The sequence below is a fragment of the Aythya ferina genome, assembly GCF_964211825.1.
Source record: "Aythya ferina genome assembly, chromosome: 7".
Lineage (NCBI taxonomy): Eukaryota > Metazoa > Chordata > Aves > Anseriformes > Anatidae > Aythya > Aythya ferina.
In genome coordinates, this window is record NC_140302.1 from 36750271 (window position 1) to 36822359 (window position 72089).

At 44.9% G+C, this 72089-nt stretch overlaps 2 long non-coding RNA genes across 7 annotated transcripts in view; both read right to left on the bottom strand.

The window, feature by feature from the left end:
* Positions 1-28393: 28393 nt before the first annotated feature.
* LOC311439753 lies at positions 28394-41039 on the bottom strand. 6 transcript variants are annotated; one of them, XR_014694972.1, is made up of 7 exons: positions 40920-41031; positions 38430-38492; positions 37386-37501; positions 34531-34703; positions 33467-33564; positions 32617-32780; positions 28394-31975 (listed from the first exon to the last, which is right to left on the bottom strand). It is a non-coding gene; the product is annotated as an uncharacterized lncRNA (long non-coding RNA). The 6 variants fall into 6 exon arrangements; XR_014694973.1 differs by having other exon boundaries at positions 38430-38569; positions 40920-41030; XR_014694974.1 differs by having other exon boundaries at positions 38430-38566; positions 40920-41026.
* A 16653-nt stretch (positions 41040-57692) lies between these two features.
* LOC311439755 overlaps positions 57693-72089 on the bottom strand; it is a 17209-nt gene continuing 2812 nt past the window's right edge. The window contains exon 2 of the long non-coding RNA XR_014694975.1: positions 57693-58323. This is a non-coding gene — a long non-coding RNA (uncharacterized lncRNA). The remainder of the gene's footprint in view (positions 58324-72089) is intronic.

Here is a 72089-nt window from a genome sequence, read left to right on the forward strand (position 1 = left end):
CTGAAGAAGGGGCACTGCCCGCAGCTGACCCCCGTGTCACCGGGGAGCTGGCAGCAGATGCTGTGTCTACAGTGTCCTGCTTCCCAGGGCTGGCATGCTTCAGTGCAGCTGTTCCTCCTGTGCCAGGGAGCCTAAGCTCCAGTGCTAAGGCACGATCTGCTCTGAAACCCAGCTCCATCCAGCCTGCAGAAGTAAATCTGGATGCGGGAGCTCCCTCAAGGCTTTTTCTCCTGGTGATTCCACTCTCAGGCAGCTGGAAAAGAGAAGAAAGAGAAGAATCCCAACTCTTTTTTTTTTTTTTTTTTTTTTAATCCAGGACTGCTCTATCCAACCCCTCAGTGTTTCAAGCACTGAGTGTCAAGAATTGTCATCCTGATGAAGTCCTGGGCAGGCTGGAAGATCCCCATTTCATCGTTCTTCATCATCCTGTCTCCGGGAGGTGACGAGGTACTGTTGTGACCTACAAAATCTCAGGCAGAGCCTCTCTGCCGCAAGAGGTGCAGCTGGGGAAGGCTGCCAGGGAGCTGGGTGCAGCAGGGACCACCCCAGTCCCCAGACACCTGTAGGGCTGTGTCAGCTTTCCTCATCATCTGGCACCTGTGGAGTATTCTTATCAGCAGTACAGTATAACACTGTACTGTGTTATTTTCTTCACTCTTTTTCTTCCCCTCTTTCCCCCAAATTAGGGAATTCTTCACATCTCTCTCCTTGGGATTTCCGCTGGTCTCCGAAGTAGTGCAAAAGGCATTAGCAGAAATTAGAGGCAGAAATAACAATTATTTGTAGATCGTATAAACTATCCTCTAGAAAACAGAAAGTAAATTGCATTTAAGTAATTTTCCATTTCTCAGATGTAAAAGAAGGTGTGTAACCCTTATAGGCAGCAGACCAAAATGACTGACACTGCAGTCCTTTCACAAATGTTATGTGTTTCCTGATGAATGAATATGAGCAGAAAAGAAAATTAGAAATTTGACAGCCTAGCACAAACAGTGTTAATTTTCTACAGTTTTATCATTTACTTGCAGAATAACTTAATATATCTTTATCGCCCTTCTCCTATCAAAGCTCTATAGACTCTAATATTCTACTCAGTGAACTGAAATATCTCTCAATATAAAGCCATCTTCGTCTAAAAGCGTGGGGAACCATTACGGCATATTGTTATGTACACTAGTATTTCCTAAGGAAACATTTAAAGGTTGGGAAAATAGATATTTTTAGAGAGAGTGGAAAACAAAGCTTCTAAATTAAAATTACACTTTTTCTTGATTGAATTCAATACTGTATTTCATCTTCTAACAAAATCCTGAGACATGGGTGGAGTAATCCTTTCAGGATGAACAAAGACAAGAAAATAATGTGGGGTGTGGGCACAACCTGTGCTGCCCTGCCTCGAGGCATGCGGGATGGGACCCCTGGCCCCGATACCTCCATGGCTGCCCCCGCGGTGCAGGCACCACCTGTGGGTGCCCGCTGCAACTTGGGCTGCCTCCAAAAAGCAGGGGCTGGGGCTCAGCACAGTGAGTGAGGCAGTTCTTGAGCTCCTTGAAAACCTCGCTGCTGGGCTGCTTTGCAGAACAAACCTTGCATGAGGGTAAACGGCTGCTGAGCCCCGGGCAAAGGTGGAGCAGGCTGCCCCGACATCTCACCTCCCAGCCCTGAGCTGGCCCCAGCACACACCAGGAGGGGGCTGTGGTAGGAGAAGCAGTTAGCTGGAATGAAAAATGCACAAGGAGCAGCCTGGTGATTTTTTTAACCAAGTTTGCAGTTTTTTGCTTGAACACCGGTGTCAGGCATCGCCACCTCCTCGCTGACCTGCGCTCCTCAGCGGCCATCCTTCATGCAGGAGGTGCGACCCCAGGACAGCTGCGTTGCCAGCAACGTGGACAGGCAACGAGCAGCCAGCGTTGGGAGACCTCCCCGGTGCAAGGTGAGATTCATGTGCTTGTCTTCTCCGAGAACTCAAGGAGCAGGAAACGAGCACAAAGTTGTGAATGCTGCAGGTGGCAGGGAACAGAGCAGGTTCGGTGGGAGGCAGGGGCGGTGTCGCTGTTTGCGTTTGAATCCTGCTGCCTGTGATAACCTCGTGCACGTTCCTCTCATCTTCATTTTATTCCAGTTCGTACATTTCCCAGTTTTTTGGGTCATTGAGTTTGTTCATGAGTTTAACAACAGGCAGTACCATGTGCACTGTAAATACGAGCACTCTGCAGAGCAGATAGCTGTGCGAGAGTGCTGATATAATGCAAATATGCTTATTGCTGCTGGAGTTTCAGCCAGGGAGAAGTCCAGAAATTACCATTTTGAGAAATGTTTTTTATTCCCCCCTCCCTCCCCATGTTATTTACAGTGCACAGATCACTGATGAAAACTGTTAGGGCTGAAATTGCTAAAGGGACTGAACCTCAAATATGTTTGAAGTCATTCCCAGAATGAAGCAGAGAGCACTTGTAATAACAATAATAAGTTCATCATAAAGCACTCTCTGGAAAACACATTGTTATTTGACAGCACTACAGAAGGCATGTGCAGAAAACGTCGGTATTCACGCTCACAACTGATTTAATGTCAGCACTTTCTATTTTATGCCATATTCACATGAAGGATTGTAAGTGGGGGCATGTGACCATCTGTCCAGCCTGGTTGTCAGCATGGATGTGGGGGAGAGACCCCCGGGTTGATCCCTGTAGGTGGGGCTGTGCATGGGCACAGGAGCACAGCACCAGGTGCCCTGGGAGCAGGCATGGCACGGCACAGCATGGCACGGCACAGGGCAGCTGGCAAGCCAAGTGGTCATCTGACACTATTCTTGTCTGCACATTGCCTCGGTTTCTCCTCTCTGTTAAAGACAGAACCACAGATACACATTGCAATTACTCAGTGCATTGAAAACCAACTGAAATGTCGGGAAAGTGTTGACTGGGAAGCTCTGAAAGCACCAAGTCTCATTGGAATGTAGAATGTCAATTATTATAAATGTATGGGCTTTTAAAGATTTAAAATTTAGGACATACGGATATTTCATGTGCTGGGAATGAATTCTGTTTTGTTGCATGCAATGCAGCAGCTGTACCTGCAGCAATCCATCAACAGAGTGTTAAAGCGGAGGAGCCATTTCAGTGGACACGACTCTAAATGCTCAGGTGGATGATTTGAAGTTCTCATTTTTAACATGCCTTAAACCACTGAAGTGTGCTTGAAATTAAGTTATTTATTAGTCCTCTGCTTTCAGAATGAGGCACTTACCGTCAGCCGCCCAATAATGGAAAGCGACAGAAATGGCCAATTAGAAGCCAAAGACGGATGGCACCAAACTTGTAGACAAACAAGCTCCAGACTAAAGAACTGCACACGGGTCCCAGCGCAGACCAGCATCGTTTTTCCTGGCAGACAGGTACCTGTGAGGGCACACACCTCATGTCATACAGAGCCAACAGTTTAAGTTCCTTACCCACCATTGGCACACGAGAGGGACAGTCTTTGGCCGTGCTGTATTAATGTAACTGCTCCCAGCACCCGGAGCCTTGGCTAGGGCAGCAGTTCTCCCACGTACATCCCATGGGACCATCTAGGAACGTGAAATTATGCCTGCCATTTCCTAATGCCGGGGCATTAATGCCCAATGTGCAGCCCCAGTACATTGCTTACACCAGTGCCAGAAGAAGCGGAGCTGCCCTGCTGCCCGCAGGGTGCCACCGCTGCCCAGAGCCTCCCTGTGAGTGCCCCAGCACGTCCCAGTTTGGGGCTGGTGCAAGGGCACTGCTCTGCCCAACCTGCTGCATGAAGCAGTGTGCTGCAGGAACCGGCTTCTACAGTTATCTCGCTGCTTCTATTGAATGCATATTATTGAATTTAATCAGCGAAATGAATTTGCTAATGGACTTGTTAATAAGCTTGCCATATCTAATGTTGATCATTTCTTCTGTTCCTTTTTTCTTTTTTTTTTATTGAATGAGAAAAAGAAAGCTGCTACTGCTGTTTGGCAGCTTCGTTTTGTTTGTTTGTTTGTTTTTTGCTTTAGGCAAATAACAGGAATAAGTTCACTTATAATTGCTGTGATGTAAAGAAAAGTTAATAGAAATTTTAACAACAATATCAGCTTAAGAGAATTTGAGCCCATGACCTTCGCATTGTAATGAAGGCAATTTCTCCACCCGGCAGGCAGTCGTGCATCACCATGCACAGGGACATTCAGTTCTAGGCACTGGGGGAAGAGTTTTGGAAGAACTCAGAAGGGTTTGCTCTGTCTTGGTTTTATGTGATTTTGTGTGTCCATTGCTGGGCTTGGTTGAATGCAGGGCCAAAAGTTATAGAAAACACATATTGGGAACAAATCAACCATGAGGATTTCAGACAAATTACTGTGGTCAAAATATTTCCTCCCCTCCTGTCTCCAGGCCTATAAAGCCTTCAGAAACAGGCCAGTTCCCACCAGGTGGCACGAGCTGGGAACTCCAGTGTAGCCACAGAGGTGGCAGTGGGAAGGCAGCAGGTGAGGCTGGCAAACTTTGGCTGTGTTTGCTCACCTTCAGCTGTCCCAGGAGGGCTGTATGAAGTGCTGCGGGCTTTTTCGTATGCAGTGGGCAGCTGTCGTTATTTATGACTCCCTTTTTTAATATTATGAGGCTTCAACCTTACACACCATAAAGCTCAAATTAAAATGTGTCCCTCTGAGCTTTCACATTGTGCATGCAAACACCGTAAAGTGGCGTGGAAGATGAGCAATGACAGCACACCGCGTTCTGCATCACACTAAATGGTAACCCAGAGTGCATCCTGACAGGTTTTATCTCCCGTCGTACATATAACATTTCAGAGAGCCTCCTTTAATGTTCCTTTGCACTAGATTAGTTTAGATTAGGATCTACAGAAATGTTAAAGGTGGTCGATATCTATATGCTCCTGGTGCTCCCGACACAAAAGAAAAATACTTCCCACTGGTTGTGGTAGGATGTGAGATAACTCACCTTCAGTGAGACAGGTGACTCCTCATCTCCACACCCGTTGCTCCTCTTGTCTCCATTTGTTCTGCTGGGAAAGCAGCAGAGATGCCACGGCGCTGAGACCTCCTCCGGCTGGGGCTAATTCTGGGGCGAGGGAGCAGGTGCTGCGGGCTGTCAGCTTGTCACGGCGGGGTCCTCGAGGGGAAAATCTTGCTCATTTGTGTCACCAAGCCTCCCTGTGAGCAGCAGGGGTGTAGGAGGCAGCAGCACAGAAAAGGAAGTGTCCCCGAGGAGAGGCAGTTCACACGGTATCACACACAGCACCAGAGGTGCATAATGAATCCCATGGGCATTCCCTCAGGCGGGTATTAGATTAACTCCTACAGGTAATGAAAGTGCTGACCTTGGTCACACACCCGTGCATTTAGGCAATGCACTGCACCCTTAGCTCTGCCTCTGCTCCCCAATCAAGAGGATGAGGGTGAGAAAGAGGATGCAGGGGGGCACCCCCTGCCCTGCCTGGTGGCACTTCACTGAGCAACGCCCTGTGAAGGCCACGGTGAGTGTGAACTGCATTCATACTGCACACCTCACAGGTGATTGTGGTGTGCACCTCTGCCGTGCAGAAAGGTGTGGGTGCTGGCAGCAAGCAGCACGCCAAGCAGTCCCATGGCACTCACACTGGGTGGGCTGCGTTGCTACTTTCAGTGGATGTTCAGGAAAGAAGAGAGGAGCTGGGCACTGGGGGACAAAAGACTTGTCACCTTGCAAGAAAGGGATGAACATTGAAGGAGAAGAGGGGATAAATTGGGAGCTCGTTTTGAAGGTTAAGATGGTTTTCCTCTTTCTTTTGTTTCTCCCCCATTCATTTAAATGAGAATCGCACAGAATAATAATCTACTTGTTTTGTCTGTGTGATAATTGCACTGATAATTTACTATGATTTAAATAATCAAATTCAGAGTTTTGTATGTCAGAGTCTGAAAAAGGGCTTTCTTTAATCTCCAAAGATGCATATTCATGACACCATTATATATATAGCTAAAGAAATTACAGTGCCGTTGTCTGCTTCAAACAAGTCATTCATTCCCTGCTCTTTAAAAAACAGATGAAACAGTCAAAACACAAGATGATTGATTCGCACTTTCAAAGTTCACCTCCTCTCACCTTGGTAATGGATTTCTTTATCTATCAGCAGCTATCTTTGTCATTTAGTGCCTGTCCAGTGCAGCCTACACTCAGGTTTAAGTGCTGTGTCAAGCAAATTTGTGCCTCGGTGCTTTCTGGCACCTCCATCTCACGCTTTGCTCTTGCAGCAGAACAGCTTGCTAGCCCTGTGCGCTCTGCCTTGAGAGTTGTCTGTGTGAAATGGTGAGCTCAGGACAGAGCTGGGGCTGCAGCTGCCTTGGACACAAGCCCTGGGGACGTCCCCACAGCCCCCCCCCACACCTCAGCTCCTCACCCATGCCTTGTTGTGGCTGGGCTTCAGCTGGAAGATTCTTATTTCATATCCATTTATTCATTTTCTAGCATTGTATATCCTATACCTGAATTTTCTAGACTATGTCGTGTGCTGTTGGGGCTATGGATGTTCATAAATGAAGAAAAAATATGGCTGTAAAAGCCAGAATGGCCCTACTGAAGCCTGTGGGGTCTGGGCCGGGGCTGTGTGCACATGATGAGGCTCACCAGAGACCTCCCTGCAGTGCTCAAGATAAGGAACCCATGATAAGGAGCATCTCAGATTTTTATTATGGTCCATTTTTGCACTGGGTTTGAACAATTACTGCATTTAGCTAATTGATTGTACCAAAAAATGAAAATACCTTAAGAGGCATCTTTATGGAACAGCATTTGCCTTTGAAGGATAAAAGTAGTGTATTCTAGAAATATGAATACTAAAGTAGCACAGGTCAAATATCTGTACTTTGTCGACTTTAAAATTTAATCTCTCATATATTAGCGTGCATTAATACTAAAATACATTTGTTAAGAGTGATAGCCATGGGATAACAACTGATATCTATGGGTGAGACAGAGAATTTCCTGGCAGGAAAGCCTGGCCTTCCTGGCCTCTGTGGCACTGCTAGGGCACAACCATTTTGAAACCCACAGCATAATGTGGGAAACGTTTCAAGGCACATAGAAAAATAAAAGTATTTTGAATATGAAGATAAAATATTGAAATCAGTTGAACCAGACACGGACTAAGGTGTCGTGCTTAAGATGAGACAGAGGAATCCCGCTGAGAAAATTAGACGGTAGAGGCGGGTGCATCGTTTAATGCAAGTTCCTTAGTTAGCTATTTTTTCATTCTTCTCTTCACAAAATGTCTTGAAAGTATTCGTGGTTTTTCCCAATTAAATGTGCCGTTTTTGTAGATAGCTTGCTTGTATGAGCCGAGAGGTGTTTGCTGCCTCCTGGATCTGACATGCCATTTGGTGCCTATTTTTCTTTCTAGCCATTGGAAGGATGTAAAATTTAGGCTTCCTGCATGAGCAGTTTTACATACACATTCAAAATGTATTCACCATTATTGTTATTTAATGTTTTCATATACCAATGCTAGATAAGAATTGGATTAAAATTCAAATAAAAGAAACAGAATTAAAACATGTTTTCATAAGAATGGATAATTTATGCATTGATAGAAACCTTTGCAGTATAACTGAAATAACAGCGGGAGGGGAGTGGGTAAATTATTTATTCTCTATGCATATATCAATATATTTTTTCGTATGTATTATTGAGCTGAGCATGGAAAAGCTTTTGCTAGGTTCTTTCTTTTGAACATAATTCCTTTTCAAACTGGAACCAAAGCTTTTCCACTTTGGTGAGTTTGCTGTAGCAGGGACTGCTGAAATACGGGCAATCTCACTTGTGTCTTCCTTTCTTTCTTTCTTAGCCTTAGTAGAAAAGGAGGACATGAAATTTATTGCATAGAGCAAAGCCTTATTTGTACCTCTGGCCAAGCTGTCTATTGTCATTGTGCTGGATTTATAGTTAAACTGATGTTTAATCCCTGGAGAATTTAGTCTGTTTGCTGTGAAGTCTGAGATAATGTAGAGCAATTCCTAAGTGTGCAATTCATTTTTAACTTTATTATTACTATTATTATTATTACTTACGGAGAAATATTGCTTAAAAAAAAATGGTGGTAGAAATGAAAAGAATTTGATTTTTTCTCCCATTTTATCTGAGGCAATTAGTTACTTAATTACTAAACATAACTTTTAACAGTGGTTGTGATGAGATACAAGTTTCCATTTTTTTCATACTCAGCCATCAATGACTTGTAGAAGATGCTTTTTATTAGGAAAAAATTCCTCCAGTGGGCAGATACCTTGCAGCCTGTACATTGCACTTGGAAACAAGCTGTTATTATTTCTCACTTACTCACCCTCTCCCTCCCTGTCAGCAGAAGCTACCCCCAGGTTACCTTTCTGTACTTCCCAAAACATTTACGGGAAAGGAAAAAGGTATTTTCTGTCCAGAAACCTTGCACATAAGCAGCAGTCCACTGTGTTCAGATCAGTGATGATCTTGGTATTTACTGCTCATGCCCTGGCTCTAAGCAACCCTTTCTGTGGTTTAGAGCTTTATTCTCCCTAAAGGTCCTGCCTTGCTCTGGACAACATCTTCTGGCCCTTCTTCAGGATCTCTCTTCCCAGTTCTATTCTCCATTTATTCTGAGGTCCTTTAAATTTCATTTTATATGTTAAAAATGCAAACTGCCACCTGGGTCTTCACGTGCTGCCACTGACGCGGGTATCGGTAGCTGTTCGCCTCTGGCCAGGCTTCTGCTGCCTTGTGATCTTCTGAGCAAAGCAGCTCCGCTGTGAGCAACTCGTCGTAATTCATCATTTTTTACATGCAAAAGTCAAAGCCCCCTTATCGCAGGGAGGAAAGAGGAGTGCCAAGGGGACTTGGCAATGAACCGGCTCACATCTGGAAAGGCAGGGAAAGCCTGTCCAACAAGAGAGGCAGTGCCCTAGGGAAGGAAAGTGTACTGTTTAGAAAAAGAAGCATCAGAATTAGATTTGCCTGTGTATTTTATCTTCAGTTCTCACCATTTATGGTTATGCAAGCAGTAATGTTTGGTTTGAAAAGATAAATATTGAGTGAAAGTACTGAACAGTTTTACTGCATATTTAAAGTTACAGCATTGACAATAACAAGGCGTCTATAACTAGCTCTGGTTGTAGGGAACTAGGATGGTAGTCACCGGTCACACCACTGGATCTTCCCTTCATGCCAGTGTGGGAGACAGATACAAAATCCGGGTGATGCCTAGAAGCAGAGGACCAAAAGAAATTTGGTGCATATCAAATGCATTTACTCTCAGGTGTGTGAATGCTACACGTCCACCTGTGTTAAGATGGGTTTCAACCAAGAGCTGATTCCCAGCCTTGCCCCCAGCTCCTGAACACAAGCTTTTGTGTTTTCAGGGTGTAAAATCCTGCAGGTGGGGCCTGGCAAGTGCTGCACAGGGTCAGGCACGTGGTATCTCCAGGGAGGTGACCCCCAGCTTTGCGCAAGGTCGGGCAGGAGGCAGCCAGGTCCAGCCTGCCCACACCGAGGGGCCCCTCCAGCCTCTTCTCCTGAGGGAACTTGCCCCAAACCCCAGTGCAAGGTGCTTTAACTCTGTTTCATGTCTTATAAGCAGCATTTTTCAATTTTAAAGCACAAAAGGAGTAAAGCCAAGAGAATGCTGAACATTTTCACAGACATGTTACTCTTCTCCAGGCTAACATCTGGCTCTTGCTTGAGGCTTGGCATCGAGGGGACATTCTCAGCATGATTTCACGCAATAGGGATGGCGATGTGAACTGGTAGGTTTTGTTCAGAAAAAGGTGGATTTGGAAGCTGTGCTCTAAGGCACAAGGCCAAGCTGTTTGCCTCCCCAGCAGCACCAAGGATCCCTTGGCCCCAGCAGGGCTCAGCACCAGGTCCCTGGGGGCTGCTCCCAGCCCAGCCTGGGTGCCGTGCAGGAAACCCTGCGTGGTAAGGACCAAACCTGGCCGGTGATGTGCTAACAGTACTTTAAGGCAGCTGGCAGTTCTTCAGGAGTGTTTGTGGGCACACCTGAGCTGTGAAATCGCTGCCCCAAAGTCACTAGTTCCTTAAGGACCGCAACGAGAGGAGAGCTGGATTGATCCTTCTCGCCCCAGGGGAAAAACACCTCTCTTCCAGAAGTTTCACTTCTTATCGCAGCTGCTAGGTCTTATTCTCTGAGCAAGTTCAGTGAAGTTCAAACAAGCTCAGCTTCATCTATAGCTTGAAACAGCTCTGATAAAGCAGCAGATCACAAGAAAAAATCTTCATGGTGACAGCAATAGGTACAAAACTTGGGTGTGTTGAAATCTGTCAATAATACCACAGCCTGCTTTTTTTCCCCCCAATATCTGGACGTCAAAGTTAACATTAATTACCTTTAACTAATTAATTACAGATTTAGGGCTTCCCAAATCACTGGAAAGGGTTTCGTACAAGCAAATAGCATCGAACTATAATATTTTTTGGCATGTCACTGTGTAATAAAACTCTAAAGGCAGACGCACGTTTGCGGGCAATGTCAGAGGGTGCCATTTCTCATCAGGTACATTTGCATCACTGAACTCTCATTCACCTGCGCTCCTCTGGTGATTGATGGTGGCAGCGGCTGCAGATGAAGCAAACGGCTATAGCTGGCACTGTCCATCATCAGGTGCTAAACTGCACTGCCTGGAAATGCTGTGAGTCAGGACTTCGGTTTCTAAAGTACCAAAATTAATGATTCTTTTGGTTAGCTGATGAGAGCTTCGAATTTAATTAATTTCCTGTCACACCAAGCAGCACTTGCAGAAGAGAAAATAGTGGGGAAAAGCAGATGAAGTTCAGGTAAAAGATGCATTAATTAAAAGCTCAATTTGCAGTGATCGTATTTCTCTCCTCTCTTCAGATTTCCTGTTTACCTCATTTATAATAAGTAAAGCCTAAGTCTGCCATGGTAGAATAGAAAACTCCATAAAATCAGGTGGCTACAACAATGTACCTGTTTTTGGGGTAATGCTGTGACAGTGCCTCAGAACTGCAAACCCAACAGCTGAGAAATGTGTATTAAGCAACCATTTACATGAAGCAGTCTTCACATAATGCTCTTCATGATAATGCTGCAATGTCCTTCTGTTTTCAGCCCAGCAGGTGTACATGCAGATAGAAGTTAAAACCTGCGGGAGCTGATGGAGCACTGCTTCTGCCCAGGTACCCATGCTGCAGTCACTGGAAATGGGGGGGGGATGAGATTAATATCTTAAGCAACTGAAGATAGGCATTTGAAGAGAAAATCAGTGGTGATGTTTGGCTGAGGTCCAGAATTGTACATGCCGGTTATCTGCCTGTGTGTTGGTACATGAAAAAACCCAGTGATGGCTGAATTCCTCATTTTGAGAAGTGTGTTATTCCCTAGCGGAGCACCTTGCCCCAAATACCCTGGAAGGCTTAAAACCTGATACATCTTCTTAATGTGTTGCAGAAGAAAGTCTCTCCCTGGGAATATTAGAGACTTTACATGTGGAGAAAATAATTTCTGTTTTCCCTAAGAAATGCTGTGTGTAGTGCGAGTCTAATTTTAGATTCCCTCTGTTGCCTCTAAATCTTTGCTCTCTGTCTTTCCCAGCTTGATAGAAGGGCATATTTAATTACCAGGAGTTGCATTTGTATGGACAGATCTTTCATCAACAAAGCATATGTCTTTTAGTTCTGTAATTATAGAAATCCCATTATTTCTAATCTTTGAGTAACTGAACACATAAACTTTATCTGCAGTATGCATTTGAAGCTGGTGATCTAAAGCAGGCATAGGGAGGCAGCTGCCTAGCTGGGAGGTGTGTGTATGTATGTGTTTATAGACAGGTATTCCATCTAAGTTTTCTTTCCAGCTCCTAAAATATTAGGCAAAACTTTGCCCCCAACAGGCTGGTGAGTTATGTTCTTCATGTTTGCAGGTTCTCCTTTGGGGAATTTCCTGAAACGTGGGGAATTTCCTGAAACACATTTTCTCCCACCAGAAAATGCACCTGTGTGATGCCCTGGGCCCCAACCAGCATCCAGGAGTGCTCCAGGGAGCCTCAGGCTGTGCTCTGTCCCCGAGGACTTCATTTTAGAGGGCTCTAATCAGACGCTGCCATGCCCCAGTACACGCTCCAAAGCTGCAGTGTTGCACCTCTCATGTGCACACCTCGATGCAGCTGCCATTGGTTTCTTCTTTGAACAAAGTCTGAGTCAGTCTGTGCAAGACAAATGAGATGTGAGGGAGAATTTGTTCTTTGTCAGCTTTTTTCAGTGATCAGACTTCAGATGTGAGCGGCTCCTTTTCTTTTCATCTGTCTTTCATAACAGAGGAAACGCTAAGGAAATCCATTTGTTCTGTTCAAGCACTGAAAGTGAGATGCTCGCATGGCTTCTGCAGCTGCAGGTTACTCCTCCCTAATCTAGTGGCAATTTTACAGCATGTCTAGACAGTGAATAAACCAGATACAAAACACTTGATATACCTATTTAGGCTGCCAGAATATTCCCACAAAACCTTGCAAGAGGCTGCTAAGGAACTGAGCAGTACTGGGGCAGGAGGTGCAGCACTTTGATACCTGCAGATAGACAGCTCTCCAGAGGCTGCTGGTGTGGGACCCCAGGTCCGTGGTATTCAATGCATCCTTAATTCCTGGGGAGGCAGCAGAGCGTGCCCGCAGCATGCTATTAGGGCAGTCTGAGGGAAACTTCCAAAGGATTTAATAAAGGTGGGAGAGAGGGCAGCAGCGTAACAGATGGATCCCTCTGCTGACATGCAAAACAATGCACATTAGAAGGAATGGTATGAACTGTGACTCACTGGTGAGTTCTAAATTAACTTCAAAAAGTCATGAAAAAGACATGGGCATTACTGCGGAGAGTTAATAAAAGTATCTGCTGAGTAGTCAGCAGTTTGCATAAAAGGACGAGCAAAATGTTTGGTTGTTTAAAGACTTGGAACAGAAAGTGTAACTGAAACATGATGATGCCACCATGCACCTAAGTAATATTGCCTTGCTTCAAACACTGGGCATTTATGGTCCTGCTCTTGTATACAAGGTAGTGGGAAAGAAAAGGCATGCTAGTGAGAGCAGCTAGAGCCACAGGAGGAAACCTACATGGATCGATACTGAAAAGAATGTAAAAAAGTGTGAAAGCCTGGGGCTTCGCTCACCCTGCGCGAGCCCAGCCTGACCCGAGCTGCCCGGTGTCCTCTCCAGGCTGCGAGCGACCTTGCAGCGACAGAAACTGTGCTAAACCTGAAGCAATTCCTACTGGCACAAAACACTCCAGTCATCAACTTTTCTCATGCTTACATGGCAAGCTTTTACGCTTTCATTCTTATTATATGCTGCTGAAGTGTAAGCTTGTTTTGAAAATTTGGTAAATGACATTATGGAAGTCAACAAGTGGCACCTCTGGACCAGCGTCCTGCTCGCAGCAGGCCCAAAGCCAGGCTGTGCTGCTCAGTGCCTGCTCAGACAAGTCTGGATTATCCTGCAGGTACTGCAGGCCATCAGTCCCCGTAGCAGGGTCATTGTTGTTCTGTTAAGAAGCAGATCTTCAGTCCAGAGCTTTATTTTACTCCAGCAGTTCCACTGGCTTTCCTGGAGCCTCCTGCGGCAGGCTGGAGGAGGCTGAGCTGCAGACCCAGCAGCAAGCCTTCACTGCAAATGGAAGGGGACGTCTGATACACCCACTGAAGTGTATTACAGACAAGTATTTAAAAGGCGTTTCTGCTATCAGAGCACATACTTAAGCAATATCTGATGAAAGAGAGGAAGGGAAGTGTATGAGTGGTACAAAGGAGCTTTTAAGCACACGTCCTTTCATCAAACCTGTGGCACGGGGCTGTGCCCGCCTGGCAAGGCGAGCCCTTGTCTTTGTGTCCTGTCACATTAGAGGAGTAGGAAGACGTTTGATCTGCTGCTGATCTTGGGGAAGATTATCAGAAGATCAAGAAGTTTCTGCCATCTGCTCACTGGGCCAGCTCAATCCCTGTTCCCTGTAGCTCTTCTGGCTTTCTTCCTAACGACGGCCAGCTCGTTAAGATTTGACATCTCCTCAGTGATGCGGGCACGGCTTCGCATCTTACTCTGTGCCACAACCAGCTTAACATCTTCTTCAACATCTAATAAAGCACTGCGTGCTTCAGGAGGAGCAGAAGGCAAAGAAAGGGGTTGGACGCGAGAACTCCTCCCAGTTACAGTCTCCTTCTAGTCTCAGCCAGTGAATGGTTCATGCTGGAGATGATGAGGTGCTCTATTCCTCCTAGAAGGGCTTTGGCTGCCGTGGCACTGCATTTTCTACCACCTTCCACAGGGCCCAGTGCTCCTCTCAGCGTGGATGCACCCAGCCTGGGCTGTGCTTGGCTACCTCTCTCTGAGGGATTTCCAGCAGCAGGACTGAGCCTGTCCTTGCCCCCAGACCCCCCCCCAGACCCCCCAGGCACCGTGCTGCTGCCCCTCAGTCTCTGGGATCTACATCCTACGCTTCTCTTCCCCGTGCTTTTCAACCCAGCAAGCCAGCCTGATCTCTTTTCCTCCTTAAGCAGCCTGTACCCAGCACTCTGCCTAATTTCACCCTCTGCCCATCCTCTGGTCATTAAGATTTTACTCTGTTCCTGCTCTTTTTGTCCCTTCCAGTCTCTCTGTGCACAAATTTTTAGAAAACTCAGGCAGGGTCATCACCTTTAAGCACCCTATGGTAATGCTGATGACCTCCTCGGCAGTAACATGGAGGTCTAGGCAGCCTGCAGAGCTTCCCATCACACCTGAAGTCCTCTTCTGCATATCTTTGCTTCATTTCCATCACTGCGGTAAATAAAATTTAAAATGCTTAGCAGGAAATATGGAGAAACAGACTTTTGGAGACCATTTAACAAAGGAAGGTGAAGTAGAATCTCAGAAGCCTGTTAGTGAGTTGAAAATATTTATTGGTGCAGCTTGAGCATGTCCGTGGGGTCTGCACCTGTCGCAGCATCCTGATTGTGGAATCTGGATTCTGGTTTCACAGGCAGAAAATCTGTAATTGTGAGAAGTCTTGGTCTGTGGGGAAAGTTCTGTTACTAATCCTTTTGAATAGCAGCCTGAATGTATCCAGCACAACTCAACGGGCTTGTTTGTACTTACTCCATCATCTCCTGTAAGAAATCACAATGCAGAGCTGAAGCAACTCCTCTTCACCTTGATCTGAGCAAAGCAAGGTTCTGTGCTATTTGGATATCACTTTCTTGGCATTGTTGCTGTGAAAACTTGGTAGAAAATGGGTGAAAACTATAATTTTCTGCCTGTGGTATTTATCATTTCTCTAGTTGCTCACTGCATATACCTAATTCCTCTTTACCACCATCAGCAAAGCAAAGCTAATATTTAAATTCTTAGCAATGGTTATGAGAGACAAAAATTTCTGTGACTCATAAATAGACCTTTTTATAGTCACTGCAACAAAGACATCAGCACTCTTATCGGGAACATGCACATTGTACACTGCTAACAACATTGCCAATTATCAATAACAGCACTACAGCATACAGACCTGAAAAATATGCTGAAAAAATTAACAAATGATTCCCTGTAAATTGCTTACAACCCACAGTTAACGCTGCAGGGCACGTGAGTATTCTTATTCAGTTATGTCACATCCTATCTTAGGGAATAATTGTGTTTTTAAGATACTTCAGCACTTGGCTCTTCTTTATTTCAGTTGGAATTAGGAGTCTAAGCTCCTTAAAGATTTAAGCCTTCTTTCCTATCGATTATTATCAAACATAATTCTATAATCTGAGAAAAAAATAAGAAATGCTCACCATAAATTTCTGGTGGTTTTTGGAGGAGTGTTGCTTCTTCAGGGCAGAGCTACATTTTGCTGAATTTCACTGTGAATTTTACTGCAGTGTGGGGAATGCTTTGTAGCTTGTAACCTCAATTCACGTATTTTATACTGATCTTTCAACAAATTTCACTCTAAGAGCCCAAATTACTGCCAGGTCGTTTTGCTAGATGGCTTGTTGCAAGTGCTCAAGCGTTAGAGCATGGCCCCAGTCCCAGAGCCAGTTCCCGCATCCTGGGTTTATGGCGTGTGGAGGGGAGAGGCGTAGAGCCCCGGACTTCTGGGTTATCTCCTTGAATTAATAAACATCTTTAGAGCCATTGTGCCAGCCCGTGGGAGGATCACACACAATTTCTACATCATCTGCTGCATAATTTATGAAACGACACCAGAAGGTGGGCAGCCGTGCCAGCCCAGGGGGGATGAGCGGTGCTGTGCCTGGTGGTGGCCACCACCCTGCACCCCAGCTACCAGCCCTTCTCTCCCTGCAGGCCATTTGGGCTCTGAGTCCCTTCTGCCCACGGCTCTTCTGGTGTTTGTCAGCCGGAGACCCACACAGAAGGAACAGAGACACTGCGTATCGTGTAGTTCAGCTACACACCACAAAAATGTGCCAGCTATAAGCGGCAGCATCCAAACTGTTCGGAAGGAGGTCCCTAGGATGATGCCCTAAGCCCATCCACCAGCTGAAGGTTTGCAACCAGCCTCAAGGCACTGGGGCTGGAAAAGTTTCTTTCATGGTAGTGACAGGTAATATCTGCAATACGCTGAGCTATGGTGAGATTGCAAAACGAAATGACCTTGCAAGTCTTTCTCTGCTCATCCAGAATCTCCTAAGGGTAATTAGGATGCTGCCCTGCACCGTTTCCAACTTTATTTCTCCCATTACAAAATACTTGTCTAACACTAGAGAAATAGCTAAAGACAGTAAAATATACTCCTCCTTTGCTGTTCAGACTAATCATACCTAGCATGCTACCTGAGGAAAACATTGCTTAAGTCGAGCAGTAATTGTGATAATGGATGTGAGCTGCATAGTCTGGAGCTGGGATTCATCTCAGCATCTCAGACAGCAGTGACTGCATGGGAGATCCCTGCAGAGGCCTAGCCACAACACTGGGAAGCTTCTGCCTCCAGGGGTGACTTTGCTCCTTTTGACTGCTGCATGGGCAGAAAGGGAGGGGGAAAGGGAGCTCTTGGCTGTCCAGTTCCCCTACGTAACCCATCGGTCCTTTCCCTGCTTAGGGACAGAGGTTGCTCCCTGATTTTAGTGACACTGCAGCGCTCTGGACAGTGATTCCTGTGTTCAGCCCTTGCTCCTTCTCCCTTTGAAATCGACGGACCACGCTCTGATGCAGGGCAGAAGTCTGTCCAGGGCAGGTGTTAGCACAGACCTCAAAGGCAGAGCCGCAGTTCTGTTCCATAAAACATGCGAGGACGGGCCTGGGTCCTGCCTGCCCTTTTCCTACAGTGACAACCAATGTAGCTGTCATCTGAATGTCACACTGAAACCGAAGAAAGTCTTGCTCATTGCCTAAATGCTTTCAGACTGGTGAGATGGCTAAAAAGAAAATGCCTATTTGCACTGTATTTAAAAATCTCTAAAACAGGTATTTTATTCATTTTCTTTCTTTTTATTATAGCACAAAGAAAAGGTGACATCTGCTACACAGTCTATATTTGAATCATATATGAAAAATTCTGTTGGTATACAGCTAATGTCAGTTCTGCTAATATTAGACGATGGGATTGAAGCAAAGTAAAGCAGAAACAACTCACTGTGGTATTTTGTGGATCTTTGAAATATATGCTTGAAATTTGGTCTTGAAAATGTGTGCACAGTTTTAACACTGTGCTCGTTTTCTTGGTAATAGACACGAAGGTATCATCTTCGTGTCAGCAATTAGTCAGCCACCTCAAGTAACCAGCCATAGAGAATCCTGAAGAAGTGAATGAAGAGCATGGAGATGGCACACACACAAGCTACAAAACATACTCGATTGTGTAAAGTTCAGGAGTAAAACATTTATTACTGAAAAACCTATTGCTGTGCAGCTTGAAGGTTAAGCACATAAGGTTTTATATAGCAGTTCTGCAGCTATGACACGGTGCATCAGTAGAGTTTGTCATTATTAAGACAGTACTGCTTTGTCACTGCCAGCGAGAGACACGAGGCTGCTCGTCTACAGCAAAGAATTTGGGTTATTAAAAGCCAACACGAAGCTTCAGCAATGTGCTTGCTCCATAACTTTGACGATAAAGGTGTAAAGCACTTCCCAACACGCTCCTCAGCTGGGAGGCACAGAAAAGTGCTCTCTTCCTTGCTGTGCACTCGGGGCATGCCAGCACGCTGCGATGCTCTGTGGCAGGGGGGAAGAGCACCCAGGGGAGCCTGGGTGTGAGCAGTGGCATTAGACACCGTGCAGCAGAGCAGCAGGGGCACTGGGAGCAAAGCAAATCTCCCCTTTAGGTGATTGTGTGCACCCCATACAGAGGATGTAGCAGTGCCGAGATAGACGTGTGTAAGGTTTGGTGCTGGTTTCCTAGAGAAAAAGATTATAAGGTCGGCTGTAATTTAGTATCTTAAAATTTAAAATTATTTTAAACTCAAGGTATTTAGGGAATAATCTATCACATCGGGAAATGTATCCATCTGGTTAGAAGCAATTTAGCAACCAGAATTTATATTTTAGATTAAATACCTTAATTTCACAGGGCTAGTGTTAAGAAAAGGCTTCTCACATTTTCCTGGTGAAATTTATTATTCTGCCTGTATGTATCCTTAATGTTTCCAGAAGTTGTGATGTGTTCATTATACCTTGCCTCTGTGTGGGCTGTAGTGGGCTGGAGGAACACAGCCATGCCTCTGAAACATCAAATATGTCATTCCTTTTTTTCCCAGAGTGATTTAAAATATATATTCGATCCTTGGGTCCACAAAGCAGGGATCAGCAGCTCATCTTAACCGAGGGCCTTGGGCTAAATCTCGCTCAGAAAATGGCTGGACCTGGACTGCATCCCTCGCTCCTGGCTCCTTGTAGAGGCGCGATATTGATGTCGGTTGAACATCAGGCCCAGAAGGGGTTCTCCTGTGCGCTCTGCAAGGAGCTGTAAGTAAATTTTAAGAGATAACTGACAGGTAAATTTGGCGATTCACTCTGCTCCTGTGTATTTTAATCACTTCATTTGTAAAATGGGAATAATGCGTGTAGCATCACGGCACATCAATGGATTGAAATGGTTTTATGAGACCTAAATATGAGGATGCTTGCACTCTATTTAGAAAGAATGCTTTGATTTGGGCTAGGTTAAGTTTTTATTATTATTGAATTCTTATGTTTCAGAATGCTCAGCTGAGTTTTTTTATTAAACTCATCTGTCAGAATAGAAATACTTTCTGGAGAACACTGGATTGTAAAGGACGTATTCGATGAATGTGCACATATTATGTCCATAAATGTTTGTTAGAAAAATTATTCCCAACTGATATGACAAAGATATGAAAAATTAGATCACAAATCTCATTAACGATAGAGACACTGAAAGAGAAATGAAGCCAATTACTGTTGATATTACTTGTCAGAAGGATGTCATGGTTCTCTTCGTGATGCCAGTCACATACCCCTCAGCCAAAATAACTCCACAAATGACTACTTTTCTCTCATCGACAGCCTTAGTGGCAAATGGAAGAAATTCCTGCTTTTGTTTACATGCAGCCTGTTACCTCAGCTTACCTGAGAGGCGTTGTGTTAACGTGATGGAAGGGCCGGGTGGCAGCAGGACCGGGACTCGTTGACCCCCGAGACCCCTCTGCTCTTACCTTCTGCGTGCACTTAAGTGGAATTAACTATCAGGCTGCGCTGTTGCCATGACAACTCTGCTTTTCATGAAGAAAGTAGTATGTGGTTAGCGATTCAAGCACTCTGTAAATGCGGCTATTACGCATCATTCACTTTGTCACTGGGAAAAGTGAAAAAGCCAAACAAGTACTTTTAAGCCTGGATGCAAAAGGAACTTTTCCACCTGGGAACCAAAATAGAAAGCTGGTGGAAACAGTTAAAATGATCAGACTTTGCATTTTATTTATACAAGCAGTTCCATATGCGTGTACCCACACAAGTCACATATAAGTGTACATGCACATAACTGCATAGGATTACTTTATAAATTATGAGCACGTCCCCTTATTGGGTGAATTAAAGCCCATTCCTGGGGGCATGGAGCAGCAGCCTGTGCTGGAGAGAGTGCAGCAGGGGCTGCCCAGGTCAGTGTGTGTGCGGGCAGCTCTGCCACCAACCTGATGAGCTTCATTTTCCAGCAGAACCCCCCTGCTCTGTGCCTCCCCACACGATCAGGTGGCGTCGAGACACCCAATTTCCTTCCCCTTTCCTCACTTCCCTCTCCGGTCACCTCAGAACTTCTGCCTTGCTTATTCACCTCGTTTCTTCCCTAAAAGATACCTGCAGTACCCGCCAGCCTCATGCACACAGCATCCCACCCCGCGCTGTCCCCCGGTGTGCCATTAAGCTCTCAGCTCCTGGCTGAAGGAGGCCAGGGGATACTAAAGCTTCATTGGTTGATAACTTCAATGTTATAATCCAGATTTTAGCAGTGATAAGGGTGAGATCATGCTCCGTGATTTATTCTCATAATTCTAGAAGCTGTCTGCAAACAGATCATTATTTTCTAAGGTTTATTTATTATGCAATATAACTTCTCTGAGCAGTTCATGTTAAAAGTGAGTAGTGCATTATTTTTCTTACTTGGTATCAAAGGTGAACAAGGCTGTTTCTAGCACAGGCTGCTCCTAGGCTCAACACCCACCGAAATGGTTAAGTTCAACTTTTCATTTTTGTAACTGCTCTCTCAAATTATTTTGGCTTTCTTCGAATTTTCTTTCCACTGGCCTGATTTGCTGGAATATCTAAAAGCACTTACACAAGCATAAATAAAAGCCAACACATTGATGGATATTCACCTGTTGGATGTTATCTAATGAGCCCATATGTGGCGTGTGGCATTCACTCACTATGACAGAAGGGCGACATGGAAATGCTAATATATATCTCTGTTATTTAATGCAGACACAGCATAACTGATTATTTTATGCAGCAAAATCAAGTCTTTAATGCCTGCAAAATTGAATACGATGCTATAGAAACTGCTTTTCAAAAGTAGAATAAAATCTAGCTTTTCTATATACATATTAAAAATACATGTGCTTCTATAAGCAGCTTGAAATATCATCCTAAATCTGGGAGAATTAAAAAGAAATAAATGTTCATAAATACTGCGGTATGGTGATGGCTGATGCAGGACTTCCCCACGGTGTTGCAGCCCCCCTGGACAGAGGTGTGCATGGGCATTGCTGGACGCAGGGAAGCTTTGTAGGACTGCAGGGGGACGGAGAAGTGCCCTGGCTGGGCGAGGGGCAGGTGTCCATGAGGACGTAGGGCTCACGCTTCTGGGGCTCTGTGCCTGCAGGGATAGGTGCTGCCCTGTGCCATGGTGGGGCCATGGGGGTCCAGCCCTGTCCTCAGCTCCTCCAAAAAGAACCTCTAAAACTGGGGTTTTGCTTCTCTGGGGGTGCACTAAAAATATTTCAATGCATACATTTAAATTTTTAACAACATTGGTTTGATGATTGCATTTTTTCATTGTTGTTTCTTTCCCATGGTGGGACCTGAAACCAAATTTGCCACAAATTGTTGTCACGCGGTTAACCCCCTTCCTGCCATGCCCATGGACCTCAGCTCAGTTCCTGCATTCACAGGGAAAAAAAAGGACATCTCACCACGTCTCTGCAAGCTGAAATGGAAATGCACATTTCCTTAACTGAGGTACCAAAATAGATATTAATGCAAGTGTTACAGTTCAAATATTTTTATAACAGCTTTCAGCTGGTTGTTCTCCCTATTCATTTTACAGCAGCCTGGATGGAAATAGAGAAGGAAATGAACGATAACCTTGTCGAGCAGCTGTGGAGTAGGTGGGCTACCAGTCCAGGGACAGCATTTGGTTTAGGTCCTCCACGTGGAATTAGGGTTATTACTGTGATTTACTAAGGAACATATGTGCAAGTATACACCGAAACTACAGAAAATATAATTTTAAAAGCTTATTCAGCAGTGGATTTCAGCATACAGATGTCGGATGTAATATACTTGTACCAAATTGGATTCTGGGTGAATAAAGGAGCTGATCTGAAATTCAGCTGCGGAGTCCTGCTCGGTGTTCAGTTGGAAATACACAGCCTTTTTGTTTCGCTTTTGCAACTTATTCAATAAATATTTTGGCATGCCTGTCTGTTATGCTGCCTTAATCTTTGCTTCTGCTGAACAGAAATTAGCATTTGTAATTTATTCACTGAGGGAAACACAAAAGGCTCCACACCAATGTGAAATTTAATGCCCAACAGATAACCGGGATGCTGAGTCAGCACAAAGTACATTTGACAAATAAACTCATTGCCTGCCTGTAATTTAATAGAGTGTATGGCAAAGAGCGAGGGAGGGAAAAGAAAGTGTTTTGTCTGTGCTGCACAAAAAAAGCTGTAAGATGTCAGCTGCTCGGTGCCGTAGTGTGGTGGGTGCCCAGCCCCTGGGCCAGGAGGGTGCAGGGGGGCTACTGGCACCCTTTGGCAATAGTTTGAGGGCTGCGGTTTGCTGCTGCCCCAGCTGGGCACTGTCGTGTGTCAGAGCAGCTCAGGCCAGCAGCGTTTCCTTCACCACAATCCCTTCTTCATGCAGCAATTCCCCATCTCTCAGCTTCTGCAGACCTGCTCCGGATTTAACCCAGTTTGGCTCCTGTTCTCTGCCTAAAGGACAAGGATGTTTGCAGCGATGTTTGCAGCCTGCAGGCTGCTCTCTGGAGACCCTGTTCTCCCCCTGCCCAGCTCCTTGGGCATTTAATTATGGGCTGCAATTTGAACATTTGTCTGGTGCTGGGAGCTGTGCCTGGTGCCAGCAGTGCTAAGGGCACCTGGTGGCTCAGCATGGGCACACAGCACCTTGCACGGGGCCAAACAAGCAGGAAGACTTTGGGCATTTTTTTCTGTTCTCTTTTACTGAGATAACTAATGCACATTGAGCTAAAGAGACACTGCCATTGCTCATCTGGACAGGAGCAACCCCCATGAAGTAGCAGAAGGGTTTCTGTTCTCCAGCACATGAGGAACACATCCTTCCCTCTATAATTTTTGAAGTACGTAAACCAATTTTGCTGGGGAAACAAACAAACAAAAAAGTGTGTCTTGTGGCACATACCTAGTACAGAAAAAAAATAATAAATAGCCCATTGCTTAAAAATGTCATAATAACAACAGAAAAAGGGGGGAGGTACACTTGGCACCAGTTCCCTCCCCTGCCCACCTTCCCTGTGCCTGCAGCCAGTGCCAGAGCCGCGCCTGCCCTGAGCAGCTCAGTTTTTTCATTGTAAAACATCATAAGATCCCGTTTTGTTTTCTAAATAGCAGATAGACCAGTTTCTCAAACAGTTATCTTGCTGAGAAACAAAGAAAGGACAGTCTCTAATTAGCTTAATTTCTTCCTTAATCCCACCCCATGCAGGTTTAAAGAAATTTCCTCTAAAAAAACAACCCAAATACCCACTCAACAGATTTCAGTGACTGAACAGCAGCTTCACTCGCTCTTCATTTTCACTCTCGGGATGAGTTGTGCATCTTTTTATTACCTGGAGATCTGAAGCTGCTTGACTGCCTCCCAGCCCAGCCTCCCGAGCATGCCTGGTGTGGGCACAGCCTGGGGCTGGCACCCAGGGGACGGATCCTGGGAGGCACCCAAGGGTGCCCAGCTCCCACCCAGCTCCTGCTGTGCCCCTCAGCCCCTCTCGCTGCCTGAAAGGTGGATTTTTGGCAACGGGTTGCTGTCTGGCGTGGCCTTTTAGCACCCATTCTTCTTTGAGTCGCCATTGATCATATTCCATATTGCTATGATGCAGTCCACAGCCCAGACAGAGTGTGACAATTACGCTTGTTCTGAGAAGCAGTCACAATGAACGTGGTTTATGAGCGGCAATATCATTGATTTTTGCTTTTTCACTGAGATAATGGGCACTTTGCATAGAGAATTTACAACCAGAAACATCCTTCCATACTGGCACATGAAAGGGGCACGACTTTTATTGCAGCAGTATTTTATTGATTTTGTAATACGCCATTCAGTTCGATGGGCAATGGGTCTAATTTGGCCATACCTGGAACAAGAAGTGTTCCCACAACCATATACTCATGATTCAGCTTCCCAGAACCATTCACAGGCTTGACTGTGCGTGACTTTCAGACCAGGTTTATGTCTGATTTTGTTAACACAACAAGTATATTAAAAACAAAAAATATACATTAAATATATACAATAACATATGCAATATATTAAACACATTTTTATATATAATATATTAACTGTATATAATTATATATATAAACAAAAATATATTTAAAAGATCAGGATGTGATGTCAAGCTACTTAAATGCATATTTATCTGTTTGTTGGAGAAGGGAAGCAGGAGGGCCACTCAGAGTTTGAAGGCATGATTTATTTTGGCAATAACACACGTCAGGGATTTGATCAGGCTGGGGAGGGTGCCACGTCACACCCCAAGAGCCTCACCAGGCTCGGCTACGTAGATTCCCATTGTGCAAAACTTTTATGAAATGTGGCAGGTGAAGTTCGAGCTGGAAGAGGGCAGAGCTTCAGCCAGGGTCCTAACACAGAAAGGTGGAAACAGGGGAGGTTGTGTTTATGCACGACCTATGTTGTCACTGGAATTTTAGCTGAGAATTTGGTAAAGAATGGTTTGTTCTTTCTCAAGTGTCTGAGACATGTATCTGCCGACAGCAGACATGTACCTGGCGGCAGCAGAGCTGCACAAGAGGAAATACTCTGTTAAAGTGAAAACAAACAAACAAACTAACAAAAAGCTCCAAAATATTCAACTATTATTCTGCATAAGAAAATTAAGGAAAGAAAACCTACCATAGGTTAACTGTGCAATGGGGTGTGTGTGTGTATGAAAATGAGTGGTTACTCCCTCCAGTATGAAGTACTTCATTTTTCTTCCTTCTTTTCCGTTTGTTATAACCATAACCTTATTTAAATGTAGCTTTTCTTTCCAGTGTGACTGCAATAATTTTGTGGAGAACATATTTTAATAGCTTGACTATATGCTCAGGATTTCTGTTTGCTTCTGTAATTGCTTCTTAATTATTTTCCAATTGCTGAAACAACAGTTTTCACAGTTTATTAAAAAGCATTTTTGAAAGCTTTACCCTAAGGCATTGTCAACATTTTATTAAGATCACTAACAGCCAGCACAAATGAATAATCTCCAGTGCTGGTAACTTATGTCAAGCAGATGAAAACTGTTTGGGACTTATGTAGGAATTATGCTGAAGTTTGTAGGAATTATGCTGAAGTTTAATGTCGGAGCGGAGCAGTTTCCACGCAGGAGGAGCCCCCCCAGCCCTGGTGCTGCCACCATTGGGGCTGCAGAGAAGCTCCCCTGTCCTCCCCCGTTGTTTCTGAGCACAGGCAGCTGCGTGAGCCCATTGGCATCATTAATTTAAAGCCCATGAGAGCAGCATGGTGACAATGTGACGTGTGTGTGCTCTGCCTGCCTGCTGCAGGCTCATGGGGTGAGCCCCGCGCCCATAGTTCTTTTTGCTGGAGTGCTGGAGGAGGTTATATTTTTATGGGGTTAACTGTAAACCAGTTGGTATTTCTCTTCCTGCTGTAACATCACTAAAGGAGATAAAATCACTATATTGGAAAGCAGGATTATATCCTCAAAACTTTTCTAAAAAATAGAACAAATATTTTTGCCTTTTTTTCCCTGACTCTTATTTATTTTAGAGAAAAATTGGCCTGATCCACTTAGCTCTAACAAGCTGGAGCACTCTGAATCCCATATCATTAAAAACCCAGAACATTTAGTGTATGGAAGGTATCAATTTGAATTGTATTTCCATGCATAGTCCTGATTTAACATCCTTTCAAAGTGGTAGTTTAAGAGACATTAGCAGAGCTCGCATGACCTTATTCCCACCTATATAATGTTTCACATCAAGCCCTGTGTAATTAAGAATCCATAATCAGCGCTGCAACAGCAGCCTGGCCTCCAAGCTATGTGCAGGTGCCTTTCCAGCGGATGATGTTTGCAAAATATTGAACAAACAGAAGCTGCTAGAACTGCTCATCCCCTGCTGGCCACCTTGCCTGTCCCGCGGGTGCCTCGTCCTCTTCATCCTCTCGATGTGCTCAGCTCGCCTGTGCTAGCCAAGCTGCAGCCATAGAGTCTGGCTGCTGCGCCCCTGTGGCACAGAGGTAATTTCTTGGGAGGAATTGAAAAGAAAAAATATCACAGCTTGCATTTCCCCCAGGTGCGGCGTGGGGAGGTGAGGCTGCGACTGTTGCCCAGCCACACGCACAGCCCCGGCACGTGGAGGCTGCGCCTTTGCCCTCTGCTTCTGGGGCCTCTGAACAGCAACGTGCATGGAGAGACCTCACGGAGCTCCTGGTCATGGCTTGGTCTCTGCAAGGCCAGCTGTGATCGCTGCTGAACACTTCAGGGGTGCTTTAGCAGAGGGCTGAGGGGTGCGGCGGTGCTGCCCAGCACTGGCTGTGCCAGCACGGCCCCTTGCGAGTCCCCTGGGCTCACACACAGCGGGGTTTAAATGCTCCTTCCTTGCCAGGGCTTCTGGAGCCAGAGGGACACCTTCTGCAAAACCCAGGAGAGGGTTTCACCATTTCTGCGGGGCACTCCCATAAATGAGGCACATGATCTTCTTCAGTGATTATCGTTCTCAATGATACTCTGATGTGCAGACATGCAAAACAATACCAATTACCTACACTAGATATGAATTGCCAGAACACAGCTTTCTGTAAACAATATTAAAGTGAAAGACAGAAGGGGTTGTTCTAGTTCCGGGAGCCCTCAACTTTGAGCCTACAAACAACTAATACAATGCTTTCATGTAGTCCCTCGGAGGACAGAAGTCTAGACAACCCATCAGTTCTTCTCCTTCTAAAACTTAAACATTCAAAATAATTACTAGAAATTAGTTGGCAATTTTGTGCAAAGGATTCATTTTGTTTTGTCAGATCAGGAACGTCACAGGAAAAAGAACAATTTTTCAAGACCTCTCAGCGTAAAAAATACAAGTGGAAATTACAAAATTTATTTCTACCATTAAATACTTCTTTCAAAAAGGATAAGGAAAATGAGGATCGAAACAGAAATGAACAGGATGTGACATATCAGTTCGTTATAATTTCCAAGCTCCTAATTTCTCCCTCCCTGCTCAATGCAGCCAGTGCTTTGCTATTGGAAAAGCCCCCCTGTCCCCAGTGCTGTTGGGTGCTGTGCCCCCTGTGGCACCGTGCTGCCCATCCTCACTTGGGAACCCCCTTCACTTTTTCTTTGGCACCGTGAGATTTCTGCCTGTAGAGGTAAAGGCTAGAAAAGGAAAAAACTCATCTGAACTGAACTGGGGGCTGAAACACCATCAAGGCAAAAGCCTCAGGTTGCTCTCCCTCGTCTCTCATAACAGTGACATTTTTTTCAAGTAAGATTTATTAGAAACAGCAACTGCATATTTATACCAATGGGAAATAAATGTTTTGCTTATATTCTCTTCCTATGCTCTTCTCATAAACTAAATCATATAAATGATTCCTCATTTACCTTTATTGACTATGAGGAGTGTATTGCCTGGATATAAAACTCTTATTTTAATACTTTGATTAGAAAATACTAAGAGGAGAAGAGATGCCTTGAAGGCATTATTAGCTTTAGTGAACTAGAAGTTTTCCTCATTAATGTGGAGGCAGAGAGGTGTCCCTACCTCTGAGCAGGATGCACAGGGCTTTGTTATTAGGCAGTGGGTAATAAACCTGGAGCCCGATGTGCTGAAGCAGATGAGCGAGGAAAGCTGATGTGCTGCTTAATGTGGTAGTTGAGTTAACTTTAAAAAGTGCGGTAAGCGTTCAGAGAGCAAATTTTGTGGTTTCAATGATGCTTTGATATAAATGCAAATGATTGGAGGTTTAACACAGAATATTGTACCAAGTATTTATGGTGCCATGACAAGGACCACATGTAATTTATTAATGAATATGTAAATTAGCTGGCCTGAAGATATAAGGAGGGATTTACTAGTGGTTTGTCAGAGCTGTACCTGGAGACAATGCTTTGCTACTTGTTTTTCACCATCCTTATCCCTTGGTGCTGAGAAAGGAAACTGTTAAATACTTCCTCATTGCACTAACCTTGTGTAGAAATGGACCTAATAATGAGATAAAGATGTTTTTCTTTATTTTTCTTGTATAACTGCAATCAACATATTGTTATTTAAATAAATGAAGCTGAGAGAAATGCAAAGTGGACCAAAATTAGCCACAAGCAAAAATTTTGCAAGTGCAGCTCCTGGCTGTGATGAACCTCCTGGGTTGGCCAGGAGGGGAAAAACTCTTCCAGGCCCATTGAATTAAATGAAAGCACAATTATTGATAAGAGATCATTTTAACAGTTAAAACAGCTTCCAAAAAGTTGTCATAAAGGTCTGCTTTATTATGGTTTATTCATAAGCAAAACATGTAATTTTGCTCTATGATGTTTTATATTATACAGATATAAACATGAATTTGTATCACAATCATTGAAACTGCAAAATCATATTTTTGTGATTTTAAATTCAACACAACTGAATCCATGAAACATGAACTTTTGATGTTTAGATGAAGCATTCTTAAAATTTCAGCATTCTTTGTCCAGGTCAGATTAAAATGTTTGATACCTGTGTGATCTCAGTAATTAAGAGACTTTTTTCTTTGCAGAATTTATTAAGTACTTATGCAAGTTACATAATCATTATATGTAAATGCACAGTAATAATAATTCACATGCTACAATACTATGTATATTATTGTGCATATGGGAAGCTTCAGGTTCAGGCACCTTTCCCAGCTTCTGCACACACGACATGTGTAGTATTGAGCTCAGAATTTCAGCCCAGACACCTTTAATCCTGAACTTTTCCTTGCACGGCTGTACTTACTGACTAACAAGGCATGCCTTGGCAGCATTATTTACGTGACCGGTCTCACTAAACTGCCCTGCAGAATTGTAATTCATTATTGATTTAAGTGAAGTATGTGTATAATTACAGCATTCTTTTCTGAGGTCAGCTGAAAGTACAAAAACTATCCACAGAGCCCAGGATTTTCAAAGCAAACCAATATTTCTGAAATAAAAAAAGTGAGAAAGCAGGAGGTGGCTCATGCGCTGCTGACTGACCCACACCAGATCCCCGGGGTACAATTCCCAGTCACTTCCATTCACAATCCCAGCACAGACAACGCCTGCAGAAGAATATTGCAGGCTCATCCCCTACAGGAAATGCAGGGCTGTGAATCAGCACACGGTGACGTGTCTGCCATTCATTGTTTTGTGCTGATATTTCCATGAATACATTATTTGAGCTTACACTGTAATAATTAAACACTGAAAGGTTTTCTTTTAAGATAGCAGAGAGTATCTGTGTCTGCTCTGAACACCACTAACAGCAAGAGTCCTACAGGCCTACCTGGAAGAAGGAAATGTGGCTTGGCTTCACTAATTCTTGCAGACACTGTAGGAAGAACTATACTTTTTAGAGAAACTTGAGCCATTTACTAAAACATTACTAAACATTAAAAACATTACTAAAACAAAAAGGGATCATAAACATGTATTTTCAACCCCTCTGTGATGGGCCACGCTTTACATGGTCACTCAAAGTGTGAGCAACGGTCCTGCCTTCAAGACATACTACTTGAGGATCCAGGCTGCCTTCCCAGTCCCTCAACAAATAGCACAATTCTACCGAGAGACATTTAAGAGCAGAGATGGGGATTTAAGATGAAGGGAACTGTCAGAAGAAGAAGGGATCAGGAAGATCCCCAACAACTGAACCATTCTTTCCCAGCAGGACAGTGAGAGATCAGCTGGGGAACAGGGATGTTCACGAAGCCTGAAAAAAAAAAAAAAAATAAAAAGACGATGAGAAACAAGCAAAGTGAAAGGACTACAGGAACAGTACTGCAGAAACCATCTGTTTTCACCAGCAGCCAGCACACTGCTGCTGCAAGCAGCACAGTCATCAGTGTCTGACTCTAATAAAGCATCCCCTCGTTACTGAGTAAAAGCAGAGCACAGGCACATTTCAAGTTATGCAGGCTGAGCTTTGTATGTCTGATGCTTCATCAGGCCCTCAGTCATAACTTTGCACGCCATGGTCGTGTTTCCTTGCTTTTCCTTTTTCTTTGTAATAGGATAACAACAGTCATTTCTCCTGGTGCCCTGCGGTGCAGCTCCTGCACAGCTGAGCTCTTGCCTTGTTCATACAGCAGCAGTATCTGCAAGCAGCTGATACATGGTGTTAGAGGTGAAAGTGTGCTCAGGGTATCAGAACCCTCGGAAGCAACAAATGCCTTATTAACCCAAGAAGCACTCTACGAAGGAACAGGGATTGCACGTAGGAATTAACTTTTGACATGGATATTAGTTAAAGGTTGTCCCACGAAATATTAACTATCTGCTAAGGCTGCAGGACTGCAGTGAGATAACAGAGTTCTGAACAATAATTGGTAACCCCATGTTGAAATCAATGCTATTGGACTATACTGATATAGATGTTCCTTTGATCTATAAAGCTCAAAGAAAGATTGGCCTTCACACAGATCTTAAGTGTCAGTATCACTGTGAGATTCATGGCTATCCACACCTGAACTGAAAATTGCAAATATGAGAGCAAAATTACCCCCTGCTAAAGTGCTCAGGAGCTCATTTGCAAAGTCTGTTTTCTATTAGACAAAACAACACATGGTGTATTAGATCACACATCTCTCTCTATCTCCAAGAAGTCTTTTATCAAAGAAAGGCGTGCTCAGGATGGGCAGACCCATCTGTGGTGCATAGATAAGTGCCTACAATCCACTCAAACACAGCACGTTAGCCCTCGCTGCTGGTCATGTTGTTTCCCCTCCTCCCCAGCATCATGAATCTCGGTCACTCTGTTTCTGCTATGCTGAAATGGAGCAGAGCAAATGGATATTTGGCCAGGAAACAGCAAAATTGTGCTGGTATCTGTTTCAGTTCCCAGCACGGGTGCTTTGGTGTAACCAAGTGCACAGCATCAGTGAAGGGCTCTTCATTTAACTTAACCACCCGTTACATGGATATAAGTGACCCTAAGAGTATTTTGAAATGAAATTCCATAGAACAATTTTGGTACCAAATAATAACAGAGTTCAGTCAAAAAAACAATATTCACACATGAAAATGAAGCCTCAAGTATGGCAACGATGTGCATTTGGAGGGGGGTTGTATTCCACCCCCAAAACCTGGCTAAGCAAAGTAACACCATGCCCTGGCTGCCATAGTGTGGCCAGCACATTTTCCAGGAGAAATGTTCTTGAAGAACATAATAGAAAGCACGATTGTAGCATTTGTAATCACCTTTTTGTTGTTGGTAGAAGTTTTACAGTTGTCGTCAAAGCTGAATTTCCAGCCACAGCAACTGCAGCGGGGGGAAGAAAAAGTTTGAAGAGAAAGTGCATCTTGTTTTCCTTGTGGAAAGCATTTCCCTCACAACGCACTGTGAAAATTGTTGGGTTTGGGGGTTATTTCTTACTGACATGCCAATGTCTTTAGAGCTGGTGGAGGTGTCTGTTACCTGGAAGCCAGCTCTCCTCCTTCGGGTGCATTTTATGCTCTGCTCTGGATCCACAGGCGCCAGGAACATCAGGGCTGGAGGCGATGCGAGGCCAGAGGAGAGGAGCAGACACGGATGGAACTCAGTGCATCATTTAGCCCCAGTTCATGCTCTCCTGTTGCTGATAACAGCTAATCTTTCACACACAACAGGAGGATCACAATGAGATGAGTTTGGAGCCTGTCAAACTGCTGGGAATGGCGGTGTTAATTAAATAACGATGGAACAAACGGCAGGGTCTGCTTGTCAGAACTGCAACACCAAGAAGGCAGCCACGATGCAGATGAACTCGGAGCGAGTTTTCCCCACCAGCAGATCGTGGCCGGGCTGTCTCCAAGCTCTTCCCAAGGCGGGAAATTAGTTTTCAAGCTTTGAGCTGGAGATAATGAATTGACATCAGACTCAAGTGCAAAATGTGGCCCTCAGAAATATGATTTCTGCTCAAAGTCAGATCTAATGAGGACCAAATGCTGGTTAAGTGAATACCAGTTGCTTTGAAAGAGTATTATTTGATCTGCTTAAAGATGACAGAAAAGAACAGTAACAAGACATGTCAAAGTGCCATAAGCTGTATGATATGTTATAACCTCACACTGCTTTTGTCTGAACAAATGTTATGACAACCCCCAGAAATTGGATTGTATATCTGTATTTTTTGTGTTTTACAGTATGTCATCATTCCATGTCATCTTAGGAGATATAGACAATCATTTATCAGAATTAAGCACACAGTAATAAAATCATTTCCTATTACTCTAGGTTATGAAAACAGCTTTTGGCTTAATATTATGATGTGACTGCTTCTTAGTATCTCAACAAAACAGAAGGGCTGATGCATTTTGCTCTCAGCTTTCCTATTTTTTTTTTTTATGTACTTTGTATCGAGTATATCCTTTTACATTCGTGTTTTTATAGAATATTTTTATTTTAAGGATACTGGCATATCATACCAAGGTATACCAGCTGATTAATTCTCATGAAAGTTCTGTAAAGTAAAAAGGTGAGAATGTAACTTACTATGTAGCTACTGCCTTGAATGATTTTTTCTCTCTTCTGCAGTGTGCTCCTTGTCCTCAGCCCTGGAGGGTGCTGAGCAGGGCTCCTGGCACAGCCAACATGAGGGGCCTGGCATCAGTGCTTTGGGGAGGGACCCTCTGCTTAGGTCACACAGGTGTAAGCCCCTGTCAGCAGCAGAAACAGTCTCATAAACCACAGAAAATTTTCACTGTGTTCTAAAAGTAAATAAATAATTAAATAAAATCTAAACCTATCTAATCCTCATCTGGGGTTTCTTTAGCTATAAAAAACATTGTGTCTTCTCTTCTCTCTCTCGTTAATCCATTTTTTTGGATGACTGACAAATTCGGATTTTCATAGCTGATATCTTCTTTGATGAAGCATCACAAATGCCCAGCACCAAGATATAGCAATTAACACTATCAGCTGTCAGGACTGAACCATCCCATCTGCTTGTATGAGCATGTCCTCTCTGCTCCTCAGCTTACCTGTAGGAAACCAGCAGCACGTCCCAGTGTTTGAGCCTCCCCTGCCAGTTCTGGCAGATGTTATCAGGACTTAAAGAGGACTTTGGGGAAAGTTAATAAATAGGGTGGCTCCACGCAGCAGGAGAGAGCAAGGAAGGGTCACACCAAATTGCTGCTGCAGGAACTTAGGGTGGACGAGATGATAACCAGAGAAAAAAACAGAAGCACAGCATTATCTCTAGCAACCATTTGCAGTGCGGGCTGACTCATTAAAAGGGATGATTAAAGACAGCCACCTACATAGTTAATTACTGTCAGCAATTAAACCTGGAGGAACACTGTAATAGATACCCAAAGAAAACTGAGCTGAGAAATAGCCTCACCTGGGCAATATTTCTTCTCTTGCCTTGTCAGACAACACTGTGCCATCCCCCACAACCTTTGAAAGTCTGCATTCCTTTTCTAGGACATTTTCATCCTCCTGTGTAGGAAAATTGCTGACTATAAACCTAAGGAGGCATTATCTCCTCTGTCCTATCTACACTGACCCAACCAAAGTCAAAGGGCCACCTGCCCCTGGGTGGTGGGTGGGACGGGAACCCTGCAAGGCAGCCCCAAGCCTCAAATGCCAGGCAGGGGATGATGATCACCCAGACCCTATCCCACAGGGAAGAGAGAAACCAGGCAGCCACAAAGAAATCTCTGTCCAGATGGTGACAAGACAGATCACATAGCTGTGAGATGAAATACATCAATCACACAGCTTAAAAGTATTTGAATTTACTTGTGTTCACCTCTGAATGCGAGGAAGACAACAAATGTGCTCTTGCTTGCTCAGGAATAAGGAAGGAAACAAAACAGTTATATATTTTCAATATTCCTTTTCATATTATCTGCTGCCCACAATAGCTTGTAAAGTACGAAGAGCTCAACTGGGCTTAAATGAACTGGTTTATGAATCTGCATTTAGAGTACAGCTAATGAAAAATTAAAATTACAGCTGTGATTTTTTTCTGATAAGAAACTAGAATTTCATCATAATCAGTGGTTGACCAATGTTCTCAGTTGACTCATCTTAAAAATTGTGTTTTCAGATTGTGTTTTCTAGAGTCGTTTCACCATCCTTGAGGATGGCAGAGCAAAGGCAGCTTGTGAGGCAGCTCTGGCTCAGGAGGAAGAGCTCCAGTTTATGTCCCCACCCTAAATCAGTGCCCAGCTCATCTTCTTGTAATGTCATCATCTTGTAACGATTCTCCCACCAACACCCCCATGCCAGACCCCACGTGCCATCTGGAAATAACACACTCAATTAACAGGGAGTATTGGCAGTAGAGTGCCAAATTTAAACATTTCCATAAAAATCTGCAGCACATATATATTTTAACACATAGGAGGAATAAGGTGAAAGAGAGAACTTGCTTTGCCTGGTGAAGCACAGGCACATCACCTTGCAGAGGTCAGTGCTCTCGCTGCTCCCTGCCGAGCACCATTCAGCACGGGGTGGTGGCTGCTCACCATCCATCCATCCAGCACCGGTATTAAGTGCTTCTCCGCACAGCTGGTGACACAGGGGCAAAGAATTGCTCTTCAGTATTTGGAGAAGAAAATTATTGTGGTCACCTAGGATACAAAAAATGCCTTTATATTGTTACTCTGGAATTTATAGTACTTCTGGCACTGTATGTTGACATCTACTGATGGCTCTTGACAGCACAGGAAAATAGTTTGAATTTTTTCCAGAACTCCTAATATGCACAAAGATTCCTAACTATTTGCTACCACCGAGTCCAAAGGGTTCAGGTATTCTGGTCATAACTTATTACTGAAGCTTTCCATCCTGAAGCTCAGATGCAAACCCTTTATGGCTTAAATAGGCTTAAATCCTTGATTCCAGTGGAGCTCGCTTAGGTTTAGCTCCTCAGAAATATTTTGTTAAGCACAGGAGGCTCCAGATGAACATGAGGGGGCACTTCTTCACTGGGAGGGGGACAGAGCCCCAGGACAGGCTGCCCAGAAAGGCTGTGGAGTCTTGTCCTTTGGAGATATTCAAACCCTGCCTGGACAATGTGCTCTGGTTGATCCAGCTCAGCAGGGGAGTTGGACCAGAGGGTCTCCAGAGTCCCTTCCAACCTCAGCCATTCTGTGATGTGGCAATGCAGAACACACAGAACCTGTAAAACAGGCATTAACACCAAAGCACAATGTGATTTGTGCAAGCTTGCTGTACAAAGGGCCTTGCAGGACCGTGAGCTGGAGTCCTCGTGCTCAGGTACCCCTGGCAGCGTGGTGTCAGAGCTCCCAGGATCCTTCTAGAAGTGCTCAGCTTGATTTGTCCTTTGTGATTATGATATGGGAACCACGCTAAACAAAAATCCATCTGCTCTGCTTTTCAAATCTGTGTCAGAGTAAGAACTTTGCCCCATGTCAGCATACCTGGGCTAGGGGAATAGCAGGAGGCACCACCAGGCGGATTTCAGTTGCTGATGGTTTTTGATCTCTGAGAATATGGCCAACTCTTACTCTGCCCTGTTCTTTGGCCTGCTACAGAGATGCTGAAAGCAGAAGGCTGCAAAAGTTACATCTCCCAAGAATAAAAAATTTTACTAGTAGAAATCCTTAATTTCCCAATAGAAAATAAAGGATGTAAATGGGATTTTATATGAAGGAATCTTAATAAGTTTATTATGAATTATTATTTTATACGCATGTTCTGATACCATTTTATGATCCCTGAACTCCTCTTACAGTCACATTCACTAGAACAGACCCTGCTGCTCAGGCAGAAGTCCACTGAGACCCCAAAAGACCAATTGGATGGATCTGAGCACATGCAGCCTCTGTATTTGCTTTTGAACATGACTCCTCTGTTTTGTGCAGGAGCTTTTTTTAAATAAAAAAATCTGTATATGTTTTTACTCCTAATTCTGAATTAATGAAACCAAACATGTTTCACCACAAAATAAAAATGATGAAAAATCCAAGAGAGGACAAAAGAGTCAAAGGCTGCAAAATGGTGAATTCCGAAGAGAGGTAAGGAAAAATCCCTCCTTACAATGACAGAAATACTGGAGGAGGTTACCCAGAAGGGTTGTGCAAACTCAGCATTTTTGGAGATTTTCAAAGGCCATTTGGACAGGATCCTAAAAAACATGATATATCCTTGAAGTCAGCCCTCTGAGCAGAGGATTACACTAGGTGATCTGCAACTTCAGAGGCTGCCCAAGGCAGGCTGGGCTGCCCGAGCCAAAATACGATACACAGGTTCTCTTCAGAGCTCTGATTTGTTTTAGGGGGAATCTCACCAAAAATCTAAGAGCCTACCCCCCAAAATGCTTTGTTTTTGTCAAACTGTTGGGATTTGATAAAAAGCTGCTCCAGCAGCTTGCTTTCTCTCTCTTTTTTCTCCCCCTTATCCCTTAGAATTACATTTTATTAGTGTGGTGGTTAAATGAGTTTTCAGGTTATTTAGGGACTTGGATATGGGAGTAAAAAATGTATTTTACTTGTTTAGAGATTGCAGAAGACAGACTTATAGGAAGAGGTGATATATTGCTGTGCTGCCAAGAAGTCCCACAGAGGAAGCATTTGCAGATTCTGGAGCCCTAAATCCCCCATCACGTCCATTGCTCTGGAACGTGACAGCCCAGCACACCGCCCTCGCTATTTAGAAGCCACAGCTGAAGCCTTGGCTTTTAAAATAGGAAAAAGTGATATTAAACACTTACTTATCCAGATCCTCATTGTGTTATATCTAGACTTAACACAGCAATTATCAGTGTGTTGGGAGATATTAGGTGTTATCGACACTTGTGGTTTAGTTTCTGGGAGTTTTTATGGAAATGTTTATTCCTAGTATATTTTGAGCAGGATCACTTGCTCTGGCACATACTCTTGGCTCCTCCAGAAAGCTGTTTACTTCTTAGCTCCTTCTAGAGATTGATTTTTGTACTTAGACACTGAGATATAAAATACTTTCTATTAGTATCCTACCATTATCTTTAATATGCAATAGAAAAAAATGAACTTTAAGACAAAAAAGAAATTGGTCTAGAAAAGCAATATTGTTTTTTCATAAAAATATTCATTATTTCATAATCTGCTTTCTAATCCTTTTTATAAGTACAGAGATATACCACAATACACATTTGTCTTAAAAAAAAAAAAAAAAAAAGGCAATTTTGTGTCAACACCGAGAGAGATTTCAGAGTCAAGCAAGAAACCCACCAAAACCAAGGTCCAACCAACATCTTTAAAAACCAGATCTCTTAAGCATGTACTAGCTTATATAGAGAGACAACTTACCCAGTGAAGTTAGAAGTTGAGCCAGAGGTGTCACAGCTGGGGTTCCATGGCATTACTGTGCTTCCCAAAGGCAAAAAGCAACAGAAGAACCAGCACGGATTGCCTCAGAGGACATCCTGCAGGAAGAACGAGGATTTTGATGCAGCATTCATCTGCTCCAAATGACAGTAATTGTGCAGCTTACAGCACACCTGTAGGCATACCCACAGCTTCCTATTGCAATAATTCTTTTATCAAAGTCCCGGCTTCCAAGAGGAAGGGGCTATGGACAGCTGAGGAGAGCACTGCAGCCCTAGAGCCTCCTGCAACACCCGCGTGGCTCTGCAGGGAGCACAGCACCCCTGGGACCTCAACACCCCTGGGACCTCCAGCAGCACCACAGCAGGACAGGGGCACGGCCGTGATGTGCTGGTGTTCCCTGGGGCCTGGCAGCACAGGGCAGATTTTCTATCCTCTGCCCAGTGGTAATGGGTGCTAAAATAACCCGGACATATAGCTACATGCATGCTGTAATGAAGGCACACAACCCGGTGGAAGAAATTGTAGCTCCTGGACTAATTAACCTAGTTGTGAGGAGCAAATTTTTTGGGGGAAAAAAAGTGAAGTCCCCGAGTCATGGTTTGGCTGTCCCATGAGGGGTTCCCATTGCCCAGCCCAGAAAACCTCTCCTCCAGCGAGAGGATGGCCATCCGTAAATCACAAGCACAACTGCTGATTGCCTCGTGGAAGGACCTATGTGAGAAGTAAAGTTAAGATTTAGAGGGTGGAAACTAGAAATCAAGTCAAACCAGGGCCGTGTACAAGGTAATATGCAGAAAGGGATACAGATATGTATGTATGTAACTTCTGTGCTCCCCATCTTCTCATTTTCTGTTTCTCCTGAATAGCAAAATATTTTTCCTCAGACTAGCGACCATTTCTGTGCATTAGAAGTCACCGTACACCCCATGCCTATAATGCCACGAGCCCCGAGAGATGTGGAAGGAGATGCAACAAACAGGCAAACGCCGGCATCGCTGGACACAAAGGCATTTCTCTGCTTACTTTCCGAACGATTTCTGCAAAATAAAAGCGATACAAGCCACAGGACATAAAAGCCACGATCACCTAATGAAACGAGGGACATGATCAATGAACGCAATCCGATGTCAGGCTTTTACATCTCCCAGCTTCGACGTAAGCTGCTTTTTAAACGAGAGCGAAAGAAACCCGGTTACAACTCTCCATTAAGGTCTGGCATCACTGCTTGGTGAAGGAAGAAAAATGACACTATTTTATACAGCCAGCATGCTTAAACCCCTTATTAGTAGTCTGGATAAAACTGAAATATGGTCCTTCAAGTGGATGGAATGTAAAGCGTTAGGGATAGCCCTGAAAGCAGTAACTGTGGCAGTGCTGGGGAGATGCTGGGGGCACCTCCTCAATGAGGCACAGATCCTGCTCTTGCCTCCCCTGGCAGCAACAGAGCCTGACCCAGCACCAGGTGGGATAAAAAGGCTTGGGGTGCTCCCTGCCAGCACACAGGTGTGTCACACCCCAAGGGTTCTGAGCCAGGGCCCAACAGAGGCACAGCTGGGAAAAACAAAAACAAAAAAACAACTTCTCTCCCACTTAGATTTTTTTTATTCTGATGGGAAAGCTGCCGTGCTGGAAAGTTTTGGAAAAATCTCTCTGGGTAATGCCTGTTTACCTGCCAACCTCATTGTACTGTCCTAGTAATAAACTGAGATTATAGAAGCTTCCAGTCTTTTCAGCATGTTTTCACTGTGATGCCATTTCAAATGTGTGTAAATATATAATAAATATATATATACATGCATATATATACATACATATGAGAAATCTGGCCCCATTTCACAGTTGCTCTGGTGCCTGACGCCAGGTTTTATTCCCTTTAATACTTGGAGCAATCAGCCAAGGAGGTACTTGTGTGCACAGATAACAAAATTGCCAGGCCAAAAATAAATTATCATATTTATCATATCTGTGATATTACTCTTTAAGGAATTGCCTTATCTAGCCAAAAAAATGCTTTAAACATATGACACTAATGGAGAGTGGATTTTGGTTTACTTCCAACTGCATTATTGATAATTACAGGCTTTATATTTCAGCTTGATCTCCTCTGACCAGGGATGAACTTGTTATGAAAGAAAACAGGAGCTGTAACTTCCATCGCACCATGCTAGCAGAACAGCACCCAAAATGCCGTCTTTTGGGTGGAATGTGTTCTGAATTACAACACAAACCCGTGAGTCACAGCACCACAGTGCGAGGAGCAGCTGCAGTTAAAATGAATTATCCTTGGCCATCGGAGATGCCGACTGACAGATGAAGACATGAGCCAGGATAAAGTTGCAGTTATAATAAGAGAAAATGAAAATAACATAATTTACCAAGGGCAGACTCAGACGGACAATATGCAAACGGCACTGCAATCTTTTACATCCTGTCTGCAGGCATATCCATTATACCTTCCAAAATTTAATTTCCCCCATGCTCTTTATGGGCAAACAAGCAGCATTACAGCCACTTTAAGGAAAGCGAATGCTGAAAACATGGAAGCTTTGTGTTACTGCCAGCTCGGCTGCTCTCTCCATCAGTGAGCATCAGCCTAGCGAGACCTCCAGCATGTCTCCAGCCCTTACACCACTGCAGCTGCAGAGGAGGGGAGCCCCAGCCCCAAAGTCAGCAGCTCGATGCTGGGGGCCGAGTTATTTTTTCCCCAACTACCACGTAGCCAGGTGAGGCACCCCTGTTAAGGGGGCAGGTCCAGGCAGCCAGGAGCCCAGCCTGGCCTTGGGCACTGCCTGGGATGGGGCACCCACAGCTCCTGGGGCAGCCTGGGCTCTGGTGATACTCAGGATCTCACCACCTTCTGAGGAAAGGTATTTTTTTTTCCTAACACCTAGTCTAAATCTACCTTCTTTAGTTTAAAATCATAACCCCTTGACTCATCACCACACTCCCTGGGAAAGAGTCCCTACCCAGCTTTCCTGTAGGCCCCCTTTAGGTATTGGAAGACAAGTTTATTACATTACAGTGTTGGTAAGTACCAAAACTGTATGACATATATATATAGCACTATATATATAATAAAAAAATCACCTCTCCATCCTGCCAGAGGACTTGCAAATAACAGCTAATGAAAATGAAGCTACTTAAGGACCAAGATTTATTTTTTCTCTGACTAACATGCTCTGCCTTCTAAGCAAATGTTTTTTATATTTGCATGTATGCTGTTATGCACACACCTTTAAATACAAACAAATATTAAATCTATAGACGTCTGCTTTGCTGAGCACGGTCAGAGACAAACTGAAGCACAAGCAAATAATTTATCTGTGCCTTTCCCTTAAACAGAGAGCTCTTCCCTCTGCCCCACCAGCTGCACTGGCAGCAGACTTCTTGCCAAACACCACGTGAACCTACCTGTAACGCTTCCTGAATGCAAAGCCACCCCCTAAGTGCAAACTGCACCTGGCTGTGCTCGTGTTTGCAAACAAGCCAGCTGCTGAAGCAGCCAGCACCTACCTTCCCTGCACGCAGCACCACACAAATCCCTCTGTCCTGCTTCTCAGCCTGCCCACATCAGCTTGGTTGGTAGCTAAGAAGCTGCAGTGCTGCCTGACATGCAGCATGAAGCCAGCAGCACCCAGGAAGCAGTTGCTTTATACGAGGCTGGGGGCTGGGAAGATGCTGATACCATCAGCGGTGTTAATCAGATGATGAACAGGGAGAATGCAAAGCACCTGCCGTGCACCCACCCAGAATAAGGAGAACATCCCTCGAGTCACAGAACAGGCCTCCAGGACACACTGATGCTGAAGGCAGAGGGGTGAACCCGATGGCAGGGCTTGCTTGTGGCCAGCACCAGCCCATGGCTACGGATCAGCCGCAGCGAGGTGCAAGGCGGCAGGGAGCGGCGCCAGGTGGATCAATGAAGATCAGGCAAAGGCGTTTATCAGAAATAAACCTCCTTTATTCATTAGGCCAGAGCACATAATTTATGCAAAGTAATGTGAATTGCATAGTTAATTTAGGTAATTACCTAAACAACTAGGTAATTTATGTTCCACGGCAAACTTACTAAACTCCCACCCTTATGGATTTACTATTGTTATCCTTTGGTAAATGACAGTGAACATCCCCATAAAAACTGGTGCAGAGCACTTTATGTGCTTTATGAATTTTATGCATTTTCACATGAAAAATTTAGCTCTTGGGCAGAGATTGTAAGCAAGGCACTGGTATTCTACTGGGTCGCGTTAGTTTTGAGATAGGATTTATGGGACTGTCTGTAGCAAAGTACAGCTACCAGCACACAAGCATATTCACTGCAAGGAAAATCACCATTTTCTGCGATACACGCAGCTTTCTGGTCATGCCCTTTCACCTAAGGCTGGCTGCTCAGAAGATGGGGGCTCAGTCAAGGTCAATGTCCCAGGCCATGGGCAGAGCCAGCGGTAGGCGCCTCTCCCTCTGCCCCCTGCCACCTCTGGGTGACGTCCTTTGGCAAGATGTGCTGGGCTCGATGACTTGGGCTTTCCTCCAAAGCGATCCTGATTGCGTGTTTATATGAGACCTTTGGGATCCAGTAGCTGGGAAGGCATTGCACAAAACCTGTTGGCAATGAAATGCTATCAGACAGGTACAGACCATCGTCAGTAGCTGAAGAGGTTGTTTTATCTGAACGATGCTTACAAGGAGACTTTATAAAATAAAAGGCATCTTAGCCTATCAATCAGACCGTCCCCATCCCTCAGCTCTGTTAGCTGCTAGGAGGGAAGCCAGCCCCAGACTCACACAGTCCCTCAGGTATCCAATTTGTCCCAGGTCAGCAGAAGTGCAGCAGGGGCCCGCAGCGCTCCGTGTGTTTCACCCACCCGCTGTCAGGCCAGCGCCGACCTTAGCCAACATTCAGGGATTTTACTGCCCTAGTAAATGTGTAGTGCCGCTGCTGTGGAGGTGTAATGGTGTAGTAGATCATAAAAACACCGTTGCTTGGCTGACAACAACAGATGTGGCTGACTGAAATAAGTATTTTTGGCACCCCAGCGCTGCCCAGAAGCCCAAGGATGGCAACAAGAGCGTGCGTGGGGCCCTCTGCCCAAACCCCTGCCCATCCCTGCACCTTCCCCCACTGCTGGCAGCGAGCACAGGCTCACCAGCAGCTGTGGGCTGGGGTTATGAATTAGCACTGGTGGGCTACTTAATTGGAACTTGAAGGTTTTACTGAATGAGACCTGTCAAAATTATTTTCTCATGAACACTCCTGATTTTTGCTGCGGCTGAAGTGTCTTGGTGTCTATCAAACCATCCCCGCCTGACGAAACAAAAGCCAAAAACCCTCCCTGGCCCTGCTTAGCAGGTTCAAAGAGATTAGCAGAACAGATGGGAAGAAGCCGAAGCCAAAAGGTAAGCAGATTTCTCTCGTCCTGAAGCAGGTCCTTCCAGACCACTGAGCCGGGTGCAGCTGCGCGGGGTTTGGCAGTGTCCACGACGTGCCACCAGAAACCCAGGGGCACCACGGCCACCTTGCCCACCACCACAACTGCACACTGACCCACGTGGATCGGGGCCAGCACAGCCCTCGAGATGCACTTATTTGGGATTTGCACTTCCTTTAAAGTCTTTCCCCCAGTTCCAGCTCCAAGCGAGGAGGAGCAGTGCCTGTGCACAGGTCAGAGCAAATACCTCCGTGTCTGGACCCGTGACTGCGCTGGGGTGGCACTGGTGTGATGGAGTCTGCAACTTCTACACCCAAAAAAATTAAGTAAAAAAAGAGATCTGTAACTTCTGACAAGTTGCCAGCTTGTGTTTATGATAAACGCTGAAGAATTGAGTTGTACTGCCTGACAGCTACCAAATTAAACCTCAGGCTGTTTAGGAGGCTGTCAGTCAATAAATTCAAGTGTTTAAAAGGTCCAAGGCTGCTTCTTCTGCCTGTTAGACAGGATATATGGTTTGGACTCTGTGAATATGGAAGCAGCTACCCTTCCCTTTCACCATCTTCTGGATCACATTTGCATGGTTATTAAGGGAGATTTCATCTCTGAAAAAGAACTGGGAAAATTGGCATCCCATTGAGCTGAAACAATTCTATTTTCTCCCCACATCCACTGCCCAGAAGTATGCTTGCATCTACAGGCAAGCTACCCAATTGTGTATATGTGAGCAACACTACAAAGACTTTGAGCAACACTACAAAGTCTTTGAAACAGAACATTCTCAACAGTGCCTGGGCAACCGTGCCGAATGTCTGGTACCGCAGGATGAGCTTAATGTCTGCTAGGAGAAATCAGACTGGCAATTCTGAAGACAAATGATTTATTTTAACCTCATGCTCTATTGAAAAATCCCTCCTGCACCCAAATACTACCCTGTAAGAGTTGAATTTTATCCTAAAACACCTTTGAGTTCCTCTGGGCTTCAATAGATTAAACAGCAGGGCTGAGATCTCCTGGTCCAAGCCCGCAGAGCGCTGAGCCTCCCGAACCTGCCCCACACTGTGCTGCACTCCTTGGCCCAGGCGGGGAAGTGAGGCAGGGAGCTGGGCACAGCATCGGAACAGCAAAACCCTAAGGGCAGCCATGAAATTAATTGCAGAAGAGCCATCGACTTGTTTGTGAGCGTCGGTGGCTTGGGGTACTCCAGGGATGGGGGAAACAGTCTGATTCCAGACCAGACCTAAAGGCAGACCTGAGCCTCTGGGATGTGCTCCTGTGCTTGTCCCAGCCCTCTGGGTGAGTGCAGTTTTCCTCCTTCCTCCTGGGGAATTTCCAGGAGATTCGGCACATTTCTGAGGAAGAGTTTCAGTCTCAACAAATAACACTCCTGAAAAAAAAAGAAAAAAAAAAAAAAAGTGTTTTGCACAGAAACATTTCTGGACAACTCCATTAAACATCTCAGGCAGGAGCACAGTGCAGGCGATATAGATGCGCAAGGCAGCTCCTCGGCTGGCACAGCTCCATGCTCATCTGTCTCATGCATATTTATGTGCAAGGGACGGCATCCTAACACTAAAACTGTCTCAGCAGATGTGAAACTCAAACGGAGAAGTTGGTTTCTGCAGTCAGAAGGTGTGAATCGCCCCCCCAAAAAACCCAAGAGTCCCAAATGGTCTTTGAAAATTAAATGTATGCTCCTAAATCACCAGTGACTTAATGCAAAATTGGTAGAGAAACTGGAGCTGAGGTTTAGACAAATTTAAGCACATCAGCAAACTACTGCCCAGATGTCCTTGGGAATTCAGTTCTTAAGTGCTTTTGAAAATCGTGTTTTTCATTTCCATACAATTTAAAATCACTGAATTATTTTTTAATTCTCCAGTGCACTGACACGCAGTCTGTACACTTCTTGGTGCAGAGTTGGTTTATATCCTGCTGTGAGAGACCCGAACTCCTCCTGTCCTCCCGGCAAGACAACACCCAGCACTGAGCACACCGTGCCCTGACAGACAATGCTCAGGCATGGCACCAGGCTGGCCCCACCAAACAGTTGTTTCCTACTATTTGGAAGAGAGGGACAATCTGTGGAAGATCTTGCAAAGTATATTTATATATTTATATATGCCATTATATAGATATAGTCATGTATATATTTATAAGTCATTTATATATTTATATGTGAGTCAGACTCGAGCCAATTATAAATTGACAATTATAAATTGTGGATGAGGAAGGGTTGCCGTGCCTAGAGCTGGCCATCCCAGTTTTTCCTTTCCCAGGGGGTCTGAATGTTTTACCTTCATCCACACCACCTGCCACTGGCTCCCAAAGAGGAACATTTCCCTGCATGCTTACAGAGCAACAGCCAATCTGCCTTACTCATGGCTAAAAATCATAGTACTCTACCCTATTAGTAGATACACATGAGTTAGTGGATTTATTCAATCTGAAGCCATGGTCTGTTATCCAGAAAGGGAGATCCCATTTCCAGCAGTGCTCTTTCATGACACAAGAACCATTCTTACTATAACAGATAGTAAAGACAGTGTATAAAATAGTCTTGACACAAATGACACAAAAAAGTCTGAAAACTAGTCTAATTACAAAGTCTGAGTCACAATGAAAATATTTGGGGATTATCTGTGCCAATTTCATAGCTGTTTCCAAAAAAGCTTTTTATCAGACACTTACATCTAGGTATCTAAAGCTCATTTTCACACAAGTTAAGACACTCTTAATTGGAAATGCCACGTGGTTATAATTTGAATAAGGCAATTTAATAAAAATCTTTAGCAGAGACTCAGTAGAGATGCAGCAAAAAATGGGAGATTTTTTTTTTTTTATCAGCAGAAAATGGCAACAGAGTGTGATATCAAAGAAAATATAAGTTTCCATACAAAATAATAAATGTCTGGCAAACAGCTCTAGCACATTCCTGACAGCTCTGGTGACATTACAGCTCCCCCTTCCCAAAATAGCTATAACTGTATATACATTCATACCTCAGTACTGCAACCTACTTCTGAAACTCTGAAATAAAACAATGATGGGATATTTTTCTAGAATTTAGCAGAAAGAGACACAATAAATGTCATATTATTACGATCAACTGAAGTATAAGACATGGGTCTAATTAATACTGATGTTAAAGCTTTGGGAAACATTGGTAAAAAATACAAAAGTAGCTTACAAATATCAGCAGATGCATATCAAGATGCTAATTTACAAATAAAGGAGTGTGAGAAACGTGTGAGAAAATCAGTTTTATTCAGTAAGCTTCACAGCAAACAGCATGGCATTTGGAGCTGTTATTACACATGGTACACACAAAACCTGTGGAATGCTATTTTGGAAAATGATGTATTTGTTTTCTTGCAGTCTCTTGTGTGTCACATTAATTGCTTTCTTCCTGCAATGGTAAATCCAGCAACAAGGCAGTGAGCTCTTCTAATGGCAGATTAAGAGACCTGGAAGGGAGGCAAACGTATTTATTGCTTTATCCCTACATTCATTTTATGAACTTGTCATATCTTTTTCTGGCCTCTAAAACCTGACAGATAGAGTCTTAGCGCCTGCGAGAGGCCCTGGCTTTTGTTCTGGGACAAAGGCAGGTGACAGACCGCCGGGCAGAGCCCTCCGAGGAGCTGTGGCAGCGCGCACGGAGCACGGCCGGGGTGCTTTGTGCACAGCCACGCTGCCTGCCCTCCCCTCTGCAGCAGGTGAAAGGGTGTTGGGAAGACTTCAGTGAAAAGAGCACGGGATGTGGGAAGGAAAGCTTTGGGAAGAATTGCTGAAAATATTGGCTGTCAGCTCGGACACAAAAAAGGGTTCATGGTGGTGCCCCACCGCCTCCACAGACACAGTCTGCCATTTAGCAGGCATGCGCCATTCCCAATAATAAGCAAGAACGATAAATTTTTCTCACAAACTATGACTTTTATACTGCCATGCTTCTTGTTTCCTTCTACACCTCATTCTCTCAAGCTCCTCTCTGGCGCATGGCCCAGTTTTATCCCCCTGTCCCCTTGTTCCCCAGTCCAAAGCCTGCTGAAGTCCATCGAAGAGTCTCACAGACATCAGTGGATGATTTCCAAGGTGTACAAAAGCAGAGCTTGCATTTCTATGATGGTTCCCTTAAAGTTATTTTGAACCATATTGTATCATCTCTTCCTGATTATAAAATATGTTTCAGAAGTTTTTATACAGCAGATCAGCTTAATAAGTAGGGAAAAGAGTAAGCGTGAAGCCAGTGAACGGCCTAGAAGTTCTTTTTCATCTATAGATAAATAGTTTTTTTTAAAGAGTCTTGCAAGAGATGAAGCAGTCACTTGAGTTTCTCAATACTTTAGGAACCGTGTCTTTTGCAAACAGAGCATGTCCTTCAGAAAGTAAAATTTTTTCTCTTTCAAGAACCTGACATCTGTAGAAGGCTTCTAGAGCACCACATCAAAAGGAAACTAGAGAGCTGTGGATGAGACATAAAAAAACACAGCTGAGTAGGAACAAAGTCATCAAGTAACAAGAAGAAAAAAAGGGGGAAGGTCTGGAAAAAGAAAACAGTTTTAACATTTCATTCCAGGACTGGAGGCATGTAACATTTCATACTTTTTTTTTGTGATGCCAACCAATTTTTTCAGCTAACAAAATGTACATCAGATAAACAGTGTTATATATATATATATATATTATTTTTTTTTTTTTCCTTTAGCTATGTTCAGACCTTCTTATAGCTTTACAACTTCATAATCTTTGTGTAAAGGATTTTAAATAAATATGCAGATTGTCCATATTCTATCAAGATCCTATTTGGGGTACCTTGATTTCACAGAATCACAGAATCACAGAATTTCTAGGTTGGAAGAGACCTCAAGATCATCGAGTCCAACCTCTGACCTAACACTAACAGTCCCCACTAAACCATATCCCTTGCAGGGTGATAAAATTTGTTTGTAAACTGGAGGGAAAACTGTCTTTCACTGTCTGATTTTGAAGTGACTTAAGCTTAGATGAAATCAGTGCGAATAAAGAAGTTAATAGCTGAAAAATAGCAAAAGGAGCTCTCAAAAACTGATGACTATCTCAATAACTTCAGTTCACTCTGCAGTGCTCAGCACTGGGTTGAGCATGAGGGCATCAGGAACAGCTGCTGGAAATCTGCCAAAGGTTAATTCTGTGATATTATGTGTGTCTCCCTTCTCCAGATGTATGTATTTCCAAAAGTATACGAGCATTTGTTGGCTTTCTTTCCACATCACTGCATTATTTCTCTGTTTTTGGTAAATAAAGCCTTTCGGTTTTGCATTCCAAGACCAAAGTAATTCTGTCATGCAGGGCGTTTTTACTTCTGAAGATTAAAATAAGTCTGTATGGAGAAAGTTCATCTTTCTGAATTTCCAGATCCAGTTAGCGTTCATCTGCTCTGATCTGTGGCACACTCCTGAGGAATAAATTCATTATTATGCAAATCCTCTATATGGCAGTACAACTGTCAGGTGCAAGATATTCTCAGAAAAATATCAATGTGCACAGCCGCATGCCTGCATCTGACCACGTATTTCAGTATAAAGTTGAATAAAGCACAGTCAAAGGAAAAAATACTTTCAAAATTGTTACATTTAAAAAGAAATATTTTCAAATACATTTTAGCGAATTAATTTGCATGTTGCAGTGATAAGCAACAAACGTTCACATCCTCACCTGACACAGGAGCTGGGCTCAGTGCTGCAGCCAAGGCACGCAGCGCCCTGCGAGCTGCCCCCTGCCCGCACGCCAGCCAAGCAGCAGGGACCTGAAAGGGTCCCAGCCTTTCTGCTTTGCCTCCAGATAACAGAGAAAAGGTTTATTTCAAACCCAACTGAAACCTGCAGAAACCTCCTGTTGGTTTCAAAGGTATTGGATGTTTTTAATCCTGCCAAACGCTGAGCAGAAGGTTGGAAAAAAAGGTTCCCGGAAACCCCAGGGAGTTCTTCATCTCCTTAAGGGCTGTATGGGATCGCATTGAAGTACCAACCAAAGGGGGGAAAAGCAGACTAAACTGCGAAAGGTGGTAGCTGACTGAGAATGAAAACACTAAGTTTAAAAAATCACATGAGGAGAACTCAGCTCATCACCATTTCATGCCAGAACCGGAGGCACCGTGTGTCCCAGGCTCTCCAGTGACCGATGCCTTGGGGTCAGCACGGGCAGGGGTCTGCCTGCCCAGCTGCAGCTCCGCCAGCATCCTGCTCCTCGGGGACCCTCGCTGCACGCTGCTGCACACAGCTTTGGTCAGAGCCTCGGGTCAGCACAGTCCTGGGAATGAGAAGGATTGTTAGCCAGGGGCTGAGCACACACCTGGCTGTTGGCTCCCCACGAGCACGCTGGGCACCTTGCGCCCTGACAGGCTGAGTTCACCCATCGGCTGCTTCAAGGAACCTGCATTAACTTCAGATGAAGCCATCTGCAGCCCTAGCATCGTGGCTCCTCACATCAAACACACAGTATTACATATTTCAGTGTCACAGTGATCGGTGCTGTAAGAAATAAAGCTTTCATTCCTGTACTAAGCACTTCATTCTCCTCACCATTCTCTTCACCTACCTGTCACCACTATTACTGTATACAATTTTAATATTTTTATTAATAAAAGAAGCCTCACATTATGGTGCTGCTCTATTACAACCATCACTATTTCTTTTGTATATCACAGAGTTTCTATTCCTCCTCCAAAACCATCTAGGAAGGAGTATCAGTGGTGTGGGGATGGGGCAGATACAGCAATGGTGCTTTACAAATGTCATATGAGGATATTGAAGTGTTAATTTGTGCCAGCTGAAGAACATAATGCCATTCTAATAATGTCTGGCATAATGCAAATTGCATGCAGAGCCATTTAGTGGTGGAGATATACCCAAGTTTGCCGTCCAGTGAAGCAGCTTTGCTTCCCCCAGCAGCACGGGGCCAGTTCTGGAGCTCAGTGCAGGACTCGCTGCTCACGCTGTTGCAGATGTCCTGCTACCAGCTAAGCATATGGCACTCTTCTCATCAGAGTTCATCTTTTAAAGCAAAGCTAATGGTAGCTTCCAGACTGCTAAATAAAGCACTGTCGTGATTTGATCTTACATTTGGGGCCAAGGCACGAGTAGCACAAGTTTGTCCCTGTGCATCCTGTACTGGTGGCATGGAGCCCCCAGAATGAGGCTGGCCACAGCCCTACACCAGGACACATGCCATGGGGGCATAGGAAGGCTGCGAGGCAGGGGTGGGTGCCACGGGAGTGCAAACGCTCACTTCCAACTGCAGAGGCCGAGGTTTTGCCAGCTCTTGGGTTTCCTAGATGAGACACAGGAATAAGCAAGCTCTTAGCAAGCCCTGCTCCTCAGCCCTGCCTGGACACACCAACCCCACGTGTCACCGCTGCTGAGCCGGGCCGATGTTTTACACCAAACACGTATCTGGGCTTTTCTCCCCTCTCCATTTTTTAATAACTATTCTATGTTTGAGATGTTTGAATGTTTTGAATGAGCTTTTGAGAATGTGAGAAGCTTTTATCTCTGCACACAGACAGTTTATTGTTTACCCATTTTAAACAAACCACGAGCAGACAATTTAGAAATGGTAATAAAGTTTTGTTGGAAAGGTTTAGTGTTATGGACAACTCCATTAAAGATGACTGCAGCTGTTTTCCTGCTGTTCCTTATTCTGCGGTTTGTTATAGCAGAGCGTGCACCATATTGAATCTGCTGCAGCTGGGCACGGGAAATAGCCCTTGCAGAACCTGACTGCAGCACACCTCCATTTTTACTTCCCCATGGAGACCCTGTAAAACAGAGTGCCAAAATATCTCGGTTGTTTTGGATCAACTGCAAGCTTTTAGCAATTTGTTTTCTGCAAGCTTTGTGCTCTAGCTCTCCCTGCCAGGGCTGGAGGTGTGGGGGAAGAAAGTGCTGGCGACAGAGAACTGAGCCAGGAGTGCGGCTGGTGCAAAGACCAGCATTAGGTGGCTCAGGAAGTAACAGAAAAAAGGACATGGTAACCTAATTACAGGCAGCTTAGAATTCTATAGGTTGGAAAAGACCTATCGGATCATCAAGTCATCAAGGGATATGCTGATGTTAATTGGAATTCACCATCAGAGGATGAAGTGGATGCTGCAGCACCGTCTGCATGTCCATGGGATGCACGAGCACAGCACCAGCATGTCAATGCCACCAGAAAGGCCTGTCCAGCAGAATACAGCTGCTGGAGAGCTGCACTCAAGAGTGACCATTGGTCTCTTCTGCACTGTCAATATTCAGTAGAAACAGCCTTCAAAACTACCGAGTTGCTCCAGGAAATGTGCTGAGCTGGTGAATCCTGTAACCACATCTCCTTACTGCTGTCAGTCTCCGAACAGTAGCACGGTGAAACTTTCTGAGCTCTGGTTCTTCCAAGCACCAGCACCCATTGCTGCCCAGATGGTGCATTTGCTGATGCATCAGTCAGTAGTTACCCTTCTTCGTTTGGAAGATTAATTAGGAGATGTGATGCTAGTTGTGCAGCAAAACAGAGATTGCGATCGAGCCCTTCCTGCTCCTCCCTGCCCTTCTGGGCATCCTGCTTTGCCCGGGGGCTGAAGGACTGGGCAAAACGGGGTTTAATTACAATTTCTGTTCAGCAGGACACCTGCTATTTTTTCCACTGGTACAAATGCTATGAGAAGCCAACGTCCATCCTACCTGCCTCTCCATGCGCACCGTGCTGTGGGAATTGTCTGCGATATATTTGGTCATTAAGAGACAATTCAGCGGGGTGTGTGTGTGTGTGTGTTGCTTTTTAAGGCTAACAAAACAGTATCGGAGAGCCTTTTTATGATGAATATAAACATGAATTGAAAGTCCTCTGGTAAAGTTTGGATCTAGTTTTCCTGAATAGAAAGGAAAAGGCAAATTGCCACCAGTTGCTTAGTAACCAGCCAGAGCTCATTTCTCTTCAAGGGAAACCAATTAGGCCTTTTAACCTATTTTAATGGGGAGGGGGAGTGGATCTATAAAAATTAAACTTCCTGAATGTCCTTCTGGTCTTGAGGGAACCCTTTGGGGAACCTCTTGAGCTGGTTCCAGGTGCTGGCTCGAAGGAAGGGTCCCCAGGTGCTGCAGGAGCTGGCGGCTCCCAGCTGCGGCCTGTGTTCCCATCCACCTTCCCCTTCTGGGCCTGAGGCTGCTCTCCTGAAACACTGCTCCATAAAAATGCCACAATGTCACTCTCCATACAAAGCCACCATTGTCAGGGACCACTCGTTGGAAATAATTAAATATTTGTAAACAGGTCTCTGAAGTATTTGGGAGCTCCCATGCAGGTGCTGGTGGCAGCGTCACTGTCTGTCCTCCAAATGGAAAATGTGTGAAAAGCAAACTATTTGACATCAAACTTCAGCTCTCGGGTGTTTTCTGCACAACACTGAACCATTTGCTTAATTAAACATACTGTTATTAATACGTGTTTTAAAGTAACAGAGGCACATCATTATTTTGAGCTCTGTCTGCTGGTCCTGCAGCAGAAGATAAGAGAGAAGCTCTCCTCTGCCTGCCCTGACAGTGACATTAATCATCCGTGTTGGTGCACTCACACAGCTCTCTCACCCCTTCCTCCGCTGGTAGTGCCAGCAGCTGTGCACGGAAAGGAAATGACGACTGATGTAATTAATTGTGTTCATGAGCAGACTAATACATACCGCTCTCTTTGTTAGAAGACAAAGCCACAGGCTTACAATGATTAGTAGCTCTTATTATTCATCCCATTGTTACAGATCTGATCAGTATTGCTGAACAGAGGCTGCAATATGAATATTTATGATTGACAATTCGGAAAATTCTTATTTTGGCTGTGCTTTAAAATCAGCTTCAAGATGATAAGAAGTTATAGCACAGCCAGCTAAAGCCCACACTAGTAATGCAGGAATTATTTCACATCATGTTCTTAATGAATGCTGGCCATGATTTTGAATTGAAATCCCAGTCTTGGAAGCCTGTTCAAAAACACAGAAGATGCCCAGGAAGAACAGATGACTCATGTGGGAAGGAAGAAGAAGCTGGAGAAAGATCCTTCCCCGCAAGTAGCCACGCACATCTCCAGACTACCTCCCCAGAGACCACTTGACCTCTAGCAGAATCTAAATTAATAGTCAGGGCCAAAAACCACTGATCATTGTCAAAGGATACAGAAGAGTATTCTTCAGGAACAAACCGTAAATCAAGAGTGAATAGCTTCCTTACAAATAACTAAAAACATAAATATAAAATGCATTCACCAGAAATCGTGGACACAATGCAAGAACAGGGTATGAAATTCTGTTGCTGTTTTCCTGTATGACATTAGCCTGGACAATGATAAGGACCTATTTTTACCTTAAATATGTGTTAATAAACTGGACTGAAGCAAGAATTTTTCTAAATCATTTTTAATCTCTTATCCCTCCTCTGCCATGTACCAAGTCCGTTTCGACATTCATTTCTAAATACTTACAATCTCTATAGTGCTGTTTCAAATCTGTACCACTGATCTGAATTTCATACTATGCTCTGAACACATCCTATGACATTTATCTTTCAGTTCATGGTCTGTACTGATGCTCTTCTTATTTATTCTATCTGATACTCTCAAATAAAGTAGTGGATCTTCAAAAGAAATCTTCAATCAAAGTACAGTTCAAACTAAGCCGTGGTTCTTGCCAGGTTAAACATGTGACTTTCTGTCTCTAATGGAAAGATGATGATGGAATATCTCACTACTGACCTCAAAAGGAAAATCTGGTGATTGATAATTTTCTAATTCAGCCCTATTCCCTCTTGTGTTCTCAGACTAAAATGTAACATTCTTGTTAAAACCATACTTTGATGTTACCGGGCACTTTCGGTTCAGCTCATTCTGAAGGATGTCATGTTTATTTTTCTGGTTACTATCAGTATCTTGGAGATACCTATTTCTTCAACTCTGAAATAAATAAGTACTAATTCTGCTCCAGGAAAGCTGCAAAGGTGGGACAATTTTGGGGGGGATGGAAAAAAATGGAGAACAGTGCTGCTAGCAATGGGGCAGTGCAATGGGGTCATCTCTAGCAAGCCTTTCTCACACTGTGAATTACCAGAGGCAGGTGTGGGGTATTGCAGGAGGATTTGGAGATTGATTTTGTGCTGCCTGGAGAAATCATCATAAAGCAACCATACAAGATAGATTTAGATAATAAGTACTTTCAACCCAGAGATTTAAAACCTGTGCTCTTTGTGACAAAACAAATGTGGTTTCTTTTTCCTTTTTTTTTTTTTTTTCTTCTCCGAATTTCTCCTACAACACAATTACTGAGAGTCCTAGTAGGACCTCGGAGTGCTCCATAGGTACAGACACATTTATTTGTTTTCATACCCCCACATCTCTGTCATTACTTGTTCTCATCACTGGAAGAGGCTTAACCTGCCATCTTGCACTACTGGAGCATGTGTAACCCAACATCATTCATGAAGTAAGGGAAAAACAAAGCTACCAGCTTCCTTCACCCTGAATCTCTCTGAGCTGGAGGCAGATGGAGAAGGGAAAAAATGCCCCATCTAGATTTTTCCAATAGAGGATATTATAAAATGGACACTGCAGTTGGATGGCAGGTGGTGCTAAAAGAATTGTTGAGTGATGGGCACTGCTTGAGAGGAGAAATCAGATGAAAAGAGGATCATGGAAAGGATCATTTCCATAGGATGGTCCTACCTGCATTTTTCTTCTGGCTTTACTATGGGGAAAAGCATATCTGCCACTGCCACCTGTGAGACTGGTCATTACCATTACTGTACTATCTCAGGACGTGCTGATAAGATAATTGGAGAATCCAATTCCATTGGATAAATGGAATTTAACATTTCTGAATCGTTAAAATACCATGGCCTTGAGTTTCCTAGTCAAAATAGCCACTGATAACCAGAAAGAAACTGGAATAAGCTGATATACCTGTTTTTGCTACGTGGACCTTTTCTAACTCTCCATATTTCTGCCTGCAAAATGTGATGGATTTTTAGCTTTTAGGGCACTGAGAATTTTTATTGATTTTTTTTTTTATTATTATTATTATTTTTGAGTCTTTTATATGGTAGCAATAGCCTAATAGAAATACATGTAAATGGAATCACATCAACCGTTTCTTCATTGACATTCAAAAAGGGTGCAAAGACCTCATCAGAGCAGATTTCTAAAGGGTCGAGCCTGAAGGCAGGTGAGTTATGGGGATGCCACCATGCCCTCCTCTCCCCGTGGTGGGGGCTCAGGCAGAAATACTGCCGAGTGAGTGCAGCCCATGCCCGGGCAGACCCTGGCGAGGGGGATGTCTCTGGGACGTGCCAAGTCGGAGCCTTGCTCATCAGTTATGAAGGAAGGGATCTTTTCATGTGTTTTTCTTGAAGGTCCCCTTTGAAATTCTTATCCAGTCAGGGTCTGACCTCCCTAAGTTACACGCGTACAAATTTACTTCCTTGACTTCAATGAATTCACTCTTCCACTATTTATCAGCTTTAATAAGACTTCTTAACTTAGCAGGGTCATTCAACCTAAATGAAAACTCTTCAAAGGATTGATGCCAATTATCCTTCCCTCCTCACTGTAATTACCACGTCTGGGTGGGCTCAGGTTGCACAGCTTCATCTGCACGTGCAGCTGTGGATCCTCCGTGCTTGCGAGGCTGGCAGCAGCAGAGGCAGGACAGCAGCATCCAGACACAAGAACAACATGAGCTTATACAAGATGTGGAAACCTGCACTGTTTTAAAAGCAGGAAAGGTTCTGAGTTCATTGCTCTAACTCGGAGAGTTTGCTGATGTGCTGCAAGCTGAGGGAAAGCCAGCAGCTTAAATTTACATCCAGCTGTTTGTTTCACCTTGCATTTCAGCACAACTTTTGGCCCTCCTTGTCTAAATTCCCATTTCCATTGACAGGTTTTAGTCATTCAAGGCCTTTGGGAGAGCAACTGATGTGCACAACGCCAGCCTGAGGCCTCAGCCTGAAACCTTTTCAGTGCTGTTTGGAAGGTCAAGACACTGAAATTAACATTTTTCAATCTACGTAAGTACTCAAGTTAAAATAGAAGGCCAGTGCATTTGTCTGATTTTAAAAATTAGTTTCAGTAGTTACTTTGCCTGTAGTGATTTCCAAAGTATAGACCCTGTGAGAATTAGCCAACCAAATTTCCATGAGACTGTCTTCTGTATTCGTTTTATTGCTCTGTTTGCTTTCATAGACAGTTCTTTTAAAATATTTTAATGAATTCTTTGGTGATTTGGACAAAGCATAAAATAAAAGATACAGGTGAATAATAGATCTAAAGAATGAAAGAGAATTGTTTGCATCATGTTTAGTATTTGCTTGAAAAGCTCATTATGATGACTGCTCAAAACTGTTATTCAAAGGACAGACCCATTGTTTTAAAGGCAATTGGAAAACAGAAAAAATGCATGTTCTGTCACTCCGTGGCTAGAGGACTTTTGTAATATAATGTTGCAATATCAAAAAGGATAAAAATACTGCTTTTTTCCTGTTTATTTTTAACAGAGGTTGTCTCCTTTACACCTGTTTGATATCCTCCTGCTTGCAAGCATCCTCTGCAAAGAGTGCTCTGACGTTGTGGTGAGAGAAGAGTCTCCTCAAAATAATGTATTTTTAAGTAATAATGTATTTTTAAGGGGATGGTAATACCTCAAAACACATGCTGCCATGTGTGTATGCAGAAAGTCATAAAACAGAAAGGGAAAGATGGGATGTTATAAAAGATGGAACCATTTACAAAAAATGGATTACGCAGAGCCAGAAAAGCATCTCTGTACTTTGCAGGAGAAGAATCAAAATATTTTATCTGGACTTTTGTTGACCAGAGGAAAAAGACAACTCTTAGCACAAAAAAGCACAAGGGAAATACAGACGGGAGAGCAAGTCACGGCCAGCTCACCTCTGCTCCTGGAGACAGGATGCATCTGAGGTGGGGAAATATGGTCATTTAACTATTCACGGGGAAGGCAATAAAAGGGTTTGCAAATACGACTGAAGTGGATGGCCACTTCTGCTTCTCAGCATATTCCAAACCCACGTTTGGCTTTAGTCACACATCTTGAGAAATGGCTGACAACACTGTTGACTAAAAACCGTGTCAAAGCATGACAGCTGCTAGGACAAATTCTCCATACTTTGCTGGAAGCGGGCTGCTAGCCTCTTTGCAGAATTTTTCTATAGCATATAGCTCACTTCCTCACGAGGCTGTCAGCAAGATTACTATATGAGTTTTTTCATTTATTTTTTAGGCGTATAAATCGCTCTACTAGAAGATAGCCTGAGACCAACGATCATCCCACACGTACACCGCACACATACGTCTCTACATGCCGTAAATTACCAGAACTGTTCTCATCATTAAGAACATAAGACTTTGGTCATTGCAATTGCAGAAAGTATTCAGTTATCCGAATTGAGCACACACGTCCCAGCCTTTCAGCAGCAGACTCATTCTACGAAGGACAGGCAATCAAAAGACATCTGATCTACCTGTGGTGATGGCAGCTCATCCACCTCTGGCTGTTCACAGCCTAATTTTTCAGCCCGAGACTACAAGGGGCTGGTTAGCAGGGATCCAACTTTCATGAACAAGCCCTTCTACGTTTATGATTTCATGGCATTAACCTGCTCAGCTCAATTCAGTAAGATTAAGCTCCATGCCACTTGTTTTTGGCTAAGGGAGGCTTTCTGCAAATACAAACAGTGTTTGTACCCACACATATGAAATACAAGAATTATTTTTCAACAAGGAGTAGAAGGCTTTCTCCAAAATTCTCATCAGATAGACAGCTTCAGAAAAGAAACAGCTTATGTAGCAGGTATGTGCTGAGAGCCTTTAATTAAGCGTTTGAAAACCAGCTGATGACTGTCACAGGCAGCCTGACAATGCAAGGGTGTTTGCAGAGAACAATCACAAGTTGTCCCTCCAAGTATGTGAGACGAGATGATGACAGGTGATGGGAATCTCACGCATTACCCACAGAAAACAGAAGTGCTTGCCTTCTGATTTAAAAAAAATAAAAAAAAAAATAAAAAAAAAAATAAAAAAAAAAATAAAACCACCTTAGGGAGCTATTTTTCAATAACCCTGTCTTCCAGCCTCCTCTCAGGAGTAACTTTGCCAGCAAACACACAAGCCAATAAATTCTGGACACACTGGAAAAAAAGAAGTATCAGCCAACAACCTTTTTTCTGGTGACAGATTTCTGCCGTTTCTGTGGTACATAAAAAGGACAGCAATGCATATCTTTGTTCCCCCAAAGCAATAGAAGGGGCCAACTCATTATACGTCTTCTCCATCTTCATCCAAAGAGCAGATGCTTGTCCTGCCCACTCTGCGTGCGGCAGTGGCTGGCCCGTCAGCTGCAGCCAAGCTGGAACGAGCTCTGCAATTCAGTGCCCGAAGGCACACGTGGAACTTGGACTGCTCCTACAACAACAGGGCCTGTTGCACTGGAAGGGACAGGAGGGGGAAAAGCAACATTTATTACTTTTGCCTGTTGTACAGAGGGAATTTGAAAACTTATGAGCAACACGGATTAGTCTTAGGAACTTTAAAGTTCAAGTCATTATTCATGTTCTTTCATACATTTTTTTGAGGCTCATACATTTTTTTGCAAAGCAGATGAATTTCTATTCAAGGTTTACCCAGAGGCACAATGATCTCTGCCAGCCAGATACAGATGAGCACTCCGAGCATCAATAACACTTACCACGTCAGTTATGACTACAGAAGACAAAGTACTTATTCTAATATGGATCACAATAAAAAAGCATAGATCATAAAACTTGGTCAAGAAATTTGATCACTGAATAAGGCAATAGCTTTGAAATATATCTGCTCCATACAAAATCTTAAAATCACTCCCAAGACAGTTCAGGTCACAAAATTGAAAGTCTCTGGCGAGCCCATAAAGATTAACGTGGTAAGCTGCGTTAGAGACCATTGCATGCCACTGTTCAGCAGCACAGGTAAAATTTGCTTATGACAGTGAAGGGAAACCTGACTGCAATACATATGTGTGACAATTTTAATTTCAATTATTGAAAAATAAATTCAAACCAGTTTGCTAAAGTCTGTTTAATAACATAGGAATACTTTCCTGGAATTAAATTATTTTTGAGTCCTTTTGTTTATGAATATCAGAGCCCAACAAAGCACAACAACCCATTGCCTCCTTGCTGCTTTTGTACTGCAAGTTGGCCCTGTTATATAAGCCGTAGGAGACGTCAGGGTGGCTGCTGCAAGCCAAAAGTGCTCTCCTGGTGCTGGGCAGCATGACCGTCCTCTGCCGTTTGCACAGCAGCACCAACCCCAGCACAACAATCCGGCTGCTGCATGGCCGAAGCTAGCAGAAGTGGCAGCAGCATCCCGCAGAGCATCTGCACGTGGCAGCGCCCCGACCTCGCACACGTGCAAGGCGCGTTGTTTGCAGAGCCTCGCGCAGCCCCCGTAAAGAGTCCGGCATCACAAAATCTGACTCCATCTCCAAATTTCTCTTCCTCAGAAACCTAATTTTGGCTAAATGCTGGGGTGACAAGAGTAATAAAAATAACACTATACAATGCATGAAGAATTTCCTTTCCTAAATATCAGATTTTAAAAGCAAAATAAACATTAATTCTCTGCTGTCCTGGCAGTGACACTGAAGTGATTCATGGCCATTCAGCTGCGCAAGGCTATGTTCTTTTCTTTGAGAAAAAGAGTATAAATCTTCAGATGAGCTATCAAATGGCTTTATGATTAATTCTGTGTTATCCTTGAATTTAATGCCAGTGGGTGGGAAGAAAAGAGGAATATCCCACAGAAGAGAAACGGAGCATCAGACAAACGAGGAAACTCCCCAAGGTTAATCTGAACAAGTTTCCTTCTCATCCCTCCCGTGAAACATGGTGCTTCGGGGCTGACACTGGCAATTCCTCCGAGCCGAGGGACTGAGCCCTGCTGAGGAGCTGCTGCGGGGTCTGGAAGGCTCAGGGAAGTGCTGGGCTGGTGGCTGCTCCTTTTTGCCTGCTGTGCCCAGGTGTGTTCAGCACTGCTCCCCTTTGAAAGCCAAAGCTCTGCTGCTGGTGCATCCTGCTGGGAGGGCTCTGCAAGGGCCGTGCAAGCTCAGTCTGCAACTGCCTGGCTCCAGGGAATACCTACAGGTGTCTCACCAAATGCAGAGCAATCCCCTCCTCCATCAGCGGCACAAGTCTTGCAGGATTTTCCTAGTTTCATTTGCAATAGGTGTGGAAAATTCTTTTAATTTGATATGAGTTCAAAAATGAAGGAAAAAATGGAGCTGTGCCTTTATGTTTGATATGAGCGTGGAATTTAACTAAATCAGTGAAAGAGTTTATAGGATCTCTTACCAGTATTGACCACAAATTATCCACTGTCTGCTCTGGTCCCAGGAGGTTCACCTTATTCTGATAACTAGGACGGACAGCATTAAGGAGCATCACGTCGAGTAAAACAGATCAATAGTACAGATGATACGGAACTCCTTGGTCACATATACATAAAATTCACTGACAATTTCATTTTTAAAGTTCTTGTAAAAGGCGCTAACAAGTGCAGAAAGTCATGTTGACAGGAGCAATGGGGAAGGAAGCCACGACCCCATCCTGTGCCCAAGGGACCTCCAGCCCTGTGCGGGAGCTGGTGCTCTGCTGAGTGGGGTTGCAATTGCCGTGGGGATGGGGATATTTTTTGTTGTTGTCACCCGTATGCCAGCAGCCGAAGAGAGGCTGCTAACCCTCCCACTGAGCCAAGAAGCTGTCGGATCACATTAAGGAGCATTGAAGGCTGCTGACAGATTGTGAATGAATATTCATGGCTGTTATTCTGCAGCCCGCACCCTATATAAGCATTACCCAAAAAAAAAAAAAAAAAAAAAAAAAAAAGGAACTGACCCCTCAAGCCTGAATCACAAAGTTTTATCAAAATAAAACTTGGTTAAAAATAACTGAGATGACAAAGTGCATTGTCCCTGGTGCGAGTTGCTGCTTCCTCAGGCATCTCTGGCCACCAGCTGCATAAAGTGCCCGAGTTCCCCAGGGAGAGGCTACGGATGGGTGTTGCAGACAGAGCTGTTGTACTAAACGAAATAATTCCCCATTTCTGTGTATTGAAAGGAGAGAGGAGCAGCACTCTGGGCTCCTTCTGCTTGGTTTCACAGCAGGAGGCGCGGCTGCCCCCCGGGAGCTGTCTCCACAGCTTTCAGACCTGTGACCCCAACGAGCTTTTAAGAAACTTCTGGGAATTTTCTCACAAAGTTCAGTGGTTTGTTTATTTATTTATTTATTTATTTTTTTTTCATGACTCAGAAACCAACAGAAATCAAGGTCAAAGCACGAATGGCTGAGACTTTTTACAGTTTAAATCGACATCTTTGCCTGGCTCTAGAACAGACTGAGCAATAAGGTGGGGAAATTGCTGATACTGCAAATTACCTGAAACCAGTCAAAGGTCAAGAAAACAACCAGCCTGTGAGGACCTTGAGCAGATCCCAACAAGTCAAGGTAAATTGGCAGGATGATGGTGGAGGAATCCACATCTTGCCAAAGACACGGTTGTACCAGTTTGGGGTGATTTCTTGCAGTCACGCAGGCATTAGGCATGGGATCATTTCTAGGAGCAAGCTCATTTGCTCACTGCGTGGCATTGCTCGTTACAAGTAAAGTGCTAGGCAGCATAAAAATGAAACAGAAATCAAACAATGTGAAGGGTTTCTCAACCTAGATTTAGATTTACCTTTCTCTAAATTAGAGTGGTCTTACTTGGAAAGTGCATCCAGTAATTCTCACTGCCTTGAAAGAGCTGGGCAGAAATAGAAAGTTGTCTGTGTCAGAAATCAGTTAACACATGACAAAACAAAAAGATAGGCTAGTTGGATTCAAGCACAAATAAATAAGAGGGCATTCTGTAGAGATACATGAATTACCAGTGGAAGAGCAAGAAGCGTTACATCTGACACTCGTTCCACCCTGGTATCTCTAAAACACCAACAATTTCTAACACAAAATTAGGTTTACTTTTGGCTTGTGGACACCACCAGTGGGTGTGGCCATGCAGGCAGACCAGGGAGCAGCCACGGCCCCACCGTGATCAGGTGGCTGCGGTGCAAAGCGCCAACGATGCAGGAACTGCTCGGCAAGCTGGAAATGCTTCTAACCAGGCTGGGGGCAATCGACTGGAGTACCAGCACGCTGTCCATACATGTAATAAATGAGTGGCAGAAGGCTTTAAATTGGGACCGGTCTGAGCTGAAACACCCCATGCAATTCTAGACAGCAGCCAAGAAAACTAGCGTGGCCTTTGAATGTAAAAGGGAGAATAAAGCAGAGAGCAGAACTGCATCTTCCAAAAAGAGCTTGTCCAGGCTGCTGTGCCATTTAGGAGATTTAGAAACTCAATGTTTAAGAAATCTCCAAGAGCATCAGAGGATAGGAAGAACAAACAGAATGCATTTTAGTCTATTTTCAGCTAGGAGGGATGAGTGGCATGTCTGCTATAACTTTCCTATTTATCAGGGGAGAGGAAGCCTTAGCCCCATGGAAGGCCTGGTTCTGTACATCCTATCTGTGCTTTTGAAATTTTCCACAAAAATTAAAATGAAAAGGAGAAGGTGAGATGTGGCTGGTACGTTCTGGACTGACACGTGCAAAGAGCTCAGAGAGCCTCGCATATTGGAAATCATTGGCAGAACATCAAGAAAGTCCTCAGCAAAATTAGGAAGAATCCATTTATTCAGAATAACCCTAATCTCACAAGCCTGATGCTTCATACAAGAACACAGCGTGTCTGTGCAGAGCAGGGTAATTCCCACTTGACTTCCTAGCGTTTTATTCAATTTTGAAACAGAATGAGAAATGCAGGAAGGAGCACCACCGTGCCTGTGCTTAGTCCTGCAGGTTTTTACTCCCTTACGTGTCCTGTACCAGGCGGCAGCGAGGGGAAGGGGCTGTCAGTGCTGGATGGGGACACGTTGCACGTTCCTATGAAAAAGATCAATCTGGATTTTATCAGCTTTATCACGTAGTGAAATTTTGATTAAATCCTGGACACATTTTCTTTCTTACAGGAGGAACTTTATCAGCTCAATAAAAAATAGCTAACACTTTCCATGGAGGCACACTTTCCATGGTGGCCAAACACCAGTGGTTAAATGATCAGTAACTGCTTGTTTTGACTTGGCAGCTTGAAATACAGAGTGGGGTGAAGTCTCACTGGAGGTGTACGCGTGGGACAGCTGCAGAAGGAGGTGCCCTGTCCTCTGGGGCTCCGGGCAAAATCCTCCAACACACCTCTCTGCCCATTCATTGGGAAGTATTCTCTTGTAGACAAGGGAACATGAAACAGAAATGAGTGGCCATGCCACGAAATGCAAGCCTGTGGATTAGAATTACTTAAAACGTTATTAAATTCCACTGAAGTTTTTATTCCATTTTCTTTATGACATAATTTTTATATCTGTTGTGGTCACAGAAATAAATGATTTAATTTCCGCAGCCTGCACGCCAGATAAAGCCTTGCGCTCGGAAGCTAAGGAATATATACATGTTAATCAGCACTGCCCATGCCATTAGCAGCCATATTCATTTGTTGCCTGTTGTCGTTCCTGATTACACCCTTTTAGAGCCGATTACTGCAGTAACAGAGGGCGGGCAGGCAGTTTCCCTGTTGTGCATGTCCTTGGGTCAGGCTTCTGATCACAGGTGCAATGTGCTTGGCTAATAAACTGCCAATCTGCTTTATGTTTTCTGCAACTTTCCGGGTTTGGAAATCAATTAGTATTAGTGATTCCAAGGAGAGGCAGTCTAGCTTTGAAAGCAACATAAAGGCGCACTATTGAAAGACTAAATGAAATACGGTACTATTTCAAACTGCAGACGGAGGAGCTGAATGATTTTTCTGTGCCTTCCAATTTAGCACCCTTTGAAAATAAAATTCTGCTCAGCATCAGAATCAGAAGTCCCGAGTGCTGTGCTCCTGGCGCCAGCCTTTCCCCACGTCTGTGTTGTCGGGCCGCTTGTTTGTTTTGGCTATTTAGGCAGCTATTGATTTCTGGGTGTTTTAGAACCAGCCCGAGCAAATTGTCCTCCTGAGTTAGTCTCTCCTAAGGAGCTGCACTTCATTCCGTGTCCATACAGAAAGTCCATACAGACACACAGCCAAACCAATACTGCTGCTGAAATGCCTGTTCCTCGCTGCATTTCTTTCCAGCAGCGTTTAAAAAGACACTATCTGTTTAATCTAATGCTACCACATCACAGAAATTAGTCGTGTCCTATTCACAGCATGGTGCTTGAAGCAGAAATGTGGGGCTTGTGATCCCAAACACCCCACCCAAATACCACAAAACTTTGTACTTCACAAGAAGAGTATGCTAAAAGCTCTCCCGTCTGCCATTAATGGATAAATAGGGACTCTGTAATCATCACATTTTATCAGGATACCGCTAATCAATAGCAAAACCCAAGCCCATTATCCGACAGGCACCCTTACACCTGGTTTTCCCCGTTCCCTCAAGGCCACCTCTCCCCATCTGTGCCGAGGGACCCGGGGGACACCAACCTGCCCCAGCTCGCCTTGGCTCAGGCACAGCCCAGCCCCGCAGCCGCCGAGGCTGGAGCCACACGAGGCTTTAATGGACAGGGGCACGACGTGGTGCTTTCCATCAGCTGCAGCAAAATGGGATAGGAGCCAGTCAGAGCTGATAATGAGAGTATAAACTCCGACTCGATAACAAAGCACAAAGCCCCTGATAGATGGAGCTGGGATAAGGGAATAGCTTGTCTCATCTTCTCATTCCATTTATTGAGACAGAAGAAAAGCTGAGGGTAGTCTCTCAAAATGCTGCCTCGAGCCTACGGCCAGCAGTGCCCAGGGAGGCAGGGCAGAGCCAGGGGGGCTGCGTGCTGGAGCAGGAGCCCCTCGGCCACTCGGGTTCGCTCGGACAGGTCACTGCAGGCATGCTGCAGAGATTTGGGTTGTGTTGGTGCAGTGGGGTGCTGGTTAATTTTTCATTTTGCAGAATTAAACCAGTGCTAGTGGGCAGTGAGCTTCAGATTATTACTGGTGTGGTATTTACAGAGCTGATGTGACCCACAGCGCTCACGTGCAGGTGAGACTAGGATCAAAGCGGCGTGCGGAGCCTGCGCTGCGCGGTGGTATGGGGCTTGAGCCTCGGGCTCAAGGACGGGATGCTGGGGATGGAGCCTGCGAGGGGCAGTTTGTGCCTGCAGCCCCCCTTCTGCATACAGCACAACACCCCCCTGATGACAGCGATGAGGGGAGCAGTACGAAATTTCAGCCCAAACGACTCTGCCCTCCCTATGCGCCCCGTGAGGCTGCAGGGCATCGCCAGGCTCTGTGCTTTGCAGGGAACTCTGACAGAAGACAGCTAAAGCGTTAAAAAATAATAATAATCATTTAAAAAATCTACTCAAATATCCGAAACTCATCCCAGCCTCAGCCGTGCATGGCAGCAGCACCCTGCTGGAGAAGCCCCACACGAGGGAGAGCTCCGCGCCGGTGCAACGAGACCCTGAGCGTCTGCAGGAATGGCTCGGTAGCATTTCCAATAAAGAGCTCTGCCTCGATTAATGAATTTCTTTCAATAATTACTTCACTTGTGTGGAATTACGAACTGTGAATGCACTGGTACATTGACCCGTCTGGCAGATTGGCTCTCCCTGCAGCTCCCTGGGGCATCCCCAGCTCCCGAGCTGGCTGCTGGGCGAGTGTCAGACACCGTTTGCCACGTTTGTATCAACTACATTTAGATTTACATCCATTTAATAATTTGGGATTAGCACACACTGTCACTGACGGTGCCCTGTGTGCGCCTATAAGGTGTGTTTAATCATCTTGCTGCAATTAAAAACACGGCACTGCCATCTCCATGGCACACACAGCCCCAGGTGCTCGTGCCAAAGAGCCTTCTGAGAGCCCCTTCTTAAACTTTTCCCAAATTCTTCAGTCATCCCAAGCCCTCTTCTGTTCTGCCTGTTTGCCTTTCTCCCCCCCAGTATCTGCAGACAATGTTATTATACGCCAGCTTCCATGGCAGGAGGAATAAAATCCGGACATGGAATATTTTCACGGAGCTATTTTAGGGTGAATGTAAGCAGATTTGGTACGGAGAGGCTAATCCTTTCGAGGCGTATTTAGCGATCTCCCCGAGGAGCAGATAAAGAAGGGCGTATTTCAGAGCTCACCGATCGCATTAAAATAAATTAATTCTGCTGCAGATCTCCCCAATGCCTCCCTGCACGAAACGGGACCGGGCACACACTGCGGGGCCTCCCCCCACCCAATTTCTCATCACCCCCAGCCCCAGGGGTGAGCCCGGCCCCCACCAGCTGCGGGGGGCTCCTGGCACCAGCTCGCCCCCGGGCTGCGCATTGCTCTCCTCGGGCACCCACACCCCTCGCTTTATGCACGTTCATATGCTTATTTTTAGCTTTTATGCATGTTTACTCTTTGCTTATTCAGTTGTTTTTTTAAGACTTTGTCAGTTCAGGCATATAAATATCTGCACACAAGCTGCTCTAGTGCCAGATCAATATCAGGGCGCGGGGGTGCATCGGCTACCTGCATGGCCTCAGCCGTGGGAGCAAAACACTTCACTTTACTTTTGTATCTAGCACAGATTATAGGATTATATGTAGATTATAGGATCATTATGTATAGATTATAGGATTCTATATAGATTTAGATAGGGGATACATAAAGGTTTGTTAAAATTATGGGGTTTTCCCCGTTCCTTTGAATCTTGCAGGAACTTTTCTTGCAACCCAGTTCCAAGTGGCCGAAAGCACACCCACCTTCCAGCACGGGGGACGTAGGGGACCAACACAACCCTGCTCACCTCCACCCCTTGCTCCACACAAGGCATTTTATCCCAGGGCAGAGAGAGCTGTGCTGCCTTTGCTCCTTTCCCTAGGAAATTAGATCGATCGCACATTCTTTGCCCTTGAGCGCCCACTGCTCCTACAGGGCAGCCCCAGCTCAGAGGACAGCTTAGCCTGGACCTGGTTTGTGATTGAGCATCTTGGAAAACAAGGCTGGTGTGAAGGGCTGTGCTGACCAGCACACAGAGAGGACAGCCGAGCGCGTCCCAGGGAGGCTCCGGCACGGCGGTGCTAAAAGCCCTGCCTTGCTCTGCTCTCACCGAGCCACGTTAAAAGATTAATAAAGGAGGTTGGGATCTGCAGGAAAAGTACACGCAGGATTTCTGCTAAGAAGAATGTAAGCCTGACTAGATCAGCGATACCAGCAGTAATAAAATATCTTTGTGATCCTCGCAGCCGGGATTAAAGCCTGCAGGCAGCCCACGAGATTAAGGAAATTACTTACATGAGGCACGATCTGCTCCCCTTTCCGGGCTTACTTTTGCCACATAGCTAATCAGAGAAAAAGAGTGATTCCCTACTAAGAGAAAATATTTACAGAGACACTTCTTTGCAAAAATGAGAATTTTTCGTGATAACAAAATCCGATTTCCTTTGGCCTGGCTTTTGCAGGCCAGTGCCCACAGAGACTTACAGAAAAACAGGCTGGATGTCGCAACCCTCTGCCCAGCCTGCCCGGCTCTTGCTCCCCTTACAACCTTGATTCCAATCCAAACTGAGAGATTTCTAACAACTTCGCTATCATTTTTTGATGCTTTTAAATCATTGCATTGAAGCTGACTGATGAGGAGCTTGGATCTGCAAAGGCCAAGCAGGGGCTGGCTGGAGGCTGCCGGGCCCCATCCAGCGCAGGGCTTGCTCCGGAGGAGATGCTGCCGGTATCAGAGGCCAATTAAAAGCACATTAAGAGACACATCGAGAGCCTGACACAAGGTTACGGAGGGGTGACGCAGGGCAAACAGCAGCTTGACTTAATGTGAGGCTTGAAAGTGCTGCAGAGGGATGCAAGCATCCATTTGGGGGAATTAATGCAGAAGTAAAGGACCCTGGGGAGCCAGCTCAGCTGGGAGGGAGCAGGTCTGATGGGAGGCGTGCAGATGTTAATGGAGCTGTTGCTTTGCTAAGTGGCACCACGTCAATAAAAGTGGGCATTAAGGGAGATTGATACAAATTTTAACAACTTTGGAAAACCCTTTCCTGTCCCCTGGGGCTCGGCTCCTGCTTGTTGCTGCAGGACACACAGTGCCAGCCCCAGGGGGAGGACGGGCAGGGAAACAGAGACTGCCAGCTGGGGAGAAAGGGGAACACATGGAGCCGAGGCAGAGACAGCAATTTTGCTGTGTCAGGAGCATGGTAACCCAGATTTCAAACCAGAAATCACATCCTGATCAAAGTGTGAGCTTGCACCTTAAACCCAGGAGCTTCATGCTGGTGGCACAGCGACCCAGCCCAGTGGAGCCACAGCCACAGGGGGCTGGGGGCACTGGGAGGTGCTGGATTTGGGGACGGAGCCACATGGAGAGCCCATGGGCCATGCTCTGCTGCAGCACTGATTTGCACCTGCTGGGCACCTGATTCTCCTCTGCTCACAGAGATCTGAAACCCTCACAGCTGTGTGTGCAAACACAACTGACCGTGCTCAGTGCACCATTTCCCAGGCATTAAATACAGGGACGTGCTCAACACCATGGCAGCAGATCCCTCTCCTATGCAGCAAACTGCAGCCAAGCGCCCTCAGCACCCCCCCAGGAGGGTGCTGTCCCGCGGCAGGAGGCAGCAGGGGGGTGGCTTGGCCCAAAGTGCCCCGGGCAGAGCCCCGGTGTGCATCACAGCCCACGAGCCATGCAAACAGCAAACAGCCACGTGCTGTATAGTGCTGGGCACGTGCTGGGCTGGAGAGCTCTTTCCCTCAGTGAAAGTAGCTGAAATGGCGAGTCTAAAAAGTCCTCGCTCACTAAATGGGATTATTATTTCCCAAGCTCTTTTAAAGCCTCTGTTTGGTAATTGATTGCTTCCCTTTTAATCAGGAGTAAAGAAGACAGAGGAGTAGTTGGGCGCAGTTGATCACACGTGTGTACAAGTACGCTGGGCTGCCTAATGAATCTGCTCAAAGAGAAACCTGTGATTACCCCAAAGCAACCAGCTGTGTTGCTGTCCTCATGTCCCAGGCACTTGCCACCAGCAAGCTGCTGTGGCCCAGCCCTGGGCAGGACGGGTGCAGCTCCTGCGGCTGCTGGCAGAGCAGAGAGCACCGCGGGGCCCCCAGAGCAGTGCTGGGCACCTGGCCCCTGCTCCTTGTGGGCAGCAGAGCTGCACCGAGGGGGGCTGTAACCCTGCATGCCTTGAGGGATCTTTTTTATTCATCTATTAAGAAATGGAATTGAATCTATTAAGAAAGGATGCCCCGCGTCCTGCTGGGCTGAGGACTGGAGGGTTGCCCCCAGCCCCGGCACACACGGGGTTAGGCAGTGCTGAGCAGCTACATTTGTGTTTGGGAACAAAAGGTAGCCCCCCCTCCTTTTTTTTTTAATATCCCCCAAGCAAAAATTATCAGTTACAACACATAATTGTGGCGAGGGAGAGAAAAGCAAAGTTAAATGAGCTAAACTGTAAACACAGACCCTTGCTGGAAAAGATAAGTGTGCAGTAAGTGAACCAAAACTGGCTTAAACACAGGGGAGAGCGGATAATAGAGTTTAGGAATTAAAGTGGAAAAACAGGAGGTGGGGTTTCGAAGGAGGCCGCCGGAGCAGCATACCAACGGGGAGGCAAAGTCAGGAGAAGGACTTTGGCTCGCTGCTCTGTGCAGGTATTTGGGCACTTCAGCTTCAGGGGGCGGCCGAGGTGTGCCGTGTATTTTCTTATCAAAAGCCTCACGTTGGAAGCACAAGAACTGGAGCTGTTGAGGATTTCACAGGGGACCACCCGCAGCAGCTGGAGACCACTTTATGAATTATTCTGGCTGGGGAGCAGCGACCAAAGGTGGCTCCATGTTTTCCTCTTAAACTTGGGAGCGATTCCTCTACATTCACATCGTTTTGGAGCGGTGTCACCGTGTCCATACCTGTATATATCTTCTACTCATTTGCTGGAAAGGAGGTGTCAGACTCTGGCCCTACCCCAACGCAGGGGTCTGGTGATTACTGCTGCTTGTGGTGGCAGCTAAGGCCGCTCAATAAAGCAGATATAGTTAGCATGGCAGGCAGAGTAAATGTTTGCTTATAGAACTAGAAATAAAAACCATGTGCAAAACCATCTGCTTCTGTCATTGCTGCCAGAGGAAATGGCGTTACTCCCAGCCACCGAGCCATCCGCCTTGCCACGGGTTTGACTGAAACTATCAAGGGCATCAGCTGCAATAGGTTTCCAGTTTTTTTGCTTCTTTTTTTCATTTAATTGGAAATCAGATTGGAGCTGGCTGGACTGAAAAACAGCGTTTCTGAGTTACTTGGGATGAAACTGGCTTCTTCCTGGGCTCCCCGGCAGCCCTTGGGGATGCTCACAGGGTGTGGGGCTCGGGCTCCCACTGCCTGCCCGCCCTGCAGCCGATCCCACAGCATGGCCCAGGAGGCAAATACAGCGATTTCTGCCTCAAGGTACAGGTCCAGTGGCTGGGAGACAGCCTGCTAAACACAGCAAAGCCACTGTGAAAATAGGTGAGATTCCTAATGTCTCATCTTCTTTGGTATTACAGGCAGACTGCTGGGGTAAAACTTTATTTTTTTGGAAACATCAGAAACGATATTAAACAAAACAAGAAAACAAACAAACAAACAAACAAACAAAATAAAACACAAAATAAAAACAACTCCTTTTTCTGTCCAAGACTACAAAAAGCCCACTGGAAAACACAGCGGTCTCCTCACCACGGAGGTTTTATCAGAGAAAGATAATCACGGGCTACTTGTCCAAGACACAGCTGACAACTCCGCTGTGGGAAATAAAATTCTTCCTTCTCGTGGTTAAAGCCTAATGACCGAGATCAGAGAAATCCAGAAGCATGGGCAGAAATCTAGAAACACGTCTTGCATGAGATGGAAATTCCCACCCCGAGGCCTAAGGAGAGCTGTGGCTTGAAACTGGAGCCTGTGCTCAATGGGGGCAGCAGATGCTGGGTGAATGGATCTGTGCAGGGATGCGACTCCTTCTCCCGACAGTTTCAGCTGACTTTTCCCATGCTGCATAACTCACATCACAATTCCCAGGTAGGGAGCAGTCCCCATGGCATGCTCACAGCCTGGTGCAGGGATGCTTCGTGGGCTGTGGGCCAGGCAAGGGCTGAAATCAAGGAGCAGTGCCCTGAAATCAAGGAGGCCGTGCCCTGCAGAGGGAACTGAGCGAGGAAATGGAGCAGAGGAGAGAGCTCCCCAGTGCCCTATGCAGAGCACGCTTTAATTCAGGCCTTGGTTTCATCTAAGGCCACTTACCAAAACCTATGAATGAATTTAACGCCTTACAAACCTCCAGGATTACAAGTATGAAATGGCAGCAGCGTGGAAAGAAGAAACCATGACGGGATCTCCATGGAGGAGGGCAGGAGGCTCTCCTGCTCACCCCTCACTCAGCACCCGCAGCCCCGCGGACACGCCTGGCCCCTGCTGTCTCCCTGCAGCCCCCCTCCCTGCACGGCCTTCAGGCTGGAAAGGGGCAGTGGGAAAGGAAATTTCCCCGTTTCGTAACTCCACAGCCAGGCTGGTTGTTCTGGAGGAGGCATCATGGCTTTATTTTTACACAAAAGCTTCTGAGGTTGCAGCATGTAACATCAATGCGGGTTGGGTGTATCAACCTCCAGTTGACTGCGATGTTTGGATTAAGCCAATATTTTATTCTTTTTGGAGGAAAAATACCACTGATTATAGAAAATTATTTTTTTTCACACCAACAAGATACAGGCCTTGAAAAGCTCAGCCTCCTGTGCCGACGATCACAGCCTGTTCAGGTGCAGAACGTCTTTATTAAGCATGCTCTTTAAAGTTAAACACAGCCGCGTTTCTCATGCAGTGCTTGTTCCGAGCAGGAGCTCTGCTTTCTTCTGATGCCAGGGAAAAGACTTTTCTCTTCAAAGGAGGAAAAAAGAGGAAAACATAAAAAAAAAAAAAAAGAAGACATTTTGCTGGTGAAATGCAACCCAGGACCAAGGCAAGGTGACTCTCGCAGCTTGCCTTCCCCTGGCTGCTCCTGTGCAGCCTGGGGCTGCTCCCTCCACCACAGGCATTCCAGCTGCCGTGCAGGTAATTAGGGCTCCCTTTGATTAACCTTGGCTGCTTTGGGTACTCACAAGGCTGGGGCAAGGCAATAAAGAACACGGCCCCCCA